Below are 60,948 nucleotides of genomic sequence, written 5' to 3' on the forward strand. Positions count from 1 at the left end.
GTGCAATCAAACAACTGCATACAGGCCTATGCCATGTAAAAACGAGACATTATTGCGAATTAAATTTAATTTAGTTTGCATGCATTTTTTTTTAAACTCATGTCGTAGGCTACGGCCCGGTTGGCCCGGTGGTTGGGGATAGAGATGCGCGGATGGGCTATTATTTCAACCGTAACCGCATAGCAAAACTTATCATCCATCCGCCATCCATCCGCACCAACGTTTTTTGACCAATTTTCAAATCCGCACCCGCCCGCCATCCGCTGGTTGTTTTAATGTATATGGGTGATGCGGTGCTGCTGACGTGAGGCTAGAAAGCTCTTGCTTGTTCTAGAAAGACTGATCCAATGCAGCAAATATATTAAAAGGCTAAAGTCCTACATTGGCTATGTTGTAGCCTATCCCCAGAATATCAGCAGCAAACTCAGTCTCTGTCTCGCAAAAGTCTCCAAATAAAACGCAATTTAGCACATAATTTCAACATGCTGCTATGTAGCCTACTAATTAATGCCTATTGTACTTTATTTTTGGCAAAAAGAAAGAAATCCTTAATAAAATAACAAGTCATTCACATTATAGGCTACTTTACGCACTGTAACCCACCGCACAGCAGTGCAACGTGCATGTTTACATTTTTAGTAACAACTTGCTTGCTTGCCTTACACATCTAAGTTTTCCGACTATTTTTCTTACCTTCTTTTTTCCGCTGTGGATGTTACTGAGCTTGTATAAGTTTTAGCTCTTACGTTCTGAACATCTCGCACTGCCATTGCCCGATGTCAGTTCTGAGTCATATCACACCATAATCTGTCTCCCTTTTAAATGCCTATTCCCTGAATGGTAGGCTAAAATGACTATGTGTTTTATATATAATATCGAAACAAAATAACCCAGTCAGTCTCATCTACGAGATGTTTAGGCCTCCTCCAATACTGGCAGCTGGGCTCATAGGTTGCAGATTTGCTTAGTGGCCTACCAAGGCTCTGCAACGAGACGCGACATGGGAGATGAATCATCGGTCAACTTGCACTGTAGCCTATTCTACTTTCTTATTGCACACTGGAGAGAAAAACAGGCTGGTAGGCTACGATAGGCTACTTAATTTAAACTTTGTTACCTTTAGTGTGTGTGTGTGTGTGTGTGTGTGTGTGTGTGTGTGCGTGCGTGAGGGGTTGCTCAGTGAAACATCGGAATACACCAATTCCGCAACACCGTCTCTGATAGATAAACAAAGCAGCATGCATAGAAGCAACTAGGCCAAACTGCCTGATGAAAATTTGACTATTTCAAAGTGTGCTCGTTTTTTTCGGATGTAGGTAACACAATTTAACAATGTATTGGCTATATTTTTTTCATTTGATTGGTTCAACCGCCACCCGCCCGAATTTAATTAAAATATAATATTTCTTCACGTCATCCGCCCGAGTCCGCGGCTGTAACCGCAAACCGCGCATCTCTAGTTGGGGGACCGCTGGTCTAGATTTCTAGGCTATTAGTACAGCGGCTAAGCACCAGAATCGTTCAGTTTTTGCAGAAAGCATGAAACTTGGCACAGTTATACTACTACCCCTAGTGATCAAAAATTGAAATGGACCCCAACTCATAGTGCCCCATAGTGGCCGCCATCTTGAATTCAAATATGGTTACCATTCTTAATAGAATTGTTGATACAACTTCAAAATTAAACGAGATAAAAAAGTCTTTTAAGTTCTAACACTCAATTTTTAGGGTCAAGGAAGCTATTGACATGATTTCCAAACAAACTTGATGTTGGCCATTTTGAAATCCAATATGGCAGATACCAAATGTGAAAATATAGACCATCTCTATTGTTATTCATGATAGAAATATTCAAAAACAATTTCAAAGTTTGAACAGTCATTTTATCACATGACAACCTTAATAATATACAAGGCATCAAGTATAATCTGGAAAGATTCCAATATGGCCACTACAGTGTATGTGTAAGAAACACTATGTGTAAGCCAATTATTCTATATTTTGGTTAATTGAAGTAACTACCTACATCATCAAAAAATTATTATTCTACCTTCTTCTCTTTCTGAGCAAACCTTAACTCTTACTATACACTGCTCAAAAAATGATACACTTTAAAAAATAAAACACATCAGATCTCAATGGGGAAAAAAACATCACGCTGGATATCTACATTACATTACATTTGGCTGACGCATTTTTAGCCAAAGCGACTTACAACCTGGTAAACAGTTTAACGCTTTTAGAACAATTCTCTCAACAATTTTAGAACAATTTAAAACAATTTAAAAATGTAGAGTACAATAGGGAAAAGTGCATCAGTGAGTGCTGTTTTTATATAGTCAAGTCAGGTGGTAAGTGCTAGAATTAGCTAGTTGTAAGTAGTGCTATGAGAGGAGATATTCTCTGAAGAGCTGGGTCTTCAGGAGTTTTTTGAAGATGGAGAGGGATGTCCCTGCTCTAGTAGGAACTGGTAGCGCGTTCTACCAATGAGGAACAACAGATGAAAAAAGTTTGGATTGACCTGAGCGTACCGGTGGCAGAGCTAGACAATGTTTGTCTGAAGAGCGCAACGGTCAGGGGGTAGCATATATGCCTGTATGAGGGCATTCGATTAGGTGGGAGCAGTAGGTTTAGCTGGGAGGACCAGCAGTTTGGTTTTTGAGAGGTTTAGCTGGAGGTGGTGTGCCTTCATCCATGTAGATATGTCTGAGAGGCAATCCGAGATCCGTGCCGAGACCAAGGGTTCATCAGGTGGAAAGAACAGATAAAGCTGTGTGTCATCTGCATAGCAGTGGTATGAAAAGCTGTGCGAATGGATAATCTGTCCCAAAGAAGTGGTGTGAATAGCAAAGAGAAGGGGGCCCAGTACTGAGCCCAGGGGGACCCCTATGGTGGGAGGCTAAGGTGCGGACAGCTGTCCAAGCCATGATACGTTAAACGAGCATCCTGTGAGGTAGGATTCAAACTGATATGGACTGGGTAATATGTTAGGCACAAAAGGATGCCACTTTGTTATTTGGGAATGAAAATTATCAATCCACAGAGGACTGAATTCAAAGACCCCCGAAAATCTAAGTGGAAAAAATGCGCAAGCTCATCCATTTTGCTTGAATATCAGCACAGCAACTCATGATGGTACTCAGTAGTTCATATGGCCCCGACATGCTTGATGGCATCGGGGCATGCTCCTAATGAAACGGCAGATGATGTCCTGGGGGATCTGCTCCCAGATGTGGACATGGCCATCACTGAGCTCCCTGAGAGTCGGTGGTGCAACCTGTTGGATGGACCAAAATATAATGTCCCAGCGTGTGTTCAATCAGATTTAAGTCAGGGGAGTGTGGGGGGACAGTCAATGGTATCAATGCCTTCATCCTCCAGGAACCACCTGCACATTCTCGCTACATGTGTCCAGCCATTGTTGTGCACCAGGAGGAACCCAGGGCCCACTGCACCAATACAGGGTCAGGCAATGGGTCTGAAGTTTTCATCCTGATGCCTAAGAGCAGTGAGGGTGCAGTTGTCTTGCCCGTAGAGGTGTGTGCGTCCTTCCAAGGATATCCCTCCCCAGACCATCACTGGCCCACCACCAAACCAGTCATGCTGAATGATGTTGCAGGCAGCATTACATTCTCCAAGGCATTTTCAGATGTCACATGTGCTCAGGGTGAACCTGGTCTCATTTGTGAAAAGCACAGGGCGTCAATGGTGAACCTGCCAATTTTGTATTCTATGGCAAATGCCAATTAAGCTGCACAGTGCTGGGCAGTGAGCATAGGTCCTTCCAGAGGCCATCGGGCCCTCAGGCCTCCTTCATGAAGTCTGACAGTGTGGTCAGAGACATTCACACCAGCGGCCTGGAGGAGGTCATTTTGTAGGGCTCTGGCAGGGCTCCTACTGTTTGTTGTTGCACAAAGGCTAAAAATGTGGAGAATGCAATGCAATCAAGCATTTTGGACGATATATTGTCACAAGCTGGCAGAATAGGCAACAGGCCGATGTGTGTTTTATTTGGAGACTGTTTTGCGAGACAGAGACTGAGTTTGCTGCTGATATTCTGGGGATAGGCTACAACATAGCCAATGTACGACTTTAGCCTTTTAATATATTTGCTGCATTAGATCAGTCTTTCTAGAACAGGCAAGGGCTTTCTAGCCTCACGTCAGCAGCGCTGCATCATCCATCAGGCTGATGGATGATAAGTTTTGCTATGGTTGAAATAATAGCCCATCAGCGCATCTCTAGTGTGTGTGCCTCTCTCTCACTCAGAGGGGAGGGAGAGGCTGAGGGTCGATCCAGCATGGATTCTAAACTCTGTGGTGGATAGGATCTACAATTAGGTGTTAACAATACTACTACGCTAGGTCGAAGTACTCCCAAGTGCTATTGCGCCACACATTGTAGTTCTCCGGTTTATTCGCTTGGAAAATCGCCACGTTTCATGTTGCGTGGCCGTAGCATTTCTATCAACTACTCGTGCAACTGTATTTAAGTCGGGAAAATGTGGATGTTTTTGATTACTTCTACGCTTAGTAACCGTCAAAGCCTGCTAGCATAGGAACATGCTAACACAGTCCAGCCGCGCACCAGAGCGTTTGAGTGCACGTACCGACGCGGGAGAGGTATGACTCAACTCGTGAAAGTTAAGGTAAGAACATATATTACTACTGACATTGGGTGGCGTGTTCCTTTAAAAGAAACTTTAGCATATGCTAATTGGCCCCACCCACCTCAATTGGATTAGGCTGTAGGACAGTAGGATGTGTTGGACTGGTTATGTACTAATTTATCTAACTTTGACTGGGTGTATGTACTAATTTATCTAACTCTAGGATAGAAGACAAAAAAAACTCATTTCCCAAAAGGCAGCATATGTTTGAGACTTGACAGACGCTAGCATCCATGGGTTTTAGCCTCCTTGCTAGCATGCCAACCTCTAGGGGGCAAATTAGAAGGATTGAGCCCAGGCAAGTGCAGGGTTTAGTCACACAGTTGAAACTTCACACATAGCCTAGTTTTTGACTCAGTGTCAGAATGTATGGCTACATCTCTGCCATTTTAATTATGCATGATTGTCTCATTATGTATTTCATAATGCTGAAAGACGGCTATAGACACGTCATATTATGTGTTAAAAGCAGCATAGCATTAAAAAGGTAGAAAAAAGGACATATTTTGGTGGCCATATTTGAAGTCAATATAGGGGCCACTAGGGGGCGCTATGTGTTGGGGTCCATTTCAATTTTTGATCACTAGGGGTAGTACTATACCTGTACCAAGTTTTGTGCTTTCTGCAAAAACTGAACGATTCAGGTAAAAATCTGGCCTTAGCCGCTGTACTATATTAAAATTAGCTTTGAATTTAATCAATAATATGTAGCCTTATAGCCTATGATCTCTGTGTAGACAATAGCCTAATGAAAACTGAAAAGACCCATCTGTCTGTGCCCTGGCTACAGTAGGCCTACAGTACATGCACTCCTATTGAATTTTCAGAACCAAGGAGAGAAATGAGAAAAATGTGTTACAGCTCTGTCTGCTATTTACACCCATTCTTCTTGATACATAATGAATACATATAACATTTATAAAATGTTTATCAGTACATTAGACTACTTTGCAAATTGCTAAACCATATAATATCCTGTCACACCAACATCATTGAAATAGCATAATGCTAAAAAATGTCCAGCTCAGGTTGAGATGATTAAAGCTTTATAGGCTTGGGAATGTAAAACTTAAGTTCCAGTTTACACCATTCAAATTGTGTGTATCTTTTCTAGCTTTCGTATGCATTATGTTCTATAAAACATGATATTATATTCTGCAGTGCAAAGATGCCCACTAAAGACAAGTTTTAAATAAAGTTAACACGTTTTCTGAACATTTTGTTCCATGTGCCCTTTTTTTAAATTTGAGCCCCTTCCCCTTCAAAGGTCTCTGCACGCCCCTGGTAGGGAGATAGATGCAGAACCTAGAATTTATGATTAAATGTAATCATATTATTTACTTGTCTCGAGTTGCGAACCGTTCACCACAGCAATTAGCGGTTAACATCGTTTAAAAGCTGAGAAAAAGCTCTTTCATGTGATGTGATACTTGAGATGTCTGTGTGATAAGTAGGCTACTTCGAGTAGTTCAACTGAGAAGAATGGGTAAATTTGGACCCACTTACTTTCTTGCCGTGCGCTGTCACTTTCTCCACTGCGTAATACTTAAATTAATTTGCGCTGTGATTATTTTGACAGGGGCAAAGACTATCATAAACACAAGCACACTCCATTAGTTGAACCTTGCATAACTCTCATTCTAAGTAACTTATGGCAAGGACACTCTGATTGACATTGTCTTAAAAAATGATTTTTATACAGTACAACCATGTCACTGTCAAATAGAGGACACCAATAAAGTTACATTTAAACATTGCTATTGTCATTTCCGTTAAGTGCAGAGTTGGTGTTCTATTTCAGACAACACTATTCTGTTGAAATGCATGCACTCCACGATAAGCACACAGTGCACACAAGGCACCGCATTAAAGTGTATTGATGGAAGTATGCCATTTGAGACAGAGTGTAAGTTTAGCTGACAAACATTGCCTTTAAAGAAATTATTACTGCATGGAAATTATTGATTAAAATGTTTGATATTAGAAAGCCATAAGGGAAAACCTCCAAACTCTGACTGAAGTGGCAGTTTGTCTACACTAAAACTTTCCACACCAGACAAAAATTATTATTATTTTGTTTTATTATGTATGGGTTTGTATGTTAGCTATAAGTTTGTAAGTAAGATGTACAGTAAGTAAGTAAGTAAGTGCCTATTTTCTTTGGATAGGCAAGTACATTGCAAACCATGTAGCAGTCATGTTATGTACAGCTATGTGGTACATCTAGTATTAATCTGTAAGAAAGTAAATTCTTTCCAAAACTATACAGGTTATGGGGACATCTTTAATAAGTGGTATGATGCGTTCTGGGTATTACAAACCTGCTGGGTGTGCACAGCTCGTTCTGTACTGGCCCCACCCATTCAGTGCGCTTGTGTGCCTGTCTGTGTGTGTGTTCTTGTTTAGCAGGTGTAACCAGGGATGTAGTGGAGGCTAAACGCAAGTAAACACAGTTTATCCACCTCTGAAGTTTCAGAAATAGAGTTTATCCACCTCTCAAAAGAGTTTATTCACCAATTGCAACTTTTAACATTACAAATTCACACTGTATTATCCACATTCACAATATATACACTCATCAACACTCTAGGAACCATTTAATACCACTGGTGTTATTGTTATAAACATTGGACAATAACCTCCACAATCATCAAACATGTGATACCGCATGGCACAGTCCACATTACCGTGATCACAGAAATCATAGTTTACCCCCCTCTTATTTTACCACTACACCCCTGCACACACACACACACACACCTCTTATGTTACCACTACACCCCTGCACACACACACACACACACACCTATTATGTTACCACTACACCCCTGCACACACACACACACACACCTATTATGTTACCACTACACCCCTGCACACACACACACACACACACACACACACACCTATTATGTTACCACTACACCCCTGGGTGTAACCTACTAGGGCGTGCAGGTGTGGTGTGTGTTGATGGGCCACAGTACAAGAGGACATTTGTTCCGCAATGCAGGGGGCTTCCCCTTCTCCATTGGAATTTTCCATTTGGCATACATTTGCATCTCATTTTTAATTTATCTTCACAATACTAACTTTTTCTTACATTCCTTGATACATATTTGTTATTATGTATAAGTGTGACCTCCATTTATACTTCTCATTCTGTGAGCCAAGCATGTGTTACATGGATTATCAGTGGAACATACAGCTGTAGAAGCTTCAAGGACCCTAACACCTGGTTCAGCTGAGAATGCTCAATACCTACTTCAGCTGCAGCCGACATGCATAATGTGGATGGTGTCACCTCGTCTGCGGATAAGAGAAGTCACCACTAGAGAATGCCCCAGGCTCCCTAAATTCAGAGCCGTATATATATAGAGTTTGGCCAACTCAAATCATGGGCGCCATGTTGGAGACCAACATCAGATGACTCTACAGCGTAACTCTATGGGGCAAATATGTTATGTTGAGATACATTTCCTATTTTTACCATTAACAGACATATAGAACATTAGTCCAGATATTGTGGCCAAAGTTTAGCAAATATTAAAAAAAACGTTTTGCATGTCTGGTCTGCTTTCTAAGTATGCCTTTGTGTGGCTGATGTAAACAATAGTCAAATCCAATATTCAAACTGCACCCTAGACTAAGCTATGACACTTTTTGCGTCATTATTTGCTCCTTTCCTCACCCAATGCCATGTTTTATCCCTGCCCAACTGCCATAATCATGCCCCCCCCCCCCCATCTCTCTTCAGGCTACTCTGAATGCAATGAAAGGAGTGAAAACATTACAGATATTATCAGTAAACAAGTCTCTTGTGCTCTCATCTCATGATGTTCAGAAATTAACAACTGATGTTAACAATTACTGCACCTTAGACTAGCTATGATACTTTAAACTACTGTAGATAACTCAGTTTTTGCTCCTTTGCTCACCCCATGACATCTTCTATCCCTGCCCAATTGGCCTCATCATGCCCCCTTCCCCTCTCTCTTTCAGCTACTCTGAATGCATCAGTACATGATCACATGGAACCATGGTAATATAGCCACCCAAAAGCATACCCTATAAGAACATGCAGTTGTTGCACAACCAAGTTTTTTAATATTTTATTTATTTATTTATTTCCAGAATCAGGTTCCCATTCATCCCAGAAAAACTGTAAAACAGAGGGCTAATATTCCAGTCATGGAAACACAGTGGAAAGAAAAGAAAATGTAAAATGTTCTGGAAAATCTTCATTGTCCTAGAAAATAATTTCAATATTTCTTTTAGATTAGGTTATTCTAGCCTGGGAGAACTCAGATTTATTCATCAGAGCTCCCCATGAAAGATTGCCTTGTCATCTGAAAGGGTTGCATTCTGTGGCAGCACTTTGAACACACCCTCAAGTTACATCAGAGTGCACCCAGGTTGGATGACATAACAACTGAAGTGGCCTCAACAAATGTTGTTAATGTTTAACAGTTTACAAAAAAAAATTGTGATCAGAATCCCAGAATCCAGGATCATTATTTTGCAATGTATTAAAAAAAAGGGTTGCCAGAATTTGTGATCTCTTGAAGATAACATTTTAAGACATTTGTAGTTGTTACTATTACACAGGAAACATGTTTCCCTCCTTCAGTTCTTAACAAACAAAAGCTTATGTTTTCCCCCAAAAGCACATGGTTGTCACGCTATCTGGTGTAAGCCTATATACTTTTCCTGTTCCTCAACTAGCTAGGCTTCCACTCCCATTCCACTGTATTCACTTCTGTACCTTGCACTCCTCTTTTTTATGACATTGTAAAACAGCAACACCAAGAGACACAAATAAGGAACTTCACTTTCAGGTGCACTGGCACACATGACCAAGGTCCTAGCCATGGAGTCAAGGTTGTAGCCTTAGAGTCTATATTGGGGGGAATAACAATAATATATCATAGTACTGTTCTTCCCGTTTTCATCATTCTAATGCTATTGAGGGTTGAATAAATTACACCCATGGTAGAATAGTGGTTAAAGGAGAATTCCGGCGATTAAATTGCAGCAAATGTATACATGTCTCCAACTTTTGGTTGGAATTCTAATGTAATAGCACCCCAAAATAATAAACTTCCTTTCCATATCAAATAACCAAAAGTTGGTCATAGTATTAGTAGTATTGGTAAAAATAAAGTATTAATCCACAAAGAGGCTTTACAGATATTTAGTATTTACAGATCAACTGCGCTCCATCACATCAGCACACATGCTCAATCACACATGCTCCATCACATCAGCACACATGCTCCATCACATCGGCACACATGCTCCATCCCATCAGCACACATGCTCCATCACACATGCTCCATCCCATCGGCACACATGCTCCATCCCATCGGCACACATGCTCCATCACACATGATCCATCACACATGCTCCATCACATCAGCACACATGCTCCATCACATCAGCACACATGCTCCATCACATCGGCACACATGCTCCATCACACATGCTCCATCACATCGGCACACATGCTCCATCACACATGCTCCATCACATCAGCACACATGCTCCATCACACATGCTCCATCACATCTGCACACATGCTCCATCACACATGCTCCATCACATCAGCACACATGCTCCATCACATCGGCACACATGCTCCATCACATCAGCACACATGCTCCATCACATCGGCACACATGCTCCATCACATCAGCACACATGCTCCATCACATCGGCACACATGCTCCATCACATCAGCACACATGCTCCATCACACATGCTCCATCACATTGGCACACATGCTCCATCACATCAGCACACATGCTCCATCACATCAGCACACATGCTCCATCACACATGATCCATCACACATGCTCCATCACATCGGCACACATGCTCCATCACACATGCTCCATCACATTGGCACACATGCTCCATCACATCGGCACACATGCTCCATCACATCGGCACACATGCTCCATCACACATGCTCCATCACATCGGCACACATGCTCCATCACATCGGCACACATGCTCCATCACACATGCTCCATCACATCGGCACACATGCTCCATCACATCGGCACACATGCTCCATCACATCAGCACACATGCTCCATCACACATGCTCCATCACATCGGCACACATGCTCCATCACACATGCTCCATCACATCGGCACACATGCTCCATCACATCAGCACACATGCTCCATCACACATGATCCATCACACATGCTCCATCACATCGGCACACATGCTCCATCACATCAGCACACATGCTTCATCACATCGGCACACATGCTCCATCACACATGATCCATCACACATGCTCCATCACATCAGCACACATGCTCCATCACATCAGCACACATGTTCCATCACATCAGCACACATGCTCCATCACACATGATCCATCACACATGCTCCATCACATCAGCACACATGCTCCATCACATCAGCACACATGCTCCATCACACATGCTCCATCACATCAGCACACATGCTCCATCACACATGCTCCATCACATCAGCACACATGCTCCATCACACATGCTCCATCACATCAGCACACATGCTCCATCACATCAGCACACATGCTCCATCACACATGCTCCATCACATCAGCACACATGCTCCATCACACATGCTCCATCACATCAGCACACATGCTCCATCACACATGCTCCATCACACATGCTCCATCACATCAGCACACATGCTCCATCACATCAGCACACATGCAAGCACAGCTTACTTCAGGTCACAAATGCAGAGGAGTATAAGGCACATTCTTCATGTTCAGTGACAAGATTCATTTTTTATTCAGTGAATAAAACTATAATGAACACAATATTTATGTCAGTACATACTGGATATATTTGTAAATTGCTTAGCCATAGACTATTCCACCATAATGATTCTTATACTGCCAGATGCCAGACAACCCCACCTACACATGTGAATAGACACTGCTACTTGCCTGATTCCTGGTGACATTAATGCAAAAAACATAAGAAGATGGATGAACATTTCAATGACCAAGATAAGAGCTTAATAAAGGTAGTAAAATTACACTGGACTTATATATAAACTTTATTACAGGCTCTAGGCCCAACAGCAAGACATACAACAACAACAACAACAACAAAAGGAATAGATACATGAACACATACAAACATATTCATGAGAGTCTTAACAGGCACCCATACCAATGTTTCCACAAATATGATTGATATCTGAGCGAGCTGCACCTGGAGCTTGTGAGCATCATTATGATACAGTTTTGAGAGTCATCAAGTCGGGACATGAACTTAAACATTAGGTTCCTCAAGAGAGCCCGTAAAGTGCTTAGCCCTGAGTCACAAAAGAGCTCACTTGCACTGCTACTCCTGGGCTTTTTCAGCAGTATCCTCAGGCAGTCATTATATGGTTTGGGCAGGGTCTCCTTTTTGTAGCTGTAGGGCTGCATAGGGGTGCAGTATGCACGAAACAAGCTTACTTTCACATCCTCAGAACAGTTTTCATTGTTTTCAATGGGGTTTATTTTACTGCTGTCAAAAAACACGTTTAGAGAACGCAGTGCAAACGTCGGTTTTGCCTAACACCGAAATACAACCTACATCAAAAATGGATCCGATTGCATTCATTAATTATTCTATTTTGGAAGTGAAATGGAAAATGAAAAAACAAGTGGTTTATGACTTTTTGAAGTTCTAGTCACTTGCTAAGTGAAAATGATGTCGTATTTTGACCTATTACAGGGATTACAAAGACAATGTTAATTAATGAATGGATATTGTGAAATGCAAAATGCAATAAAGAAAAATAAATGTCATTCTGGTCCTTTATTCATTCATTATTCAATTTTAGCCTGGGAAAAACCCAGACGTACTTCCGGCAAATTCGAGATTCGCTCTGAAAGTCCGTCTGGCCAAGAACCCATAGACCTCTCCAGAATATATCCCGCCTCCTAACTTCCGTATCCATCCAACTTCCGGGCGTGGATTGTCTATGGGAAATAACATGGCGTTTTGAAAGATCGTACCTGTCAAACTCTGTAGGTGACAAAGTAGAAAAAGCTGCTGGGCAGATTGGCCTACACACTTCTGCCGTCTAGTTTCCACTGGATTTTTTGATTTTCGGTGCCGTTTGAGTAGTATAGTCTATAGTATACTACTTAAACGGCACCGACAATCAAAAAATCCAGTGGAAACTATATGGCAGAAGTGTGTAGGCCAATCTGCCCACCAGCTTTTTCAACTTCGCTACCTACAGATATTTTACCGGTATGATATTTCATAACGCCATGTTATTCCCCATAGACAATCCACGCCCGGAAGTTGGATGGATACGGAAGTTACGGAGGCGGGACTTATTCTGGAGAGGTCTATTCTAGCCCATTTCCAATTTTCCTAGATCGAGGCACCAATCAGAACCCTTGAAGCGGGCTTTACACGATGACGATAGCGCACCCTGTTCAACCATGGCTGCTGCCGCTTGTTTGAAGCTGATATCACGTTGGTTTAAGACAGGGAGTTCTTATGTTGGAATATGCAACATTGACATTGTACAAACATGTATGTAAGGGATACCTATGTGATATCTGCAACAGTGGTAGGCTACTGAAAACGGTTTGATATTCTGTTCATTTACAGTATAGGACTATAGTAGCTGGACACATAGCCGACAGAAAACACATAGGCTACTTTTGAATTGGTGTGCTATGCGAGCATAACTCTACACATAACTCTACACTATAATGCTACACTTCAGTGTTTGCCTTGAAACAATTCCGGCATAATTGCTTTGAACGTTTCAGTCTCTCGTCCCCCATTCCTACTTTATATGTCCCGGTCAGCCAGAAAGGACGAATGAAACAAAATGCTCGTTTGAACGTGAACGGTTTTGTTCAGAGCTAAAAAATGCAATTGTGTTTGACAGAGGGCAGATGTAAATGGCTAGTGACAAAATATTAGCTTTCAGTGTGGCACGATGTCTTTGTAAATTAGCCCACGTTTAATTAAAAAGTGGTTAATTCTTCCTGCTTCTCCTACAACCAGACAGTGTTGCAAACTGTGTGTTTCCGTCACTCTGTCTCTTTCGTTGCTCTGATTGGTTTTTGGCCTCTCCTATTGCGTCCGAGGCACTTTGATCAGCGTCCGTTTGGGAATGCCCTTTGGAAATGGGCTGTGAACGAACCTTCCCCAGACCCACTCTCAGTTACGACTGAGAAGGGTCTGCTTTTAACCGGGCTAATTCAATTTTGGAAGTGAAATGAAAAATGGAAAAACAAGTGGTTTGTGAATTTTTGAAGTTCTAGTCTCTTGCTAAGTGAAAATGATGTCGTATTTGGACCTATTCCAAGGATTACAAAGACGATGATGACTTAATGAATGGACAATGTGAAGTGCAAAATGCAATAAAGAAAAATAAATGTCATTCTAACCGTGTTATCTGTAGGCTAGGCTACCTACTAGATAGACCTGGAAGTAGAAACGAGGCCGGTTTTTGCTAATTCTTTAAGTAGGGGGGTCATATCGTAGCCATCTGAATGATATGAGTCTCTTCAAGGGCATAAAGCCTATAACCTACAGACATAATCTGTGACCTGTTGCCAAAGCATGTGATGCATTGGAGCCATTTCACAGCACCTCACAGGACATGGATGCTTAGTGTAGATTTTGCAATGTTCACAATCACAAACTCAAGCGAGGAGTAGGCTAGGCTTTCCCATGATGCGCAGTTGGAACGTGACGTTTCGTCAGCAACCAGAACGGCCAACCCCTAGCGCATTCAAAGTTCTGTAGACTGCTCCAGCCCGATGAAAATGTATGACCGGCAGGCGACCAAAGGAGCCAATGTTTCAGAAAATCTAGTTCGGACCTTGTAGGTAGCCTATTGTCCAAATAACGCGGTTACAGGGTGGCTACACCGGGCACATAACTGAAGCGTTCCGTTCGCGACGCGTAAGAACAATTGTAGAAGACTGCACTATTCTTCTTCTTCTTTATTGTATTTTGCATTTCACATGATCCATTGTGTCATGTTGTCAGGATACCCACTACAACTTATGACTAGAGAGTGTTCATTGTCTGTTAGCAGAAGAAGTAGTTGTTATTCTGCACTACTTTAAGACGCCTGGAAGACACTGCAGTGTGGAAAAACTGCTCCAGTGCATCACAAGATTGTCGTGGGTTGAAAACAAGGGTTGCAGTTTTTTTTTTTCCCCACATGGAAAAAGTTGATGTCTGCCAAACTTTGACAGGTGCGACAGCACAACACTAGAGCTGCATAAGCAAAAGGGGAAAGATTTTAGGACCCTCAACGCTAGCCAATATAATATACACAAGCCTAACATGTAAAGTAGGCTGAAAACCTTTCTATGCTAATTGCTGGCAGTTTACTTAGCCTATGACTGGTGTAGCCTAACTTATGGGTGTGTTTAGGGAGGGAGAAAGAGAGCGGCTTAGGCTAAAAACTTGTCGTTACTTTGTCTCTATCACAACTAACTTCTGACAGATGAAAGTCGACGTGGTGATGGTTATGTCGCTAATATGCACACTGCAGACCGCTGTTCATTTATTTTTTGCGTTGTCAGATAAATCATCTGTGTACCCAAACGTTATTATTTTTTGTATGGAGCCTTCCATACTTGCAAGTTACCTCAGTCAGTCTCAACTGAGTCTGTCACTTGTTACTGCACTGTCGCATCACTAGGCTCTCTCATGCACCTTAGTGTGTATAGTCACGTAATGCCACCGCTGTTGTACGTGTGTGATATTTATTTTACTTACTGCTGAACCTGTCCCTGTGTGAATCTACAGTATAGTATCCTACTGTACATTAAATTTGTACATTGAAGAACAGCATTGTTCATCCGTGTTTGGCTGAGTTCATCTGTGTCTCTGACTAGCTTCTACTTTCATGAGGACACCGTGAGGTGATCTATGGGGGTTATATTATAAAGTATAAAGTTCATAACTTCCTCTTAATTTCTGAGTTTAAACTCAATTAAATTCAATCATTTAATTGCCATACATCAGAAGTTATTAGGAATTTGCTGCAGTGTGCTCTACAATGCAACAGACAAGAAGACACCAAACAAAAATAGGAAGCCAAAGACATAGACATAAGACATACTGTAGTACATACAGTACATGATTCATTCATTCATGGCTCGTCCCTACATAGGCAAAAGTCTAAAGTGGCCCAAAAATATAATCCAGGCGTAAACACAGCACAAACAAACATACTGACAGACAGAGCAACACCAAGTCGCCATAGGACGGCGCCAGTACTAATCCAGCAATTAGTCGTGACAGCAAGCCACCATGACTGATCTCCTCATTCTCAATAGAACTTCAAAAAGTCATACAGGCTACCCCTTGCCTTTTCATTTTCCATTTCACTTCCAAAATAGAATAATGAATGCACGCAAAAGTACATGGACGGAGAATGAATTCATTTTAAAACATTCACAGGATGACCATCAGGGTCTGCGTACTTTTGCGTTCATTCGTTATTCTATTTTGTGAAATGGAAAATGAAAAACAAGTTGTTTGTGACTTTTTGAAGTTCTATAGTCACTTGCTAAATAAAAATGATGTCGTATTTTGACATATTACAGGGATTACAAACACAATGTTGACTTGAGGCTGCTTTTCGCTAATGCTTTCTGATGGGGAGGAGGGGGGGGGGGGTCATATTGTGGCCATCTGAATGATATGACATCCCTTGAGGCATAAAGGCTTTAACCTACAGTCATAATGCATGCAGACATTTCACAGCGCCTCCCAGACATCGGCGCATGACGTGGATGCTCTTTGATGAGTGTAGTGTAGATTTTGTGATGTTCACCATCTCAAACGAGGAGTAGGCTGGGCTGTCGCATGAAGCGCAGTTGGAACTTGACATTTCGTTAGCAAACAGAAGTAGCTTAAGCTAAGCCTATTAGCTTACGGCCAACCCTGAGCACATCAGTGTTTAAATTTCTGTAGAGACTGGTCCTACCCAGTGAAAATATATGACCACAACCAAAGGAGTCGTTGTTGCAGAAAATCTAGTTCATACCTTTTAGGTAGCCTCCAAACAACACTTTTAGAATGACATTTATTTTTCTTTATTGCATTTTGCATTTTACCTTATCCATTAAATCAACATTGTCTTTGTAATCCCTGGAATATGTCAAAATACAACATAATTTTGCTTTAGCAAGTTACTATAGAACTTCAAAAAGTCACATGCCACTTGTTTTTTAATTTCCATTTAACTTCCCAAATAGAATAATGAATGAATGCAAAAGTACACGGACCAATCAGCTAAAAGAAAGACACTTTTGGTGGGAGATATTAAGCAAAATGATTCATCCCTATGTCTCTGTCATCTCACTACTTATTCCATTTAAGTAATCTCTGTTCATCCCATCATTATGGGATGTTGTACTCTAAGTTCTAACAATATCATTTCCATACACAGCATTTAAAGCTGCAGTTGGCAAGTAGCCAAAATTTTGAATGTTTACAACTCTCATGCCCCTCCCCCACTACCACCGAGCACCCTCTCATTGAGTTTGTGCTTGTCAGTGCGCACCAGACTGATTGACAGTCAGATCTCACACAGCCCTGCTCTGATTGGACCAGAAGAAACGGGAGCTGTGGATTTTTGCAGACTCTAGGTGGAGGTAGAAGTGTGGGTTTTTTTCTAAAACCGGCTGATGTTGTTCTGTCGGAGCATAATGTCGGTTTCAGTGAGTATGATCAAAAAAATCTTGCCAACTGCAGCTATAAAACTAACTGAAGGACTTAGCAGAATAAATTATGGTAACTTGGAAAATAAATTAGTTAATTTGCTTGATTAATTAATTAGTTGCATCAAATCGTATTTCCCACAAACTCAAGTCTCAAGTGAAACTTATTTACATTTCATACTCTCAGTACTATCTTGAGAACAATGAGGTAGATGTTAGTGGCATAAGAAGTCCAGTGTGACAGATTCAGTTTGCATTGATTCCATGTCAGTTGCTGTGGCCTGCATCTCTGTATTGCCAAATCGGACTTCTAACCTCACACATCGATTCATGCCCTTGCTGATGTCTGGCATTGGCACAGTGAAGTTGCCAATATTCTTCATTCCATCCTCATCCACCTCAATGGCATCCTCCTTCTCCGTACAGTAAAACTGGAAGACCATTTCTCTCTGATCGCTGTTTACTGGTGTAAGATAATGCTCCCTGACCTCATCACATCCAATTGACTCTCCCACTTTTACCAGTCTTTTGAAAACATTACAATATTCTATCCTGTCTTTATTGTAGTGAACTTTCGATCTGCTATGCCTAGATGGATTGAAATGCTCAGATTCCATAATGCCATATGTGCGAGTGCTTACTCGTGATTCTATGACTTTAGGTTTCAATCCAAATAGCACTGCCCCCTTTAAAATGGCCACCTGGGGTTCAACTGGGCAGAGAACGGTACATCTTCTACCAAACTCTTTCGTGATGTGCTTTCGCAGTAGTTTACACTGTGCATAGCCTCCCACAAGCAGAATGTACTGGATATTAGTGTCGTTGTGGGACAAGACCTGGTTGATGTTATTGCTTATACCTTTTAAGCTTTCCTCAAAAAGAGACCTCATCTTGCTAGCAGAAATTTTAATGTAGCCATTTTGCCAATCAGCTCCCTCAACGTAATTGAAGAATTCTGAGATTTTTTGCTCACCATGTTCTTCTGCTATTGCCATCAAGCTAATAGGGAAAGTGATGAGAGCGTCATCATCGTCTTCCTCCTCATCTCCACATTTCACAAATGAAAATTCAGTCTTTCTCTTAAGCAGTTCACCAGGCTCTCTTTTCTGAAATTCAGCCCAGACATCGTCAGTAAATATCTCAATGAGTAAAGATTCAAACTTGCTATCTATCATTTGACCACCTAGATTATTCCCAGAGGCCTTGTGGAGCTCCTTCAGATATCCTCGGTCTCGCACTTCATGTGCAGTGATGTCAATTGTTCCACCTAGAAATAGACAGAGTTACATTAGTATCTTTGTAAAGTTACTTGATGCTATTGCATGTAGAAAAGAGGTTTGACAACTTGCTTAAACACCAGGGCCGTAGTCACCAAAGACACAATATTCAGATATGACCAAAATGTACCCCCCCAAAATACGCCATAGAAAAATAAGTATATTTAAGCAATATAGCACAAGTGAGAGTGGGATTGGTCATGGATATTCCCACGGGTGTTGTTCGGCCGTAGCCACGAGGCTGGAGGCCGAGTGGCGCAGGCAATAACAGCCGTGGGAATATCCATGACCAATCCCATGATCACGAGTGCTATATTGCTTTTATACAACAATTCTACCACAAACGAAATAATCTGAAAACACCCCATTATTGTTTAAAAATGTTAATTTTGACATCGTTCTTTCGCATCAAAAAATAGTTCCCTTTTCAATAGACAGTGTCTTGGTTGCTAGGTAACCAACATTCCATATCCCTCTTTACGAGTATTTGTGGTTTACGTGTCTTCTTGAAAGAAATGTTGAAAGTCGGGCTGAAATCACATTCATATTTAGCTTTGCTGCATGCATGTTACAAGGACACTGGGCCATGTCATGTAAGGGACATGGTACTGCAAAAAAACGGAAACATAGCCTACATTGCAGAACCACTCAACTTTATTAATTTATGGTGAATAAATGTTACACTACTGTGCACAGCCTGACGTGACGATGCTAGCACATTAGCAGCGGTTAGCTAACTATGCTAACGTTAGTTATCTACAAGTCTCCTCCAAGTGACAATCATATTATACACAATGCTGGCAATGCTGAGAACAATAAGCATCCTCGTTTATCTTACTTATATTGAGTTGACTGTGTGGCTTAATCCACAGATGTGGTGAAGCACTGTTTCGTTATGGTTTGCTAAGGAGTAACCCATTGCTTAAAGGGAAACTTGGCAGGATTTCCCCCTCTGCTGGATAAATTGTGCATTATGCTATTTCAAACTGTGGGAAAAGGTAACGATAAAGTACATGGATTTGTTTACAAGCTAGCAAACGGTTAGCATAAGTTTGATAGAACTATGTGGATGTTACAAGGTAAGAAACAAGATTTAAAACGATTTTCTTGTTTCTCACTTCTCTTTCCGGGACGGTAGTCTCAATGTTGCAAGGTTGGTTTTCCGCCTGGGGACGCTAGGCGCAGCAGGGAAAGTCACCATTTTCACCGGAACAGGTCATTTAACCATCCAAATGATTTCTAAACGGGTTTATTACGTTGAAATAGTTGCCAAGTTCCTCTTTAAAATAGTGGAGAGCTGGTATGAGAACATTGTGTCAAATCTTTGCATTGTATCGCGGAGTGATTTATTATTAGCTGTGCAAAGTCTGAGTTGAAATGTCCAGGGATATTCCAACTCATGAAACGTCTCTCGGCCAATCAGAAACAAATAAATAGTTCCATAGAACCCAATTGTTGTATAAAAGTATATAAAGTATATATACTCTTTTGATCCCGTGGGGGAAATTTGGTCTCTGCATTTATCCCAATCCGTGAATTAGTGAAACACACTCAGCACACAGTGAACGCACAGTGAGGTGAAGCACACACTAATCCCGGCACAGTGAGCTGCCTGCAACAACAGCGGCGCTCGGGGAGCAGTGTTAGTGTTAGGGGTTAGGTGCCTTGCTCAAGGGCACTTCAGCCGTGCCTACTGGTCGGGGTTCAAACTGGCAACCCTCCGGCTAACCAGTAGGCCACGGCTGCCATATATAAATAAAGCGCTATACTAATACTATATACTATACTATATATACCATATAGTATACTAATACTACAGCAAGCACACAAGCAAGCAAACTACGTTAAAATTGTATGATTAGCTGCCAGCATAATAAAATCAATATCCAAATACAAAATCTTATTAGGCTATAGGTCAAAACCTATGAGTCTAAGCCTTAGTAAAAAAAAATCCTCAGGGTCCGGGGGTGTCTCTCCGGGATTGTTTTTTTAAATTCTGGTTGCTACTCACACCATTTTAAAGTGATTTGAGAGGGACAGGATTTTAGGGATAGGCCACTAAAGACAGGCTCATCTTCTGTCTGTCTCACGTCATGTTACCCCATGCATTAAACCACATGTCACTGCTTGACTAAATGAAAAATATAGGCTACTGCACATGCATGGAGATCGTCATAGTTGACAGAAATTACGATTTGTGCCAACATGTTGTAGAAACACAACCACAGCCTTTATTTGGTGCAAATCTTCTTTACTTTGGTTATAGTCCGCAATTCACAGCACCACAAGTGTAGGCTATACTAAACGTTTTTGCCCAAGTTTGTGTGCCGTCAACACATTTTGCAAGATTAGGCTACCTTCGTTACTAACCTACCAGTTGATACTTTTTACCTGCATCGACTCGCAATTGATTGTGCATCTAATGTAACACTCGGTGGAGAGACTTTCACTTTCCAAGTTTCACTTTCACTGTCGTTGTGAGCTAAAAGGCTACTATATGGGGAATACTTTGAAGTTCCTTTTGAGTCCAAACATGAATGGGTTTTCTTTAACCTGTGCTACACTTTTCCACCAAGGTGATGCGAAAATTGTAGGCTACCCGTATTTTTTTGTTTTGTTATGTTGACAGACAAACCGCACTACAGTAGCCAATGGTGCAGTAAATGGAAGCTCTTGGTAGCACGTGCAACTAACGTCTATAAAAACAATATATTTATGGAATAAAACTAGACACCTCTGATTGCTGTTTACCGTTAAACTGCGATGATGTGAACACCAGCCAGCGGAGGGCACTTATATAGCCTAGGCTACCATGCATGGACTCGTAGGCTATATTTCCCCACAAAGCAAGCGGCTGCTTGGACAAATCCACTTGGGGGGTGGGGCAGGGGGGTGCGATCGTAACACACACTGAACCTGTCATGAAGAGGCCAAAATGATTGACCTGTCACCCCCCAAGCCAAATGGATGCAACTGCATGTATAGGCTAGGCCTAGGCCTACATGACGGGCCGCAATTGGCTAAATAACTTCTTTTTTTTTAAATCCCGGAGGTCACCGGCCCAGCTGCCATTTACCCCCGGTTGTACAGATTACCAGTCCGAGCCTGCCCCTATCTTAACTGGTGGGGGTTTACATCTGTGCCCAGGGTTCATAATCCATCCATGCCTACATCCATCAAAAGTTTGGAATACTCTAATTGACTGACTTAACTAACGACTTAACTAATATTTTTGCCTGGCAGGAAATGTAATGAAATACTACCCCCCCCCCCCCCCCCCCATGTTGACATCATGACTACAGCCTTGTTAAACACCATACCTCCACAGTCCACAACGATGTACTGTGTCCCAGTGCTTTGCTCCAGAACATTCCCCTGCTGTCCTACCCCAAGGAAGCCTTGCTTTGGGAGTTGCTTGCACCACACAGAGGCTGCCTCTGGTTCCAGGGCGATTATCAGGGTTTTGGAGTCAAACTTGTCTATGATACCTGCCTGAAAAAGTTATGTGTGTTAATAATTATAATGATAATAGTAGATATAACCAGAAGTGGTGATTATCAGGGCCCAAGCAGGTCAAACGTCAAAGGTCAAAGATGAAATGGGACAAAGTATAAGCACACCTTTTTTATATGTCTATGTGTCGGTCATGAGATACTTACATGAGGTGTATGTCTGCCAAATTTCACGTTTTTACGGCAAAGAGTTTATACAATAAAATGTCCAAAAAATGTCACATTGATTTGTGTGTACCAAGTTTAGATAAGACCTTTACAAGAGAAGAAATGGGCAATATTGACAATTGACATTTGATTGACCATTGGCAGCCATTTTGAACAGCAAGTCAATTAGCAGATGAGAAAATGTGATAAAATGAGGCTGGGTATAAGTGTGGCAAATTTCACCTTTTATGTCAAATGGTACATGAGATATTGATACGTGGCGGCTGTGGCACCCACTTTGGATGCCGCAGATGTGAGCAAAAACTTAAATGTGCTTATTTTAACGCTCCCTATGGGCAGAATTGGGTCATTTCTGTTTTGTGAGATCGTGAACTTATTTGGGACCTATGGTGAAAATGTAGTGTCTGTATCTATTACGGGTTGGGCTGTAGATACAGTTTTGCAGCAGGAAAATAATACTAACAGGGAAAAATAATCAGAACAAACAAAATAGGGTTCCTGCAGCTTTGCGGCAGAAACATGTTCAACTAGTATGACATAGTGTGGTTTTATGGCTTAATAATGTCTTGCCTGTTTTGCGGCTTCTCTCATGAACTGTTTGGCTGAAGCACCCCAGATGGCTGGTACAGTCAACACCCATGTTGCATCAGAGGCAATAAATGTCTTGCCTGTTGTATGCTCAGCAATCTTCTTTAGGGCGTGGTCTTTCAGGAAGCGAAGACTCTCAGAAAATACTTTTACAGCGCTCATTGACTTCCCATCACAAGTCTGAATCGTCATGTCCCGGTCAAGTGCCTGGTGTTTCACACAGACGCATGCTACTAAATGCAATGCAATATAAACATACTCTAACATGATTTTCCTTTGAGCAAATCTACAAATAATAGACTTGGATGGATAGTCAGAATGCATTTAAGACAATGTTAGTGTTATAATACATAATGTATGACAACAAGAACCTCCTTACAAACATGCAAAAATGTAAAACAATACATAACCCCATTCCCCCTACTACACGTAAGACTTACTGCGTTGTACAGATTCATCTTGAAGTTTTCAAAGAAAAAATGTGTTCTCGCCTCATTACTAGGCATCTTGGTGTATTTCATTTTAGCCTCGAAACCAAACGATACAAACTTTCCGTGCTGATCAAATAAAATGCATGTATGTGTCTTTACAGATTTCAATCCAGTCCCTTGGGTCCAGAATGGTACTCTAATGTCGGGTATTTCCTCATTTTTTGGTCTTACAGAAAAAGCATATCCACTGTATGCTGTGCCAAAATCAATGGCAATGATAAAAAATGAGGCACTCATTTTAACTAACAAAAAGACTCTAACCTAAATCCAACATTTACTGAAGGATTGCCCTAACGAATGAGTGAAACCACAGGCTGTGTGCAGTTAATTCTCACTTTTGTTTTCTGAGAAGTACAACCCTTTTAATAGGTGGTGCCATCTCTGGGTGTGACCAGTCAGGAAGGACACAATGTACCACAGTAGTACACACCAAAGTCCAGAGAGCACTTATTTTGCTATTGATCGTCTAACTTACACTGAGTGACCAGCAAACTAGCACAGAGAAGATCACACAGGTTTGTTAACAGATTTGCAAAGTTAAAACAGGATAGAAAAAATGGCCAGCTGCAATGCACCTGAGGCCACAAACGACAGTGTGCACCAGGGTGTGGCTTCCACAACCGACAAAGAAAATGGCAACGACAGTCAACAGTAAGTTCAGAACAACTGTTACTTTGATCATTCCAGAGACTGAACTGAACGTGGAAACTCAGAATATGTACTTGAGGAATCTGTTTGGACATACCAGTGGTGAAACTGTTGCAACAACTATTGCTGTTGATGTTAATTCCTCCTGCTACAGTACTATGTTTCAAATGAAAACTGTTTGTTATCGACTTTTCCAACAAACAACCCAGCCATGTCTTTCACAGTAACCTTGAAATGTATGTATCCCCAAGATACGTTGCCAGATTAGGGTATACAGTAACATTTGGTCAATAGGTATTCTGTGTAACATTGAAAATGTAGTTTCAAACAGGAAGATATGCTAATATACCGTGCAAAAACAGATGTTATCAAGTACAGATATGTACATTATGACAGTACAACCATATATTGCCCTTCAGGGTATCACAGTTAGCTCATTTTATGGCAGCAAAAGGATGAATAGAGGAGCGAGATAATGAGCGTGATGGATGAGATCCCTGAACACTCTTCAGATATAGGCACTAGTGATGAAGATGAGGATAATCAGGCAGAATTGAGAGCTAGAACTAGAGGCTGTGAATAGTTCTGCTGTACTGAGGAGGAGGAGGAGGAGGAGGAAGAAGAGGCAATGGAGCAAATGCCTAAAAATCTAAGGAATTTAGGTGACATAAAATTTAAATTCAGGGACATTTGGCCATATTTACTGAAGTGAGCAGGTCAATCAGCTTAACCAATGAACAGTCCCTTATGTAGAACTCAACAGTCACCACCCATCTCCCTATGGGGTCAGGCACTGGATGTAAGTTCCCCTTTGATTTCTCCATTTGATGAAAAATCTGTATGAAGTGTTTTAGGCCTTGCTTTTTTCTTTTTGAATGTGAGACAAGATTTCTTACTCCACAGTTTACATTGAGCCACTTTTAAGGTAAGCAGAACCGTTTTCATTGGATGGCCACGCATTGACCTGTGAAGTTCTGAGCATATACAATCGCTTGATCATGCCTAGCTGGTTTTAACCAAAGTCCACCTTGGACGGTCATGATTTTATGGCTTATAATCCAGATCTCAAAGGAGAATGTAAATTAGAGTGTTACTTCCGGAACCTGAGTGGGTTATGACTGTTAAGGTCTTGGTATGGATGGCTCCCTGCAAATTTCCCCTGTTATACAAATAGCATAGCACTGTTTGAGTATGTACAGGCTTTATTTTGCTGCCATTTTGGTATATCAAAAAGAAAAGCCAGATGACTGCACAAATACTGACAAATTGACAAGTTATCTCATTTAATAACTGTGTGTACTTCTGCGTTTATATACATTTGTAATCTCATTTAATAACTGTGTGTACTTCTGCGTTTATATACATTTGTTATCTCATTTAATAACTGTGTGTACTTCTGCGTTTATATACATTTGTAATCTCATTTAATAACTGTGTGTACTTCTGCGTTTATATACATTTGTAATCTCATTTAATAACTGTGTGTACTTCTGCGTTTATATACATTTGTAATCTCATTTAATAACTGTGTGTACTTCTGCGTTTATATACATTTGTAATCTCATTTAATAACTGTGTGTACTTCTGCGTTTATATACATTTGTTATCTCATTTAATAACTGTGTGTACTTCTGCGTTTATATACATTTGGCAGATGAAAACGTTTAAGCACCAGTCAACAGCAAAAAGCCAGTAAATTCAGAACATCCGATGAGATGTCATCTCTATACGATATAGTAGAATTTAATAAAAACAAAATGTGAAATCAATTTTAAAAATAGCATTTATGACATAAATGATCAAGGAAAGCAACAATTTATCAGTTTTATGTATCAAAAGTTCACCATTTTGAATATTTTATACCTTAATAGGGCAATGTACCCCAGGAGATACAACTATATATATATATATATATATATATATATATATATATATATATACATACATATATATATACAGTATATCTGTGTGTGTGTGTGTGTGTGTGGTTTTGCAGCTGTTGTCAGCTGTTCACCATCTACGTATATTTTCATTGCAGAGTCATACATGCCAAAAGATTAAATCATTACTATGTGTCAAACAAATGACAAGTCATCTACATTTATAAGGTTTCTTGTGATTAAAACTTTTTTTTACATATAATGGATGAGAATCTGTTCAAAGGCAAAGAAGCATATAGGTATAACACCTGGCCACTAGGTCAGTGTGGATGTGGCAGGCCAGAATGAGAGAAAGCCACTACTGTTGTGGCCCTAAGTCATGTTTAGGGTAAATTCGGTTGACTGTCTTATTTAAAAACGAAGACAAAATGACTCATACACTTTTTTTTGGAAAAGTGATTTTTGACAAGTACCAAAGCAACTCAGGATAACTGTAAGCCATTGTTTGTTTTATTTGGCAGGCACTGTTGAATAAAACAACCTGTAGATAAATATATAACAGTCTTTTTTCCTTCCCATTTAGATCTTCTCAAATAGCTCAACAATCAGTCCATGCGCAGGATGAGGGGAAGAAAGATGTGTAAGTTATAGGACAGAATAAGCCAAAACGGGGCATTTACTGTTTGTTGACCTCACATCTTTACCCACCTGCCACCTGTATGTAAAGATCTTCTAGATCCCCTAAAAAGCATAGATGCCTTAAGGACATTGTAATATTTTTAGAGTTCATAATGACATTCAACTAGAAAATTGTTTTTTGGACATGTTTATTCTCTTCTCAAACTCAAAGGCTTGTTTTAAAATAGTTTGCACAAAATAAATATAAAAATAAAAATAAAGGGCCATTTTTGAATTGGAAAGGGCATATCAAGTGATTTCCGTTTTGGATTGTTTTTGCTTATCTGTTTAAGTCACACTGAACCGGAAGAAGCATGTGAACAAAAGTAAGTTATGAAAATGGTTATGGCTTCATGTCTTATCACTAACAATCAGTGATGTCAAATATTCATACGAATAAAGGTGCAGTCAGCGATTTTGCAGAAAGTCACGTTTGTTTGTGTTTATGTTTAAATTAACATTAACTCCACACAAGGTTTCATTTCTTTGTTTCCAGTTTTTAAAACCTGGGCCCAGGCTGCCTACAGAGACTTTTTTTCTTTTTTTTTACTAAGTACTCACAGAATGGGCAGCCAGTGGTCCAGAAGAGAAAATTGATGATTGATGAATGTGACAAAAATGTAATGGGGTTGAAATAGCATAAAATCGCTGACTGCAACTTTAACATAATTGTGATGTCGACATTCTCATTGAGATGTATATCAAACATCCTCATTAACAATTTATATTGTTAGGATATTGTAAAGTACAAAACACAGATCAGGAAGATATTCACATTGGTTGCGAATGATTAGCGTGTCCTGAACATAATAGGACAGAACAGTGCTGGTGCCCCCATGATTGAAATAAATGTGATAAAGTGCCCTCAAAACTGTTCTATTAGCTGACATTTACATGAGAAAAATGTTTTAGTGCCTTCGAGAGTGCCACTTCAAACAATAAGTTAGAAGAACGTGTCTTAATGAGTGCCAAAGTTGTTAATGTAATCCATAAACCCTATAAAGTGCCTCTTAAAATGGTCTATACTTGGCGTTCCATGTGTGTGTGCCCTTCCTTTGGAAAAGGGTGCCATTATGGAGTGCCCGCTATGCTGCCCGTACATGCCAGTGTTCCAAAGGGTGTCATTTCCAGTACAGAATGCAGTGGAATGCTGCCCTGTAAATTGTACTACATGTGAGAAAACATTAAGAAGTGCCAATGTAGGTGCTGGATAAGTAAAGGGTGTCCCTACTAACGATTTAGAGAAGTTTCCTAAAGGATGCCCCTGCAGTGGAAAATACGGGATAAACTTGATGTTCCCTACAGGTGCTTTTCTGATGGAAAACAAAAATCATGCGTGCCCCTCATATAGCACTGTCACTATGATGTGCCCTTGCAATGGGACAAATCCCAGTAAAATTAGATGTAGTTCCCTACAGTCAGGATTGAATTACTGATCGGGCCTACCGGGCTACTATGTTATTCACCCTTCATATCTTAAAAGGGACCCCTCAGTCAAATAAAGGATTATGTTGTGTGATATGCCTTAATTGGGCCCCTCAATCATACACCATGGATTATGTTCATCCCTGATATCTCCTCAGTCAAATAACAGAGGTCATGCTGTGTGATAATCATGCTTTGTAATTGGCATAATGTTTCACAGCAAGATGCCTTAAATCTGTTGATGCCTGTGTCATATTTGTATATCTTAATCTGTCCATGTTTTTGCACAAAAATTGCCAGAAGTCATAATTTAAGGGTTACCAACTCATGAGGTGAGCCCTCCTCATATCTATGCCCAGGAGCCCAGTGGCTCATAATCTGTCCATGCTTGATTGTAGCTTTTTACGTGGGGTTGGGACCCCATGTCGTGAGATAGGTGCCCCCGCCCCCCCCTTCAAGAATTCTGAACCTGCCACTTCAAATGAATCACTCTTTCGGACATGGAATAAATAATTAAATTAGCTTGTTAATCTACCCTTATTTATACTTAGCAGCTAATGCCTTGTATATTGTTAGAAACTAACGTGAGATACAATTTGACATTGACATTTTGACATGATATCAGTCATGCTATCTAGTTGATTATCATTTAATTAAGAAACAACACATATGATATAAAATGTTAGCATTTATTTGTTTGGAGTTATGACCTACCAGTCTCCTAAAAGCATGCATCAAATGTAAAGAAATTAAAATAAACCCAAAAAAGGAGAAAGAGAGACCCAAGAGCCAAATAGTCTTAGGCTACATTTATACATGGCCGGCTATTTTCATAAACGGACATTTCACCCTCTCCGTTTTCAAAAATAACATCATGCACACCTGTCAGTTTTCAGAGAAGTTTCCCCGTGTATATATGCCGTCAAGAGCATGCCAAACCTGTCAGTGGCAGTGTAAGGAGAAGCTCAAACCCACGTTAGCCAATCAGAATCCCGAAATTAGCAACAACAGAAACAAATCACTTCCTATTTCTCTTTTGAATGGTTGTGGCTAGATGGGATACAGCTAAGAACGGAAGTCACGTAACAGATAGTGAAATCTCCAGTGAAATCTCCATAGAAATAAACAGTATCAGGACAGGAAGTAACCTAACCCTAACCTTAACCCTTAGCTGTATCCCCTCTAGCCACCACCCTTTTGAATGATATTTGCCAATGCAAACAGGCCCAAAGTGTTTGCACAAACGTAAAAATGTGTACCACCTTAATAGCATCCATAACCAGTCGCCAAACAAACTGTAAACATAGGGCACTCACATGACGTTAAGCATTTTCTGGCGCGTAATGTGACGTTTGAGAACCTAAAACCCCGTTTCTCCCAGTTGACACGACAACACATAACCGGCGTTATCATAAATCTCCACTTTGGCCGGAGTTTTTAGAAATAATCGTTTTCTGTGATAAAAACGGGGTTTTCGTGTAAATGAGAGGCCAAACCGCAGGGAAATATCTGCGTCTTCCCTTCGTGTAAACGGGGCCTTATCCAGAAGAGCAAGAGGAAAGAAGAGAAGAAGAGAAAGAAGCAGCTATTTCTATCCTGAGACTCATTATGCCTTTGCCCCAAACCAGTAACAATACCCGGCTGGCCAATGCTAGCTGTGTGAAAGTTATTACCTTCTGATTATCTTAATAATCTCTTATTAAGAGATTAGTAATCGTTGTGAAAGTTATTACCTTCTGATTATCTTAATAATCTCTTATTAAGAGATTAGTAATCGTTGTGAAAGTTATTACCTTCTGATTATCTTCGGTAATCGTTTTCTAACCTACAGAAGGTGCTTCCAGGTCAAATCTCTGATTTTGGTTTACAGGGTGTTTAAATAGATGGGTCATGTCAGGAAATCTCCATGTAGTCTGTTCCTCCTCTCTCCTCCTTATAAAGTGATGATGAACTTACACTGCAAATACATAACCTGATCACAGTCCCAATTTGTTTCACACAGTGAAAACCTTGGCAAGATCAAACTGGAGAGTCAACAGGTACTGTGCACATGCTTGCTGTCACCATTTCCTGTTGCTTTAGAATGAACTCAGAATTCCAAAATTACTGGCCTTATGTAGCCTGTGGGCCAGGTTAGGGGTAAGATCCCTAAATGTATGTTTTGCCCTCTTTCTCTTAAACTCACTCTCTCCCTCGCTTACACTCTCTCTTATGCTCCAATTATGTCACTAATTGGAGGGTGGAATGGGCCTTGATTGAACCACTTAACATTATTGAGGCAGGCTTATATACAGACTCCTTGGGTCCTTAGACCAGAATATTGTCATTTTTACTGCTAGCTCTGTGGTGTAGCACTGTGTTGGAGTGTTAAGTGCGTGGGGGAGCAGACACTGACTGGGCTATGGTCTACCTGTGAGACTGTGTGGGCGAGTGTGTTACAGCAGAGTAATGCCAAACCACTTCCATGTGTAACAAGCTCCGCTGGGTACTGTGTCTGCGGTGGAAAGTGATCTGTAAACTTAAGGCTATTACATACTCACCACTTCCGACCGGTAGCGGAATGTGGTGTCAAAATGACGTAGATCTCTCTGGCGCGCAAGGATTTTGGCCAGGTCGCACTAAGCTTTTTCAGCTGAGCGCGCCAAAGCGGAAACCGGAAGATGGACTAGTTTGAGGTCAAGCGAGAGTTGTTTCTAATTTTCCTCTAACTTGTCGGGGTAGCTGTTGTTGTATGTGAGTGTATGTGTTGTAGCCACAGGCTAGAGCAGGTTTTCTTTATTTTCTACTTTATTTAATGCCCCTCCTCTCCCGTAGCCAGCTTCGGTGTTGGTGTAGCCTGGATAGCACATGAGTAGGAGACTCCATGGGAAAGCGGTTTCCTTTCACTAGTTCTCACTTAAAGTTTGGAGTTTGTGGTGCTGTGTAGTGTGAATCGCTAAACCACGTCTTTAAACCATGTTCATCAGAGTGCTGTGAGGATTGCAGTGCAGACATTCCAAGTCTCCCGCATATTGATAACGGTTCCCTGATGTGCGCAAATTAGATAAAATCTCCCGGAATCTATACCGAGCGAGCAAGAGCGCATGTGCGAGACCGAAACTTCAAATTGCGAGTACATCTGAGTGTGAGCGGTGTGCATGGAGGTATTATATATAATTGGAGAGAGTGATTAAGTCCCATCCTCCATACGAATGAATGGCAGAGGCTAGGCTAGTAAATCTGGCCAATTTACTAGCCTAGCATCATAGTTAACGCCATATTGAACACTGGGGACTGGGAACAGGCACCAGTCGGCTCTGACCACGCCCCAAGTTCATGGCGCATGAAACATGTCCTAAAACAACACGATTGTATCACACAGAGTTTACTAAAAGACAACTCACTTGTTTTTTCTGCTCGCTGCCTCTATCTTGCAAGGAGTGAGATCTTTTTAGTAAATTATGTGTACACGAACAATGTTCTCAATGCTCAAGTTCATGTACAGTGGGCAGTGCTTCGACTTGGCCAGCTTCACTCGCGGTCCGCGCGTGGGATCACGCGGTATCACGCGACTTTAATTTGTATTTTTCCAGTGAGACGCTGCAACAACCCAAACAACCGGTAGATGGCACAAGTGAGCAGGGTGTCTCGTAAAAATAAATGGAGCCTGGAAAACCCTACACAGACTTCACTACAGACTTTAGCAGACTGGTTTAGAAATAATTTAATAGCCAGAAATATGCCTGCCCTGCCCTAATAAAGAAATATTTGGTTAACTGCGAGTGAATCCCGTTTGCAGCCATAGAAGAAACGTAGGACAAATTAAACATTCTGGTTTTCTCCGAGTGCAACGATGATAGACAGACATCATTTGGACAAAATATAGAGCATATTAACCTCCGTTGCTCAGCCAAATGCCTTCCTGTTACATCCTGTTATCACGGAGTTACAGGCGATAAACGAGTTTTGATGGTCACAAGTTTACTTCATTAGGGACTGTTCGTTATTTATTTAAGGGGCTACCGGAGGAGTTTTGGGAGCATTAGTCCAAAAAGACGTGACCCTCCCTCGCCAGCAAGACATTTTTCTATGACCCTCCAAAGTGATTATGAAAAAACGCATGACCCTCCCCTTCAATTTTTTGATGCCATAGGGTAGGCCTACGTTCAGACTTAGCGTCTTTTTCTGACAAAAGAAGTTATGCAGACCGCTTTTTCAGTTTGAAAAAAAAATCTGCCAGTGTTCTTGTTCCAAAAAGCAGCCGGAAGCGTCTTTTTGCGATAGACAAAGTGACTAACGTTACGTGTGGGTACAAAATGTTGCGGAAGAGAAAACTCATGTTGGCTATTGCTTTTGGTATGTTATGGTAAAGTTGTGAAGTCATGTCAAACAATTCCCTATGCTCAGACACTAAAACGAGTCTCTCCGGTTCTGTCACCTGTCGTTTGCACAATTTCATAAATAATCACCGGGACCGAAACAAAGCCTAGGCTACCTGTCAACTTTTTCCGGGTTTATATTTATATTTTATAGCCTATAACATTAGCTGAGTCACATATTTGGCCATAAGCCGTTTATCATAGGCTATCACGAAACCAAACTACAAAGGCGAACACTTTACAGGGGGAATTAATGAATCATGCTGAACGCTATTTGTCAATGAGTTGAAACACACATGACATTCAAACTATTGATACATTGTGCACTATGGACACTGGTCTGTAGGCTACCATTGGACAAATAAATGACATTGACTCGCCATATCCTGACTCAGAAAAAAACATCTTCTTGCTTTTTGCCGCAAACTCAGCAATGAAATCATAGGCCAGCTTGCAGGTAGCCTACGTCTTTTTCATTTCATAGAAGGGTGGATGGATGCAACCGCGAGGACGGCAATGAGTTGTTAACAGACATGAACCAAGACATATAGCCCAGCAGCAGTCTATATAAAATAACACATACAAGTACCATTCATGATATGTTGTCAAATATTAAAGTCGTGGGAAGTTTACATAATTTAAGCTGTAGAATGTTTCATTCGTCCCCCTTAAATAACTCGAACGGTTTTGTTCAGAGCTATACATGCAACTGCTTTCGACAAAGGACAGATGTATGTTGCTAGTGACAAAATATTAACTTTCAGTGTTTTACGATGTCTTTGTCATGGGGAAGTGTTTTTCCCCATGCATTTATTCTAGGTTAGCCTGTCAGTGACTGCCGCGAGAGAAGCGGGTTCTGTGTTGCGTTCATTTCAGTGACTGGCGCGAGAGAGGGGTCTGTGTTGTGTTGCGTAACGTTAATTTATTTCCATTGGCGTGCCGTCCACAGCTCTTCAGTTCCGACAAAGCCGACAAAGCCTAATTTTGAAACAATGAGTGCAGGCCGGCCGCGCGTTTATATGGTTATATTGCTTGAATGGGGTGTGTGGGGGGGGGTCCCAAGCAGCTTTCAGCCATAGGCCTACGGCTACTTTGAGAACATTTCCTAATTCACCCGACACTAATATTCAAAATGTTGAAACCTATTTCGGCATAGCCTATAAGCAGTTTAATTAAATGCAATGTTAGTTGTAAACAAACGGGCTACTTGGTGAGGCTTGGCCTCACAGATGCGCTCGTGCCTTAGATGGCAAGAAAAATCTTCACGATATGCCTATTAACTGACCGCCTGATTCACGTTGGCTGGGGGGCAGGGGGGCCATCAGACATTTGTGCCCAGTTATATCGGCCCTGCCCCCAACAAATCACACCTCTGTGACAGCTTAAAAGAAGCCGAGAGGACTCCTACCTCACAGACCTATTCACAAACCGGTTTTGTGGCTTTTCGCCATTTGAAATCCTACGCGGCTACAGGAGCTTCCAATCGTGAGGAAGCCATTTTGCATTGTAGGCATAACTAACATGCAATAACGCCACCAACAACAACCAAAACTAGGCTACTCATTGTCAACATGTAAATTAAATGTAACATTATTGTGAATCAAATTAAAATGTTATCTTTGTAGGCATAGGCATTGTAGCCTAGGCTAACATATTTATTTAATAATGTTACAAAGATACTACATCAATCCGTATGTTTCATTAGGCTACTAGGCTATTTGTTTTGCCTTACTCTTGATTCATTTAGGCTAGGCCTTTTTATTCAGTTATTCATCATCTTCCGTCCTTGTGTAGCGCACGCATTCTCAGACCTGTCACCTGCCACTCATCGTAAGGGAGGTGTTTGGAATCATTCCCTTGTTACAATCATCAGCCAATCAAGGTGGTCACTTCAGTCAAGCTCGTGCATGAGTAATAACGTCATCCATAGCAATGAAGACTCACTCACTCTTAGTCAAAGATTCTACAGCGCTCAGCTCCAGAATCTGTTCAGGGGTTGTCATTTTTCCTTACTAAGAGTAGGTCTGAAAGGCTTTGTGAATAACTTAATAAGAGAAACCTAGCTAAAATCTTGTATTGCTATTTAGGAGCCTACTCCTAGTGGTAAGATAAAAGGCTTTGTGAATATGGCCCCTGGTGTCTAACCCAATGCATAGCCCATTTACACAAAATAATGGTCGAATATTAGGCTACTGATGATCATTGTTATTTAAGAACATGCAGTGCGCGTAGGGCACCAAAAACATCTTGCTCATAGAAAATCATCATACCGCACATTGTGGCGGGTGTGTTATTTACTGTAGGCTGCGCAAACCACAGGCCTTTATTTTGGGCAAGCATTCGAGGATTCGAGGCAGGCCTTCTGTTGAAGAATTTTATATAAAGCCTGCTCTAACAGTAATCCTCCTGCCCCCGATACCACAGCTGTGGATAGTGTGGAACGTTCAAGTAATAACACAATCCAATCCCCCGCTGACCACCTCACACATTTCTCTAGAGTTTGCAACGACCTTACATGACACAATGCCATAAAATGCCAGTTTTTAGGACACACAATAATGTTTGTAATGATACCAGTTAGGCCTACGTTCAACAGTAATGAGCTATTCATTGTCGAAGGTGCATGGTGAAGTGAAATGTGGAAAACAAACATTTGCCGATATCATTGGATAGGGGATAGGCCTACTTGTTTATTTTTTACGTAGCCTACAATGACCAGTTCAGACAAAGCCGAAATTACTAATTTTGAAACATTTGTATGGTTATATTGCTTGACTTAAATCCCGGAGAGTAGGCTCCGCACCCCACAGTGATGGGCCTAGCGGTCTTACGCGTTCAGTGTGGGGTATAAACAAGCTGAGAATTTAGCGGTGTGACGTCTGCCTGTCACAGACGTGGGGAGCTAAAGCTTGGGATACAGTTACTACAGTAACAGTAGCCTATTTTATTTTACTTCTTATGGAATATTTTTTTCACTTTTATAAAGGCTTTGTTTGAATGCTGTTGGAACAAATAGTAGGCTAGGCCTAGTTGATTATAAAGGCAACTTTCTGTTGCAATATTCTGTGTGTTCTGGACTGCAGGTAACTTAAGCCAGTGGTTCTCAAACGTTTTCTTTCATTCCCCACTTTGATCAAGGGGGCATTGACTGATGATAGTGGAGATAACGTGTTATCCCGAGGCCCTTTCAAGTCAGCATCTCCGACGTCTACCCTATTAAAAATATACGTTTTCGATGTCCCAAACGGAGAGCCATATTGTTTTAACGATCTCTATGCTACTCACCAAAATGTAGGCATGGGAACATGATGAAGTATCGAACTGTCGTGTGTTAAATTATTGTGATTACGAGCCAGTGTTTTTTTTTAAACATTTTGCGTGACTCGGACATCTAACGAAATGCAACAGACTCATATCGTCCTCGCATTCGCAAAATGAGGACAGACTGCTCAGATAACAGGTGTAGGCCTACCTCCAGTTATGCACGGTTTTAGTCAAGTCATTTAAATGTGCTGGTGAAACAGTTGTGTACTCTATTGTTATTTATCCCCTATTCACCCACGCCGTCAATTCTGTGGCGCACGTGCGTTAAGGCCGGCTGATGACAGCCGCCGTTCGCAGCAGTTATCAGTCCCCTGCAAGAGTTCCAATCTGGGTTAAGCGTAGCTTTTGGGGAACGCACCCCTGATGTCTGATGTGTGATCAGTGGAATATGGGGAGGGAAGTGGCAGTGTTTTTTTGCGCGTCTGCAGAAGTCAGCCAAATATGAATGTAATTCTGCGGCATAAAGTAGATGTATTTGTTTATTGTACAGAAAAATACAAATGACATGTCAAGCAGTCAATTGACTACATTGCAGTCAAGAAGTAGGGCAAATTAATTTACGAAACCAAAACGTGGGTCATAGTTGTCTAAGCCTCTATTGTGTAGCCTGTTAAAAACGTCGCCAGATAGTATTAAATCGGCAACAAAACTGTTTTCTGCAGAAGCTTATCCAAGGCTACAGATTAATTCTGAACAGTTATTTCTCTACTGGCTCAATTATCACACCACTGTTTTGATTTGCGTAGCTGCGTTACCCCCAACACTGAGAATAATGTAGACAGCAAATTTCGATTTCGATTTTCGTTACCACCGTGTAGTCAAGCCTTAAGACATACCCAAGTAGCCTAAATCGAGGTAATGTTTAATTATGCATGATTTATTTTGTTATTGAATTCGTAGGCTGGGATTACTCTCGGCAAGTCTCCTGCTTTTTCATTATGGGCGGCAGGCAGAGCGATGTACAGTGGCAGAGCGACGCACAGTGGCTGAAAGTGGTACTAAAGCTTCACGCAGCTTCACGGCCTCGTAATGCGCGAATGAAGTGGTCATTTGAAAGTGATGCCCACTGTATAAAGACACTGATCTTCGATCAAAGTTTCATGTTATGTCGAGCCTTCTTAGTGTTTCGGGGGCGGGGACATAGTATTTGAAACACCATGCCTTTGTAACGTAATCGCTCTCAGGGAGGCCCTCTGTTCGCTGGTTGGTTCGGCTGGCCAACTACCAAAGTAAACGAGGGCGAATCAACCTATTCCAGACGGAGTATTGTAGGGAAAAGAAATCGAGCGGAAGTACGTAGGCAGGCAGAGACCAGGCTAAGTTTACCCAGCAAACAAAATAAAGTCCCTGTGACGTCCCCTACAGGTCCCCGCCGAATGTCCCCTCCTCGACATTGTGTAGGGTTCCTGTTACGTCCCGCGGACACTTTCACATCTATGGTGTCTTTTTCATAATAAACTAATATAAATAAGATTTTTTAATGGGCATATCCCGTAGCATATTGTTCAAAACATCATCAGAGTAGGCCTAGGCTAAATTGTTCCAACCATATTGTTTCAAAATTCAAAACAAACTAATAATAGCCTAAAATGCGGTAAATGAATTGCAATGCATGTTGGGAAGCAAAACTCAACATTAAATAAAGTACATGAAATATAACTAGAATGCATTGAAGTTATATCCATTCTAAGGCATTTTCTTGAACCTGTGATCAAACAGGGACAGCCTAAAAATATGTAAGCCTATCTTCCTGGAACATTTAAAAAATATTGTTTTCTCTAGGCTATGATTTTTGCCCAAGGCAAATTCCAGGCAATCGTTGTAAATGTCTGTGTTGATAGAATAGTGTTAGAAATATAACTACCCTTGCATCACATTGCAATAGTTATATTTGTTCCCTCAAGTTGGTAGTAGGCATATAAGTAACGGCAGCGGCGGACTGATATATGCTACTACTAGGTATCCCGATTGGAGTGCGCTTGTCTGTTTACTTTTCGGCATAGTACTACTAACCGGAGGAAGTATAATTCCACCGCTGCTAAGAAACTAGTCCCTCAAAATGTAATGCGATCATTGAAATGCAAGGATAAAATAAATGTTAGAAATAAAACTATCAACACAGACATTTACATTGATAGTCTGGCGTTATAATTTATTTGCCTCGGGTGTACTGTGGAGTGGGTAAGGCTGTTTTTAGTGGCAGACTGACATGAGGAGACTTGTAGATAACTAACGTTAGCATAGTTAGCTAACCACTGCTAGCTTCGTCACGTCAGAGAAGCATGGGGCTGTGGACTGCATTTAGGTCCGTGGCTCTCTAAAAGAGCCTCTTGTGCTGTAACTTTTACAGACAGACTTAACAGCTACCATTGAATTTCTAGACAACTCCGGTCTGAGTTTGACGGGCGTAGTAACAAAAAATAGGGGGCGTGGCTTTTGTGAACGGTCAATTGGGGACGTTGTGAATGTCCGCGTAAAGTCCGGGAGACGTCTCGTGTTTGTCGGGTAACAAGTGTCATTTCATGTGCATATTTTTCAGACTTATAGGCCTACTAGATATTTCACTGTCGTGAACACATGACACTGTCATGACATGAAACCTAAGCCTAATCCTAGTCTTTAACACTAACCCTAAACCTAACCCTAATTCTAACCTTAACTTGTTATGACAAAAAATGAATGTCTCTTAATAACAGAAGCGTTATGTCATATGACAATTAACACAGGCTATTAATCTGTATTTAAGTATCTAAGTAGGCTCATTTCTTTTATGGGGGGGGGGTACCCGGGAAATCCAGAGTTCTCACGAGAGCACAATGGAATTGTCACTCTGGCAATGAGCAATGATGCACGTTACTTTTACACCAACATTCCGGGGAACCAGCTAAACTGATGAAGACAGCGCTGCAACGTTGGAGGACAGTACACATTGGTCGTAGTGTTATCCCATTGCGTCGAAGTCCGAAATCATTGAGTGAACATGGTCTAGTGTTATCCAATTGCGTGCAGTGAGATTTTTAAATGCATGCTTGTTGCCGCCCCTCGAGTTGGGCCATTACATTGTTCATGGGGGGTCATCCCTATGTTCCCCAGGTCCTATGTTCTCCGGGTCCTATGTTCCCCGCTCGGGGTTAGGGTTATGGTTAGGGTTTTAAAAAAGGGTCCTATGTTCCCCGGTCCCATACAAAGCGGGGAACATAGGACCCGGGGAACATAGGTACGCTCCCCTTGAGACCTTAGCCTCCCATTAATGTTTCTCAAAGGCTCTACTGGATCCTGTGCCGATGGTTTGGTGTTTATTATACCCATGTGTTTATCTATTTGATTTACCTTCCTGGTGACCATCAAACAATACCTTCAAGTATACAGTATTTATTTATAAAGATTGTATTTTTATACATTTCTAGAACCTGTGTTGTGTACAGTTTATTGGGACAGAGTTCCCCTTGCTATGACACTTACACTACTAGTCTAACTCAAGGGGTGGCATAGTCAATTGTACGATAGGGGACACCACACTCACAAGCCTAATGCTTGTGTGTGTGTGTGTGTCAGATGGAGGAAATTAGGAAGGAGATAGCGAGGCCACCCTGCCAGGATTGGAAACTGCAGCGTGAGGATCTCAAGCGGCGGCGAAAACCGTGGGTGAGTGGTTGACTTGTGGGCATCCAGAGACACTGCATGTGGGACAGTACAAGTGCTTTACTCAGCCTCACAAGACAAGTGTAAATAATGACAGAAGTCAGTGGGTCTACTTCAAGTGGTCTGCTTCAAGCGAGCTGCTATGGAAAGCTGAAGAGAAAGTCAGAGATTTATTTTCTATCGAGCATGGTGCTGTTTGACAATTATGGATGGCTTAAGTGCTTAAGTACCTTAACATCAAATGCTTACATGTTTGTGTGCGTGTATGTAAATGTATGTGTGTGTGTTCTCATATTTCACTCTACACAGAGCGATTTGCCTGCCACCTCATTCCCCCACAGCTCCAGCGAGCTCAGTCAGACAGGTGAGAGGACCTGCGTAATTGCTGCTCCGGCAGGCTGTGCAGTGTGTGTGATTGGTTTTGGTAATGAGGCTGGCATTTTTCTGTGCTCTGGGTTTGACCAAACATGTTTCTGATTGGTCAGGTCTTAGCCCGCCCTCTGAGTGTGTGCCCATCAGTGGCTGCTCTGCCTCTACACCATCCAGGTACACAACACACATTTTGTTCTTCTCTTTGCTCAAAGGCTTGTATGTACTGTGCTAGTATATTGTGTTGGCAAAAACCCTTGCCATTCTTTCATTTTGGTAGCCTGACGAGCCAGACCCACATTAAAATGTAGGGTCTGGGCACTCACCGTTCGCAGTGCTCAGTCCGAGGGGCGGGATAATCGGTTGTCTTTCAAATTTCCTCTGCACGCAATAGGACAGCGCTGAGTCCCATGCTCCAACTAGCTCTGCTTTTCCCACCAGCGGAGCTAGTTGGCTAGTTCAAACTTTTGCCATCTTAAAACAAGCTTAACTCGTGTCACACTGTTGGCCAACAGCAACATCCATCTTCTTTGTTTTCAAGTAGCAGGGAATTCAAGCCAAACCGTTGCAACTCTGCCATCAATCATTATGTTAAGCCCGCCTAACGACTCTATACACATTTGATTGGCGTGATAGAAGTTTAAATTTTCAAGCTCACAAGCCAACGGAGAGTTGCTAGACTAGCCCTGGAAGCAAATGTAATTTGCTCCCGCTAGGGTGCGTCTAGATTTCTAGGCTATCATTTTGGCCCACTAAAAGGATATAGTGCTTTCCTACTGTAATGTACCATTGTGATATTGAGTGACTGGACATTTTAATTTTCCTTTGGAATGATTATATATTATCTATCTATCTATCTATCTATCTATCTATCATGTTTTTGTATATGAATGTTGTTTTTTTGTTTGTTTAAGCTGTACTGAACTGGAAGAACAACAACAAATTTTAAATAATACGTAAGTAAGTTATGAAAATGCTTCAGCCACCATTTCTTACCAGTGAAAAAATGTCATTGGATTAACATTGCTGTATTGTGGACATCCTCATCATTGAGAATTACATCAAACATCCTAAAGAAAAATATATATTGTCAGGATCACAATGCTTCAACCATTGTCAATGGAACTGGCTACACCAGACGTGATAGCGGCACGTATGTTTAAAACAATGGAGACTATTTTTACACTACTAGAATGGAACGCTTCAAATGCGGACCTGATGTAGCCCGGGTGTACATTATGAAAATGCCTCTGGTTTCAGCTTTACTTTAGCCTGGAAGTCAGCCCAAATTTAACCCTGCCGACAAAATTTGAAGTCGGGAAGCATGATCTGGACTTGTTCCATTTACAGTAGAAGCAACTATGCACTAACCAAAGCAGTTTGTGCCAACTGCACCAATTAAATTGTTTGGGCAGGCTTTGTACGATCAATACACCTCTGAAGTTCACCTACAAAAAAGCTACCATCTGGGGGGCGCTGTGGTGCAGCAGGCTACAGCGTCCGTACCATACACGGGTCCGAGTGCCCACGGGGACCCAGGTTCGAGTCCGACCTGCGGTCATGTCCCGATCCCACCCCATCTCTCTCTCCCATTCACTTCCTGTCTGTCTTCACTGTCCTATCATAATAAAGGCAAAAAAAAAAAAAAGCTACCATCTTTGTCCATATAAAGAGACAGGGGCGGAGCTACGTGGTGGCCAGGGGGGGGCCACGGTCAAAGCTTGGCCCCCCCAGCTCCGTTCAGTGAAAAGTAGGGCTGTCAATCGATTAAAATAATTAATGTAATTAATTACATACTCTGTGATTAATTAATCTAAATTAATCGCATATATAATTTTTGCTGTGAAAGTATTTTAAATATTTAAATTCAAATAAATCATTGGATAATCAACATTAGTGACATTAAAGTTAAAAAACTCTATTATTATTTTCACTGTTCAAATAATTGCTATAATAATCTATGATATGACCTAATATGCTGAGGAAATAAATTCAAATGTGCTTCGGGAAGAAGTTTTTTTTTCACATACAAGGCATTTCAGGCCACAAATATAACCTAGGGGACACAATGAAAATGAATAAACACTCCCCTCAATGTCAACACTTATTTCTTTGCATTGATGTGCGACTAAGTATAAGTATATATACTCTTTTGATCCCGTGAGGGAAATTTGGTCTCTGCATTTAACCCAATCCGTGAATTAGTGAAACACACGCAGCACACAGTGAACACACAGTGAGGTGAAGCACACACTAATCCCGGCGCAGTGAGCTGCCTGCATCAACAGCGGTGCTCGGGGAGCAGTGAGGGGTTAGGTGCCTTGCTCAAGGGCACTTCAGCCATGGCCGACTGGTCGGGGCTCGAACCGGCAACCCTCCTAGAGTTGATTATAAGACTATAGAGTTGATGAAGTCCGGTGATATGCAAATTCCTTTCAGGCCATTTTTTAAAAGTAGGAGTGACAAGGAGTGAATAGTGGCAAGAGGCAAGCCGAAGGCTGCTGACAAGGGCCCGACGCTATTGTAAAGCAATTTACAAAAGATTCACTGAACAAAAATGCTGATGTGGTACATGAAAATTTAGCTAAAAATGTGGAGAATGCAATGCAATCAAGCATTTTGGACAATATATTGTCACAAGCTGGTAGAATAGGCAACAGGCCGATGTGCGTTTTATTTGGAGACTGTTTTGCGAGACAGAGACTGAGTTTGCTGCTGATATTCTGGGGATAGGCTACAAAGCCCGCTAGCATAGCAACATGCTAACACAGTCCAGCCGCGCACCAGAGCGTTTGAGTGCACTTACCGACACGGGAGAGGTATGACTCAACTCGTGTTGATTAGTAAAATATAGAAGTCTTTAAACTAGTTAACTATTGCACATTTCAATGTCCACTAGTTAACTAGTGAACATGCTGAGCATTACTAGTTAGCTAGTAAGATATGAAACATATGAACTATTTAACTAGAGAGAATTTGGGCCTTACTAGTTAACTAGTGGGCATTTTGGCTGTCACTAGTTAACTAGTTCACACAGAAATGGCTCACTAGTTAACTAGAGGACAGAAATGGCTTGCATGTACATGACAATTATGCCTGATATCAAGATATCTGAATAAATGCTCAATCGGCTTGCCATACGGACTAGGCCTACTGTCATTCTCATTGCGACTTCCCACACTGCCTCTACGTTACCCCCTAACTGTCCTATGAGCACTTCGACCTCGTCTAACATACCCAGTGGCATAAGACAAAGGCTCCACCACGTTACTGTCGCCGCGATTGTGGAGAGGTACTAACCTGATTCTCACCAGATGAAATTCGTTCAGCCTAGTTCCACTCATCCATCTGGGATCAATCCATTGGAGAGGTGCTTCAGAAGGCTGGGCCTAATCAAAAAATGCTTGCATATTTTTTTTTTTTTTTTTTTTATTGGTTTATTTGATAGGGACACTGCATATTAATGAACATTGTGTAATAAACACCATGTAAATATGCCAGAATTAGTAAGAAGAACTAATTTTCATCTGCAGTCCCTAGGCAGGTGACATAGGACAACACACTGTAAAAATAAATACATATAATGGTGACATATGCATTAACAGAATAAACAGAACACAACAGACAAACAAAAAAAACAAAAAACAAAACAGAAATACATGAAGACAAGGAGGACATAAGGGTGACGTATACAGTACATTGACAGAATAAACAAACAAAATGAAACAGAAATACATGAAGACAAGGACATAATTCATCCACCTCTATACATTCAATTGATAGTAAAATTGAGTGGGTGATGAAATTACATGTGTGGCAGTTAAAAGTGAGTGCATCTCTGGTTTTCTAGGAGCCACTGTTTTAAGTGAGTTTTAAAGGTGTTATATGTAGGACACTCTCTTATTGGGAGGGGCAAGCTATTCCATAGTTTACCTCCTACTACTGACAATACGTTTGGGCCAAAAACGGTGCGTCTGAATGGTATTATACAGTCCCCTTTTACAGAGGCCCTTGTACTACCTCCACTTCCAAGTCTTTGGAAAAAGCCATGCAGCGGAGGGGGGGCAAGATTGTGCAGCACTTTATATACCAAACACGCATACTTAAAGTGTCTAAAATTGTCAAAGCTTAAAAATGTATGTCTCTCTAAGATATCGCAATGGTGAAATGACAATGCCTTTTTATCAAAAGTTTTTATGGCTTTCTTAAATAGCGATTCAATGATTTTAAGAGTAGTTATGCCGGTAAATGACCAGTTTATAAAACAATACTCAAAATGTGAAAATATCATGGTATATAAAAACAACTTGGCAGCCTTCAAGTCAAGAAATGGCCTAACTTGCTTAAAATTTAGCAAATTGAATTTAACTTTATTTGCCACCTTTTTTACATGACTTTTAAAGGTTAAGGTGGAATCATATATGACCCCAAGGTACTTAAATTCACTAACTAAATCAAGCTCCTGTCCTCTAAGGAACACATTGGAATGTGACACCTTCATATTTTGTTTGGTGAACGCCATGCAGACTGTTTTTTTAGTGTTTAGGTAGAGACATGATTTGGTGAGCCAGTCATCAATGTGAGCCATTGCAGCTGTAAGTGTGGATGCTATCTCTTGGTAGTTCTTAGCATGTGCAAAAATCACAGCATCATCTGCATACATCTGGACATCAACATTTTTGCATGCCTCTGGCAGATCATTTATATAAAGTGTAAACAGGATTGGGCCAAGTATAGAGCCCTGGGGGACCCCTACTGGACATTCACAGAGTGGAGACTTTGAATCATTAATACAAACGCATTGCTTTCTGCTGGACAGGTATGATTTCATCCAGTTGAGAGCTTGCACAGAGAAATTAAAATAAGTGAGTTTAGATAGGAGAACTTCATGGTTAACAGTATCAAAAGTTCGCTTGAGGTCTAGGAAGACAGCACCAACATAAGAACTCCTATCTAGGTAGCCTTTAACCTTTTCCAAAAACAAACAATTGGCTGTTTCTGTTGAGTGATGGGCCCTGAAACCAAATTGCATAGGGTGAAGTGAGTTATTGCTTTTATTGAGATGTTGAATCAGTAATTTAGCCACCCATTTTTCAACTACTATATGATTGGTTAAGCCACTTGTCCGTCATCTATTGATGTGCTACTTCAACCACTCACATCGAAGCCAACCCGTGACGCTGAGAACAGTCACACAGTCGCTTCTACGCTACGTCACATCTATGAAACTCCCGCCCTGCATCCTGATTGGCTCTACCATACAATCTGGTGCCGAAATCCCTCTCAATGGAACTGATCCCAGATGGATGTGAGTGGAGCTAGGCGGAACGAAATTCATCTGGCGAGAGTCAGGTTAGAGAGGTACACGGTCAGAAGACAAAGAAGCTAGCGCTGCATAGACATTACCTCCAGCCTCGTTCGCCACACCACTAACACGCCTGCTAACTTCCCGATGAACACTCACACCCCGTGAAACATTATTCCCACCACTGACATTGGGCAAAGGATTCAACGTTTGTGCTTGGTGTAGGCTAAACTCTCACTTTGTTCAGCTGCACCATTGCAAGGCAGGGACGCATCTGAAGCCTGGTCACTAAACAAATCACCGTAATTTTCTGAAGGCAGATATTCCCCTTCAGAATCAGGGTCCGTGAATAGAAGACCCAACATTTCATTTCGGGTAAACTTTTTTGATGCCATTAGATAATCTAATGCAAATACTTGCTGACGTTGACAATATTGATAAAATGGCTCACACGCACACTATCTCCGGTATTGCACGCACTGTTTCAATGCGCTGTAGCTCGAAGGTTTTGTTTAAAGCATGATGTTATTCGGACTTGTAAACTCGACCGTGGTGCCTAAAGGGGTTAAAGGTGTATTGCATTGGAAACATATAAACAAAAGTAAGTCAATATAAATGCTTCTGATTTCAGCTTTTCTTATCACTGACAAATTATTTAATTGGATTTACACAGTTGTAATGGTTATCATCACATTATGAAATTTGTGACATCACAATGTGAAGTGTCTTTTTTCTGTACTGCGTAATGGTTGGAAAGAACATTGATATGTATGTTTATTTATGAAGATGATAGGGTTTTCTTTGTTTGTTTGTTCGTTTTAAGGTTAATTCAACTGGAAGAGGCACATAAACAAAAGTAGGTTATGTAAATGCTTCTGGCTTCATTTCTTATCTGAAAAAAATTATTTCATTGATGTCCTACTCCTAACAAGGTATATAGTTCATAACAATAAACACTTCTGGAGTTTAAATTCAACTAGCAAAAAAGGATTTATATATGAGAAGTCCACTTCAAAGGGTTTATGGAAATACATATTGTTACGTAGGTGGCAAAAAATAGCAGCAAAGCTTAAAAATGAAATGCATTTTTTTTTTCTTTAAGGTCTGTCAGTGTAGTATCTCGCTGAAAAGAGATCTAGGTGGTTGTGACCAGGCTATAATGACTTGGAAAGAGCATATCCAGTAATGCTGACTTTTGTAGTTGATTCATTGTTTTATTTTAAAGGTGTATTGAATTGGAAGCATATAAACAAAAGTAAGTCATATAAATGCTTCTGATTTAAGCTTTTCTTATCACTGACAATATTTAATTGGATTTACGCAGTTGTAATGATTATTATCACATTATGAAATTTGTGACATCACAATGTGAAGTGTCTTTTTTCTTTACTGCGTAATGGTTGGAAAGAACATGTGTATGTTTATTTATGAAGATGATAGGGTTTTCTTTGTTTGTTTGTTCATATTAAGGTTCATTGAACGGGAAGAGGAATATGAACAAAAGTAGGTTATGTAAATGCTTCTGGCTTCATTTCTTATCTGAAAATTTTTTTTTTAATTGATGTCCTAACAAGGTATATACAGTAGTTCATAACAATAAACACTTCTGGGGCTTAAATTCAGCTAGCAAAAAGGGGCTTAAAGGGCTTGAAAAGTCCAAAGGATTTATGAATATATCTATGTAAAAAATAGCACCAATGCTTATATATTTTTAAGGGCCACTGAAATGGAAGGCATATCAACAAAATGTCTATTCACTAAAAAATAGTTTATTGGATTTAAATAATTTAAATATTCATTTTAAACTTAACAAGTTAACAAGTGAGAATGTCAAATACACCAGATAAAACAATTAATCAAATATAAGGAAAACAACAAACCCCAAAATTAGGAAAGAGAACAAGAGAAGGAAAGAGAGAGGGAGAGGGAGTGAGAGGGAAGCCAGGGGGTCAGAGAAAGGAGAGTCCTTGCCCCCGTAGCAGAAGAATCCAGAAAGAGCCAAGAGCAAAAGCAAAGAGCAAATGCCAAGAAGAGTCAAGAGAAGAGAGGCTGAGAGATCAGCGTGGGCTTCCCCCGACAGCCATAGCAGAAGAATAAGAGACCTTACTGCCAAGAGCAATCCTGTTTTATCCCAAAGATCACCTGAATATGCATTGGGTGTGAGGTTTACAGTACATACAAACTGCAGTGGTCTTAGTCTAAAACTATGCAAAGATACATTAGATTATAATGAAACCATGAACAGACTATTGCTAAAATTGCACATATTAATTTAAGACCAAACATGAATGTTATAGTCACAACATACATTTACAGAGATTTTTGAAGTGACCACCAAACCAATTACTCTGTTGGTTTGAGTTTTCACTGTGTGATAATTAGTTAGGCCTGGAACCCTGTGTAGTGAGGAATGTCCTTTGTTTGAGATATGGGGTGACCATTTGGCTGATTTGGCCCAAATTCCTGGCCAACATAGTAAAAGAACATGTTCTTCCTTCAATGCTGGTTCCTCATTTGTGGATAGTGGACGACACACTTGTAATGCAACCGTATTTACACTAAAAGTTAGGACGCTGTATAAAATGTTTATAAAAACAGAATGGAATAATCTGTGCATATCTGCATGTCAAGTCATCAGCTGTTACCAGGTTATTTCTGTGAGTAGGGCCAATGTCCCAAATTTTCGGAGACGTGTATTAAATTCGAAATGAACATATTTTCCCCAAAAACAATAACAAATCTCTCCTTCAACAGTTGATATGTTGTCTTTGAACTATTCTCTATTAAATATAGAGTTGAAATTATTTGTAAATCATAGAATTCTATTTAGGTTTTACAAAGTGTTCCAACCTTTTTAGAATTTGGGTTGTAGTTTAAACAGGGTATGTAATTTATTGATATCTTGATCTGTTATAGTTTTAATTAATGTTTAATATTGGTAAAAATTTTGAATAATTTTTCTGTTGTTGCCGTTGCAGAGAAGAAAGGAACAAAATCACAGAGTGAGTCTTCTTCCCGTATATTATATATGCAGTGACAATTTCCATTCATTTTATTAAAGTTTTACAAAATAAATTCCCCTGCCAACTTCAGACAAAAACATGAAAAACTTAAACAAGAATATGCAGCGTTCCAGGCCAGGTAAGTTGTATACCTTTTATTCCTATTTTATGCTTTTATCATTTTTTTCTAAGTACTTACATGGGATTGGTATGTGAATGAGATATTCCAGACTGAATTAAAACCTCACTTACTAACGCTGTAAATGTTAATAGTGACTTACTTTACATAGCACAGTCTGACTCTATATTCTATACAAACAGGATGGCATTTTCCATCTCTACTGACATACAACAACATTCTGAATTATCTGAAAACCTGAATGACCCATGCAGACAATCTGAGCTTGTCTTAAAATATGAAGAGTTGAGACTCAAGCGTCTGCCCAGGATCATAACCTCACCACAGTTTCAGTCTGATGAGGCCAGAGAACGTATAGCCTCATTGGTTAAGGTACTTAATTTACTTACTTTTCCTGACAATCTGACAATACAGTTTTGCTCAGTTTAACTGAATTATAATAAATAAACCATTTTCTATGTTTAGAACACATACGGAAAAGCACAGGAGGACGTGACAGCAAAAACAGATGACCTAGAACATATTTTCCTTGATGATGAGGGGAAAAGCAACACACCTATGGTATCGGAAAACTTCCGGCTTCTGAACTGGTAGCAGTTCCACATCAGGGCACTCGTCCACGAGTGCAGAAAGCATAGAGGTCTATGGAGCTGTACCCCTCAAAATCCACTTTTCTAGGGATATAATTTTTTTTCAAGTAATTTGAATATTGTTTTCGAAAGGGGAGGCAAAGAAAATACACTTGGTTGAGTATCAAACGTGTCAATGACGTCATTCATTAGCATAATGCTAGCGTGTTATGTAAGGGATAATGGACAACACGGTGGTCTGTTCACAGAAGTTAATGCACGGTCGAGGTTGTAAAGCGGCCCCGACGCGAAACCTCGTAGTGCATTAACTTCTGTGAACAGACCACCGTGGAGTCCATTATCCCGCTTATTCCACTGTTGCCACTTGCGTTGTGTTCATTTCCTGTTACAATTTAACGTTTTAATCGTTACAATTTAACGTTTTAATCGCTAACACTGTCTTGTTTGTAGAACTAATTTCTTCCGACACATATCAACTAATTTCTCAACTCACAGGACAAACTGCCGTTACTAGTTCTAAATGGATGGTTGCTACGGCCAAAGGCCAGTCGTTAGTTCTATCTATCCCGTTGTCAAGCGGGCGTATCCCAAGATTCTGATGAACTTTAGCTTTGAAACATCGCTATTTTACTTAGCCTGCTGTTATCCATCTAGCTAAAAGCCACCTCCATCATATGCTACAATGTTGCAATGTTCTGAACGTCTGCATTTTACAGCTCGGATGCAACGTGACCGTTCATTTAAACTTCACAATGAGTTTGGCGAATTAATATACAAGTGTGATACGGCCAAAAAATGGATCTACTTCATAGGTGTGCAGATAACATACGGTTAATGGTCGTTCTAAATTACCTAGGACAATGGGAAATTCAACCAAGCAGTGGAATAACTAGCAACAAGAACCCAACCTGTAAGAAATCAAAAGGACATAAGTACTCGTTCATTCAACTTTTGACCTACAACCCATGTTAAAGTTACACAAACTACAATCAAATCTGAGATTTGTCAACGACAATCAGGTGAAAGAGACAAATTTAGCCGTCTAGCTCCATTGACTCCCATTCATTTTGCACTCATGGCGAACGCCCCCAGTGGAACTCTGGTGGAACTGCAACCAAAATTCGGTACAATGGGACTTAATACGGAGTGGCCAGGCTCTCCTTAGACGGGCTCTGGTGATACCGAGTGTGAACTTTTGTCTCATAGCTCATCTCAGCTTGTCCCCTGCACTCCGAAATCTGGCGCTAGTTAGCAGATGCTACCAACAGGTTTTCAATGGGGGTCCCTTATCATACCTTTTCATTCATACTCGTCGCTTGACTAAATTCAAGATGGCAGTGAACGGTAAACTTCCTGAAGGTACTGTCTGTATAAATTGTCTTGTAGATAAACTACCAGTGCTTTTTCAAAGTTCTCAATGTCTGGTTTTAAATGTCAGGACCATCGGAAGTCTACCAATGAAGTGTGGAGCTACTTTGAGCCTCGTAAATGGTGTAAAACAGTGATTTATGTGCATGGCTAGCCCTATGCCCGAAGCACCCCCATTGAAAACCTGTTGGTAGCATCGGCTAACTAGCGCCAGATTTTGGAGTGCAGGGGACAAGCCGAGATAAGCTATGACACAAAAGTGACACACTCTGTATCATTTTTCAACACACTTTAGGTCAATAACACACCGAACCTCTCCTTTAAGTTCACATTCTATTTATTTTATTTATCACATATATATGATAAAATACAGTATTTATACAACTTCCAGTGAAGCTGGTATACTCCATAGACTGTGCAAAGTAGATAAGACAAAACATAGTAATAGTACTAATACATTACCAATTACTATGTATTCATTCAGCTGATGCTTTTATCTAAAGCAACTTAAATATGTCAATTATTTACAATTTGTTCAGGGCCACAACCGGCAGCCGGGAATCAAACCCACAACATATCTGGCTACTGCTCAGCACCTTGGCCATTATGCTACCGCCGCCCCATATACTACTTATATACTTATATATATCTCAATAACAAGTGCTTATTCACTCTCATTATAACAGTTGTTTCTATCCTTACAATCAGATGATATACAGGGACATGAAAGTGAAAATTATCAATCTTCAGGCTTTGACTTTGCTGCGCAGAGACAGTTCTGACTACATGGGCAAAATTAAGGTAGGTCATTATTCCATAAAAATGTGCATAAAACAGTGTTTCATTATTATTCATTTATTTAGCTGTGTTAAATATAACTGAGAGAGTAAAAGAGCAAGCCTTTTGACCAGGGACGTCACTAGGATTGAAACACAGGGGTGCTTAGCCTAGAGCATAGAGCGCACCAAAACTTTTTCGTAACACCTTAAAAGGGCTTCAATGAATTGGTATTAAAAGGACACCAGGCAACGTCATCTTCGTAAGTCGGTATATGGTTAAATGACTCATTACAGGGCGAATAGTAAGACTCTCTCGCCCGCCCCTATTGCCTGTAGGAAGAATATCCCGCTTGCAAGTTCAGTGTATCGTACCCGCCGACCTTCAGTCTCACAAAGTCTCAGACATCGCGAGAAGCAGGATCAGTGTACACCCTGCATCCCCAGCACAGAGGCAGGCTAACGAAACGCTAGCGATTGTTGCAAACGTGTGTATAATGGCAGAGCCGGCGAAGAAGCAGCGAAAAACCTTGACGGAAGATGCAAAGAAAAGGAAAAGTGCTTCAGACCGAGTGAGGGCTCGCACATGTATCAACATGTACAGACGCTAGGGGGAGTTTCGTAGAGAAAAAGCATCGTGGTTTGCCTGATGTCCCTTTAACAGCAACACCATGTCATTAAAGCATCACCAAAGAGTTTATTTTTCTACCTTAAAATAATGTTTCCAAAAATGTTTCAGTGGTTTATCAACTCGTAACAGGGTGAACGGCAATTCTGCATTCGCTTCGCGGCCCTCTATCGGCTATAACCGCACTAATGGCGTTTGTAACAAACGGAAGTTCGGGAGGAGCATGATGGAATTTGCCACGCCTCCTTCAATCAGACAGGTTACTTATTCGCAGTCTGCCTCTATCTGCCGAAGTTGCAGCATCGGCGTCACTCCGCTTGCAAGGAGAGCTACTCCGCGGACCATATCTTTGATTAGAGCAGGGTTGGATGTAGGATCGATTGCCCTCGTTTCGCAAGGAAAGCAGACCTGTGTCGCCTCCTCCAACAATCAGTTTATCTTTCCTCTCCTCCTATAGCCGATCAACCGAGCACCAGCGCCGCAGCGCAGAGCTCCGTTCCTCCGGCGTCTCCCCCTCTGTTCATGCAACAAGTTTTTCAACTCCGCAAGTTATGGCAGCCCGCGTGCAGCCCACTACCTTGCCTTCCGCTACTGTGGCCTCTTTCTCTATTCCTAAACAGCTTTCCCCTGCTCACTCAACTCGCAAGTTATGGCAGCCCGCGTGCAGCCCTCTACCTTGCCTTCCGCTACTGCGGCCTCTTTCTCTTTCCAGATAATCAACCCTCCCCACTTTTCTCTTTGCCTACCTAGGGTGCTGCGCAACCTCCTCCCCCTTCCCCCGTAGCGACCGCGTCGCTACTTTTTTCCCTTTCCCCATCATCTCCCGCCGGCGCGAACCGCGTTCGAGCCCGCGTTTTTCCCCAGCCAGGGACCGCGTCCCTGGTTCTCCCTCACCCCTCTTTCCCTGGATTGGTGCCACCACCCTATAGGCTACCGTGTCGGCATCTCATCTGAGACCATGTCTACATTAAATAGTAATACAATTTAATCTATGTGGTCATCACAAAATGTATTTAAGGGAGCATCGCTTTAACTCAATGCCGGCGTTGGCCGTAGCCTAAGGCAGCTGATACACAGGTGCTGTTGCTCTGTCGCTTATTGCCAAGAGGGCAAGGAAGGAATTTTTCTCCTTTAAATGTCGGAGTTTTTTCGCCTTCCTCTGTGTTCATTGAGTCAGCATATTAAAGCCCTTCCCTATCTGACCAAGAGAGCACCTGCACCTGCGTGTAGCTCTGCCCTGTTCCTCGGAATCCTCTCTAATAACGTGTTGCTGCTCATTACTTCTCTTGCCGTTATAGCTACCGCAGTTAGCTACAGCATCCTATTTTAATTGCTTAGGCCTTACTAGCCTACTAAACATTGGGGTGCATTAGATGTTGAACTTCACAACCGCGCGTGTTTGGGCTGTCATTTTCAACATCTACTATCTCCTGCAGCCCATTTGGCTAATTAGTTTTCCATCGCATGGAAAGATCCCCCTCCAGACTACGGACGCTCCGTTAGTCGCTTTCAAACGCAGCTCAACGCTGTTCTAACGCAAATCGGAATCCCAGCAGGCCGTTACATATTTTATGGTGCAGCCACCAACGCGGCAAATAACGGCCTGTCCGATCAAGTGCTCAAAACTCTCGCCCGTGGTCCTCCGACGCCTATCACTCTTATATCAGATCAAGTCTCTCTGATCTGAGGGAATTAGCGCACCTCGCGCTCTCGCGTCGAATTTGTTCGCGTGGTCCTGGCTATAGGGTCCCTCATCTTTAACACATTTTTTGGGGTGTATGGCGGAATCCTGCACGACTCCTGCCTGCGCAGTTGACTCCTGCACGATCCCGCGAATCACTTCAGGACCCTGGCCAGAGACTTCGCCAAACATGCTTTTCTATTATGCTATTATATCTGTTTGCAAATTACGGAATGTGAACTAGTGAATGTAAGTTTGCCAGATCAGGTAGCGGATCTGTAGTTCGATGGAATGAGACATAAGAAACTACAAATTTGACTTGCATCTGATGTCGCAAATACATCAGACTTGTATAAGTCCTGCAAAATATTCTACCTTGTCTGTGGACATGTTATTTGCAAAGCCGGTGCTGGATAAACAAATAGTGTGCGTGCAACAGAGGGAAAGTTCTTTGGTGTTGCTTTAAGTGGACAGTGTTTGAGTTTTTCAGTTTTTCTCTGCCTACAAGACATGCCATAACCTGCAAACAGTCAACAGATGAGCTATGCTGACCTGCCTGTTACATCGGTAACGCTTTAGAATAATTAGAAGAATGTGTTTATTAGGTATTAACAGTGCATAATAAGCAGTTAACAATTCATTACTAACAGTTAGTTAACTGTTGTTATCCTTTAATAACATTAACTAACTGTTAACATGCAGCTTGTAAGTGTTAATAAGCAGCCTTTCAAGTTACTTTCAAGCATATTTGTTAACAGTTGTAAGTGTTAACAAGCAGCTTGTTAATGCTTGTTAATGGTGTATAAGACAAAGAGGTGGATAACTAATACGCTTATAAGACCTTTCTTACCTATTTGTAGTACATTTTGTACACCATGTAGCCTATAGTTCCACAAGCCCAACCTCCTATCTCTCTATATACTGTATCTATCTATCTAGCTTGGTTTAGCTGTGAGAAATGCACCTTCAAAATTGTTGCAGTGAGCAAGAATCGAACCCTGGTCTCCCACGTCAAAGAGTGCATCGCTACTTGTTGAGCTACACTATTGTTCCTAATTTGCTGATGAAAATGTGACAACATTTTCTTTTTCTTTTATTTACCACAAAGTCCAGTATAATACAGCCTAACCATGTAGGCATTAAGACAAGTATCAGTACTGTAGCTTAATCCAAGTAGTTAGTTGTTTATTTGTCGTCTTCCAGAAATGCAAACCAACGTGGACGCGCGAGGACGCTCGTGCCCAAAACTAAACTCATGCATGAGCTGTCATCTACCAATCAGCATGTAAAAACTGGTGCCAGAAGTTGCAGCCATGTAACGCCATGTTTTCAAAAATGTCGGCGGCCAAATGCCATGCTAAGTGGCTGAAGCTAACCCTTCAAATCCTGACCCCCTGCTTCAAACTGCTGCAAGAAAGGTCACCCCACTGGCTCCGCCCCTGGTCCTGTCTCCTCAGTTGATGCCTTTAAACTAACTCCTCAAACAGTGTTGCATTCAGACAACGCCTATGGGGCCTGTTAATCAGTCCAGTAAAGGAAAATAAACGCTCTACTGGAGCAGAGGGGCTTGATCATGCGAGGGTGCCAAAGACAGACAAAGACAGAGATTTTGTGCTTTATAGATAGTTCGATAGATGTCATCACAGTTTTTCACAGAAAGTATTTTACAGTATTTTGAAAATACAAAAATACACAACACTGAAGTATTTTGATACAACCTACGAAGGCATTTTCATCATCTCAATAAAATTCAAATGACAAAATAGTATTTTGTATTTGAAATACGTATTTTAAATACATGTATTAGAAATACTGCCCATCCTTGTTTGTAGTTCGATGGAATGAGACATAAAAAACTACAAATTTGACTTGATTCTGAAGTCGCAATACATCATACTTTCATAAAATCATGCAACACACTTCACCTTGTCAGTGGATATTGTTATTTCCAAAGCCGGTGCTGGATAAACAAATACCATGCGTGCGACAGAAAATTGCTTTGGTGTTGCTTTAATTTTCACTCTGGCAATATTGCTGATTATATTGCTAATTATAACAACAGTCTGCGGGGGACTAGTATTGTAAGCCTAGCTTGTGAGTGCCCAGACCCTACATTTTAATGTGGGTCTAGCTCGTCAGGCTAATGCTAGGCTATATAGTTTATATGATTTCTTTAGGTTTATAAGATTTCTTTAGTATAGTAGGCATAATATAATAATATATAATACAAAACACTAAATTATTTTCTATAATTATTTTTTGTAAGGGGTTAGCTGACACTAACCTGGCCCTAGCCAGATGAATGTCGTTCCGCTTAGCTCCGCCTAGCTTCACTCACATCCATCTGGAACCTCTTCCATTGAGAGTGATTTCTCCAACCAACTTTATGGTTTAGCGAATCAGGACGCAGGGCGGGAGTTTCATAGATGTGACATAGCGTAGAAGCGACTGTGAGACTGTTATCAGCGTCACGGGTTGGCTTCGATGAGAGTGGTTGAAGTAGCACGTCAATAGATGACGGACAAGTGGCTTATTCAATCATATGCAAGCATTTTTTGATTAGGTCCAGCCTTCTGAAGCAACATTTCAATGGATCGGTTCCAGATGGATGAGTGGAGCTAGGCGGAGCGAAATTCATCTGGCTAGGGTCAGGTTAAGCTGACACACCTTCATCACTGTGTTTTAAAAATACATGTGTGCACGAAGTGTTTTGGTTTATTCGGGAATGACCAGCAACACCTAACGGCAATACAGCAACAGCTTAGCTTATCCTGGCACCACCGTTTTTTTCTCAATCGACTGTAATTTTCACGCTTGTGTAACGATTTTTAGCCGATTCACGGTGCATCGTGATATTGACCTAAAGTGTGTTGAAACATGATACTGAGTGTGAACGTATGTCTCATAGCTCACCTCGGCTTGTCCCCTGCACTCAGAAATCTGGAGCTAGTTAGCCAATGCTACCAACAGTGTTTCGTTGTGGTGCCTCGGGCATCGGCCTAGCCATGCAAATAAATCACTGTTTTACACCATTTACGAGGCTCAAAGTAGCTCCATACTTCATTGGTAGACTTCCGAGGACCTTGACATTTAAAATGAGACATGGAGAACTTTGAAAAAGCACTGGTAGATTATTTACAAGACGATTTATACAGACAGTACCTTAAGGAATTTTACCGTTCAACGCCATCTTGAATTTAGTCACGATAAGTCGAGCGACGAGTACGAACGAACAGGTATGATAAGGGGTCAGATTCCAAAAATAATTCCGTGGAAATGCATGGATTCCAGTTGCTGCTACTGTTGTGGGGGGACTGGGACTGTTGTGGTAGGTGAAATTTCACGGGGAAACCATGATGATTGGTCAAATTTGCAAAAAAGTTGAGGTGTTTGGACAAAATTGCGAGGTCGCCCAGAATTCACGAGGATTTGCTGAATTTGCGTTAATTGTTATGTTCGCAACATCGCAAATTCCTGGAGGGACTGGCTAGTATCTTTAGAAAGTTACCAGCCACATTGGGTGGTGATCAAAACGGTACAGGCGTCAAGGTTCGGTACATGAATTCACACAGAGAATACACGGTATAAAAATAAATAAAATTTGCGTGCAAACTAGTTAATGCAATACGGAACTATACTGTTCGATGCGCAAGTTCATTAGGGACAGCTAATGTAGTCAAGGGGGCAGGCGAATTCCCGGAAGTAGAAGAATCGACGTAGGCTGGAGGGACCACCTCTCTGCTAACTCCCATAGAAGTCCATTCATTGTAGGATTTTTTTGAAATACCATAACTTCATATAACATATATCCTGTGCCGATATTGTAGCTTCTGTGTAATCCACATAAACACTACAAAGGCAAAACAGACTCCACTACCTCGTCCGTAACGTTGGTTACCCGTAAGAAGAACGGTTAGCTTGTTCGGTTGGAGGGGAGCTAGCTTTGACGTAATCTCTCTTTCGCGCCATAGGGAGATAACCGTATTGTTTGGATAAGAAGTACACCTTACTGTCTATGACGGTAACTCATAAGCAAAACCTAGCATACACGACCGTATGTTAAGGTAAAGCATTACACAGAGGGAACCTAATAATAATAAAAAAGTAAACCTAATTTTTTTTAAAAAGGGCACTAATCATTTCAGAGGTTTTCGATGGATTGACCGTAGGTCGGAAAAGTGGAAAGAAGATTAGCTTCAAGGCTATAACTTTGTTTTGTTTTAGCATGACTGTTTTTGAAGATGATCATGTATGGTAGCTTCAACATTAACTCGACTTGGTGAGGATGATATTAATAATAACACATAAATAAATGTTTAACTTTGATGACTTTGAAGGCGAAGGAAGTGTGAGAAGAATTTCTGTGTATCTATCATATGAGTTACAAGATTCAGTTCGATGGCTAACGTCACGAAGTTAAGTGTGAGTCTGCGCAGTACTGGGGGGACCAACTGAAAAATCGTTCTATTTGACTCAGTGCCCTCCCATTGAAAACGACGGAGTCTGTTCGTCCATTTCTTTTACTGTCTATGAATGTAGTCCTGCTTTAGCTCTGTGAAGCTCTCATTGGCGCGTAGGTAGCCGAGGTCCGCCTACGTAGGTTATAGTTTTTTGTCAGGTCGACAGTCGAATGAGTCAGTCAGAGATAGCAGCAGCACTAAGGATGGGTATGGTGAGTGGTGGCGACACACAAGACAGGTCTCTTTAAGATCCAAAGTTTGGGAAAACTTGGTTTCCCAGTCAGTTAGCCTACAGTAGTACAGGTGAGAGAGTGGTGGATAAGACTGTGTCGCCATTGTTTTATCAGTTGTTGGGTATGTGAGTGGAAATACATTGAACATGCTAACACACATACGACTCAATCACCCAGATGTAGGTCTACCAATCACTGGAACGAGACAAAAAACGTCTCCCTGCATTTCTTACCAGCCTTTAGATACACATACAAATAGGGCCAAAACCTAATGATTAAAATTATTTTGTAATGATGGAAAGCGGTTTAAACCGTGTGGTGATCACCTTTATGTTAGGGTAGCTCAAGTTGTGTTGTGCTCTCACATGAAGAGCTGCAGCAAGTGTCAAGTGTCAACAATAACCGGGCTAATAGGGTGTGGGCGTCATGACGTAATTACTTTGCGTGGCCGCCATGTTGATTGCCTCCTTTACCGCTACTCAGAATACTGCCTATGACTACTGCGTACTGTACTCCCTCTCAGCCGTGTTTTAATTTGATTAATTTCACCTTAACTTGATTTCAACCATGGTAAACCGTTGCTGTATTGTGGGCTGTAACAGCGCAACACATGATCGCCATGGGAAAAAGATAGAAAACGGGTTAACTTTCCACCGCTTTCCTGCCTGGAGGCGCAACCACGCAAGCGGTCATGTGACTTTTAGTTAGGCTCCGTTTATGAAACGAAAGGAGCAATTTTTTAAAAAAAAGAAAGCAAAATAGTAAAATTTTCACAGTTAGTTTACACACTGAAAAATATTGAGGCAAACTGTAGACCCTTACATATACAACCAGACACAAATGTTGACAGTCTCGCCTAAGTGGATTTTTAAAAATCATTATTCTATGTCATTTGCGCTTTCATAAATAAGAGATGCTTTTTGGCCTATTTTCAGTTTTATAGCTGATTGTCTTATTTTGTTTACTAGTTAAAGACTGAGTCTGTAGATGATGTGGGGTACTTGTTTACTGTTGACGAAGTGTGATCTGCACACTGCAATTGCTCCAAAAATATAACTTTATTACTTCATGCCTGACAAAGATCTAGGGTGATCGAAACTTTGCTATGTTTTTAAAGTAATAAAGTTTATAATTTTGGAGCAATTGCAGTGTGGAGACCACACTTCTTCCACTGTCTGACACTATTGTCTGGCACCTGCAAAAAAACTTTTCTTTAGATGTGCGCACCCACTCTCCAAAACGTACTTGTTTACTGTTAACATCTTACTTTGCATACTTCAGGCTGTTGCAGCTAGCTCAGGGGAGAGATTTTGGACCCGTTTACACAAAGGGAAGACGCAGATATTTCCCTCCGGTTTGGCCTCTCATTTACAAGAAACCCCTGTTTTTATCACAGAAAATGATTATTTCTAGAAACCCAGGCCAAAGTGTAGATTTCTGAAAACACCGGTTATGTGTTGTCGTGTCAACTGAGAGAAACGGGGTTTTAGGTTCTCAAACATCACATTACACGCCAGAAAATGCTTAATGTCATGTGAGCGCCTTATGTTTACAGTTTGTTTGGCTACTGATCATAGATTCTATTAAGGTGGTACTCATTTTTACGTATGTGAAAACGCTTTTGGCCTGTTTGCATTTGCAAATACAGTGCAAACGAGAAGTAGGAAGTGATCGGGATTCTGATTGGCTGGGGATTGAGCTTCTCCTTACACTGCCACCGACAGGTTTGGCATGCTCTTGATGGCATTTATACACAGGAAAACTCTGAAAACTGACAGGTGTGCACAATGTTATTTTTGAAAACGGAGAGGGAGAAATGTCCATTTATGAAAATAGCCGGCCATGTATAAACGTAGCCTTTATAACTAGGTAGTAGGCCCTACAGCCTGAGACATTCACGATAAAAAAAATTGCCTTCTGCATTTTTGATTTGCTTTTCCCTCCATTGTACCGAACCGTGATTTCTGAACCGAGGTATGAACTGTGACTTCTGCGTACCGTTCCACCCCTAGTGTGTGTGTGTTTGTGTGTGTGTGAGAGAGAGTGCGTGAGAGGTGCATGTGTTTTATTTACATCACATCAACTATCCATTATTGCACATGGCATTGTGATAAGTTCCCTCTCCTGTTGCAACCAGTTTTTAATCAGTGAGGAGCCAGCGATGTTGACCCGATTCATTGCCCAGTGGTATAAGATCAGCTGTTTGATGTGTCTGCACAACCCCCCACTGGTACCCAGCTGGGACACAAGAGGCACTGCAGCCAATCCAGATATGAAAATATTCCCACCTATTGGAGCGGTAAGGATTTAACATGTTTGCGATGAATCTTACATGGGCTCCCAAATGTTAATAGTGACACTGAGTCATCTAGACAGTGAGTTAGCAAGATTAAATATCCCATATACTTGCAAAACAAATGCCATTACTCAATTTTCATGAGTTACAAACATTACATTTTAACAGTTGAACTGTGACTTAGTTAATGTACACTATCTTATGACACAGATAGGTGTGATACTAATGTGATACTAATCATGTACTGTATGTCTATTTCTCTAGATGGACAATGAGATGGACAGTAGTTGAAGAGGACAATGCATGAATATCAGTGGAAAACTGGCCATTGCTGCACACAAAAAAGCATGAAGAAAAAAAAACATTGATTAAAGTCATCCCACTTACTTGTTACCTCTTACCTCTACCTGTAATGCACTATCAGATTTGAAATATTTAGGATTTAAGTAATTAGCTACCTAGAATTTTGGGTAGCACTTTAGAATAACCATAGCTAAAAAATGGTAAATAGCCTATTCAAATTCAGTAAGTAAGTTTTTCACTGACTGAATAACATGATAATTAACAAATATACTGATTATTACTTGTGCAATAAAAATGTGACATTTTATAATATACCATCCCTATAAATGGTAAATTGTGGATTATTAATGTTTGGTTAAAATTATTGGTTAATAATTTATTTGAACACCATCTGTAAGCATTATTTTGATGAC

General features: G+C 41.0%; 2 protein-coding genes across 11 annotated transcripts; one reads left to right on the forward strand and one right to left on the reverse strand.

Annotated features, from left to right (window-relative positions):
- Window positions 1–12,965: 12,965 nt before the first annotated feature.
- On the reverse strand, window positions 12,966–23,748 carry LOC143100895 (heat shock 70 kDa protein 12A-like). Its single transcript, XM_076264469.1, has 4 exons — window positions 23,380–23,748; window positions 22,922–23,146; window positions 21,992–22,163; window positions 12,966–18,661 (listed from the first exon to the last, which is right to left on the reverse strand). The coding sequence occupies exons 1-4, from the start codon at window positions 23,665–23,667 to the stop codon at window positions 17,610–17,612; spliced, it is 1,737 nt and encodes a 578-aa protein (XP_076120584.1). The 5' UTR covers window positions 23,668–23,748; the 3' UTR covers window positions 12,966–17,609.
- A 69-nt stretch (window positions 23,749–23,817) lies between these two features.
- On the forward strand, window positions 23,818–60,664 carry LOC143100896 (uncharacterized). Of its 10 annotated transcripts, XM_076264470.1 has the most exons (18): window positions 23,818–24,081; window positions 26,542–26,598; window positions 26,930–26,962; window positions 30,064–30,100; window positions 39,299–39,388; window positions 39,695–39,749; window positions 39,871–39,931; window positions 40,669–40,710; window positions 45,883–45,915; window positions 46,285–46,314; window positions 46,530–46,562; window positions 48,038–48,061; window positions 48,153–48,200; window positions 48,383–48,572; window positions 48,666–48,761; window positions 50,867–50,959; window positions 60,074–60,235; window positions 60,497–60,664. In XM_076264470.1, the coding sequence occupies exons 1-18, from the start codon at window positions 23,987–23,989 to the stop codon at window positions 60,521–60,523; spliced, it is 1,206 nt and encodes a 401-aa protein (XP_076120585.1). In that variant the 5' UTR covers window positions 23,818–23,986; the 3' UTR covers window positions 60,524–60,664. The 10 variants fall into 10 exon arrangements, with proteins under 10 accessions (XP_076120585.1, XP_076120588.1, XP_076120586.1 ...); XM_076264473.1 differs by lacking the exon at window positions 46,530–46,562; XM_076264471.1 differs by lacking the exon at window positions 45,883–45,915.
- The last annotated feature ends 284 nt before the right edge of the window (window positions 60,665–60,948 follow it).

The sequence above is a fragment of the Alosa pseudoharengus genome, unplaced genomic scaffold (assembly GCF_046254945.1).
Source record: "Alosa pseudoharengus isolate Yale_2024_CS ecotype anadromous, Long Island Sound unplaced genomic scaffold, YU_APseudo_1.1 YU_APseudo_1.1_scf_3, whole genome shotgun sequence".
NCBI classification, from domain to species: Eukaryota; Metazoa; Chordata; class Actinopteri; order Clupeiformes; family Clupeidae; genus Alosa; species Alosa pseudoharengus.

Excerpts from the sequence above, each read along its gene's own strand:
- LOC143100895 (XM_076264469.1), bottom strand. The coding sequence starts at position 23,667 with ATGAGTGCCTCATTTTTTATCATTGCCATTGATTTTGGCACAGCATAC. Across the intron at positions 23,147-23,379 it reads AGATGAATCTGTACAACGCA|GCACTTGACCGGGACATGAC; the intron begins GTAAGTCTTACG and ends GTGAAACACCAG. Across the intron at positions 22,164-22,921 it reads TGAGAGAAGCCGCAAAACAG|GCAGGTATCATAGACAAGTT; the intron begins GCAAGACATTAT and ends TAACTTTTTCAG.
- LOC143100896 (XM_076264470.1), top strand. The coding sequence starts at position 23,987 with ATGGCCAGCTGCAATGCACCTGAGGCCACAAACGACAGTGTGCACCAG. Across the intron at positions 45,916-46,284 it reads GAAGAGGCACATAAACAAAA|GTGTATTGAATTGGAAGCAT; the intron begins GTAGGTTATGTA and ends TTTATTTTAAAG. Across the intron at positions 48,062-48,152 it reads GAAAGGAACAAAATCACAGA|ACAAAAACATGAAAAACTTA; the intron begins GTGAGTCTTCTT and ends TGCCAACTTCAG.